The following is a 72,089-nucleotide window of genomic DNA, read 5'->3' as shown; positions in this document are numbered from 1 at the left end:
CTGAGATCAGATTTGAACTCAGGAAGATGAGCTTTTCTGATTCCACACCCAGTACTCTATCCACTGGACCATCTAGCTGTCTCAAAAAAAGAGAAGAAAGTTTTCATCACCAAAGTCCTTGGTACTATCAAATAGTTCAACATCAAAAGTAGATGTAATTTTATTAGTAGAAATGACATGATCAGCTTTGCAGCTGCCCCCTAAGGAACATAGGACCTTTCCAACTTGTAGCTGAAGCCTCCCAGATGAGTTGTCTCCCCCACTAGCTCCTTGAAAGCTGGGGCAGCTTACTTTTCTTTTTGCATCTCCAGGGCTTTGCATACAGTAAGGGCTTAATGAATGATTCATTCATTCATCTCTTCATTTTGCTAATAAGGAAGCTAAAGTACTTACCCAAGATCACACAGGTAATAGGAGCAGATCCAGGGTTCAAAACCATATGCTTCAATTCTAAATTCAGTCTTCTTACTGATACATCACCTACCTACTCCCTTTGTATCACCTGTTTTCCAGAATGGAAAAATGAGATTCAGAGAGGTAAAGGTTCTGACTCAAGGTCTCCTGATGTTAGAGCCAGGGATAGAATCAGAATTCCAAGGGTCACTCTTTTATTCAATCTGTAAACTGTTCTGTCTTTGTCATGGCATTAATATGACCTCTCACTCGCTCGATTTCTTGGACTAAATACTTGTGAAGTTTCTTCCAGCTCCAAAATTCTCTGGTTTTAAGGTAATGACTTTAGGCTGTGGAATGAGACATTGATCTATATTTTTTGTGTGCAGCCATTGAAGGAATTTGTTTTGCTTGGCTATGCATATTTATTATAAGAAAATTGTACCCACATCTGCAACAACAAAAGGGAATATGAACTGGTCTGAAGCCCAAAAAGCCTTCTTAGAAGAGCGCAAGAAGGACTTTAATAGTCAAATGAGAGAGGTAGAAGAGTCCTTCAAAAACACAATTGGCCAACTGGAAAAAAAAATACACTGAAGAAAACAAGTCCCTAAAAAACACAATTGGCCAATTGAAGAAGGAAGGACAAAAACTAACAAAAGAGTATACTAAAGGAAACAAGTCCCTAAGAAAATTGTTTTTCTTTTCCTTTTTTCCCCAGTGGACTAGGGGATGGGAGGGAGAGAAAATAGATTTCTCATCATTTAAAAGAATAGGAGTGAGGGAATTGTTGCAGATGTGGAATGCTATGCGTCTTTTCAGATGAATTCACTATATTGTGATATACATGTATTCATTGTATAGTTTTACTTTGTTATAAAAGACCTCTCATGAAGTGAAAATCATCTGTAAATGTATGTAATATAAAAACAAAACACACATGCATTCACACACAAAAAAAATTGAAAGGGACAAAAAATTTCAATTTCTTTACAAATACACACATATGCATATATACAAATATATGTAAAATCATTCTGTAAATGCTTCTATTTGTCAGTTCTTGGATACACATTATGTCTTCTTCACAGGTCCTTTGTAGTTACTTTGGGTACTTATGATAGTCGAAATGACTTTGTTGTTCTTAAAACAACATTGCTATTAATGCATTCAACTAACTCCTATAAATTTTAAAAGAATAGCAAGTTATACATAATAGGGCCTTTCATGTGCAGTTTCATGCACAGTCATCTACTATTCTACTATGTTATAGAAATGCTTGTTTTATTTCTAAAGTTCAGAACAAATTTTTTTAATTAAATTTATTAAATGTTTTAATTAAATACATTTTTAAATTAAAAACCACCTCACCCATGTCATCCAAGATATCATGTCTAGGACTGTGGTCCTGAGGTCCACATTCAGAACCAAAAGTCCTGTGGTCCTTAGGTCCTGTGTAAAATCAGTGTTCCAAAGGTGTGTACAAATTACCCAACCATCACTTTTTTTTCCCCTAGGCAATGGGGTTAAGTGACTTGCCCAGGATCACACAGCTACTAAGTGTCGAGTGTCTGAGGTCGAATTTGAACTCAGGTCCTCCTGATTCCAAGGCCAGAGCTCTATCCACTGCACCACCTAGCTGCCCCCCCCAACCATCATTTTCAACCCAATTTTTGTCCAGTTTGACATTTCATGTTTGTGGTCTTACTGTTAATGCTTCTTTCAATATAAATTTATTTATTTTTAGTTTTCAGTATTCACTTCCACAAGTTTTTGAGTTCCAAATTTCTTACCCCTCCCCCCCACCCCAAGATGGCATGCATTCTGAATACTCCTTCCCCTGGTCTGCCTTCTCTTCTATCTCTCCCCCCTCCCTTCTCTTATCCCCTTCCCCTTCTAGTTTCCTATAGAGCAGGATAGACTTCTGTACCCCATTTCCTGTATTTCTTATTTCCCAGTTGCATGTGAAAACGTTTTTTTTTTAAAATATGTTTTTAAAACTTTGAGTTCCAAATTTTCTCCCTTCCTCCCTCCCCACCCACGCTCATTGAAAAGGCAAGCAACTCAATATAGGTTATACATGTGCAGTTATGCAAAAAACTTCCTTAGTAGACATGTTGTGAAAAACTAACTCTATTTCCCTTAATCCTATCCTGCCCTCCCATTTATTCTATTCTTTCTTTTGACCCCATCCTTCCTCACAAGTATTTGCTTCTGATTACCCTCTTTCCCAATCTGCCCTCTTCTCTATCATCCCCCTACTCTCTTGTCCCCTTCTCCCCCTATTTTCCTATAGGGTAAGACAGATTTCCATACCCAAGTGAATGTGTATATTATTCTCTCCTTAAGCCAAATCCTATGAGAATAAGATTCCCTCATTGCCTCTCACTTTCCCCTGTTTCTCCTTCCACTGTAAGAGACTTTTCTTTTCTGTTTTTTTTTGTGAGATAATTTACCCCATTCTACCTCTCCCTTTCTTCTTCTCCGAGTATCACCCTCTCTCATCCCTTAATTTTATTCTCCAGATATGACCCCTTAATCTTCAACTCACCCTGTGCCCTCTATCTATCTATCTATATATATATATACATACAATTTTTTTCCTTCAACTACCCTAATACTGACAAAGTTCTCATGAGTTACAAATATCATCTTTCCATGAAGAAATGTAAACAGTTCAATCTTAATAAGTCTCTTATGATCTCTCTTTCCTGTTTACCTCTTCATGTTCCACTGGAGTCCTGTATTTGAAGGTCAAATTTTCTGTTTAGCTCTGGTCTTTTCATCAGGAATGCTTGAAAGTCCTCTATTTCACTGAATGATGATTTTTTTCCCCTGAAGGATTATACTCAGTTTTGCTGGGTAGGTGATTCTTGGTTGTCATCCTATCTCCTTTGCCCTCCGGAATATTATATTCCATGCCCTGTGGTCCTGTAATGTAGAAGCTGCTAAATCTTGTGTTATCCTGATTGTGTTTCCACAGTACTTGAATTGTTTCCTTCTGGCAGCTTGTAATATTTTCTCCTTGACCTGGGACCTCTGGAATTTGGCTACAATATTCCTAGGAGTTTTCCTTTGGGGATCTCTTTCAGGAGGAGATCTGTGGATTCTTACAATTTCTATTTTGCCCTCTGGTTCTAAAATACCTATATTGAGTTGCTTGCCCTTTCAGTGAGGGTGGGTGAGGAGGGAGGAAGGGAGAAAATTTGGAACTCAAAGTTTTAAAAACACATATTTTTAAATATCAGCAGTTTTCCTTGAAAATTTCTTGAAAGATGATGTCTAGGCTCTTTTTTTGATCATGGTTTTCAGATAGTCCAATAATTTTTAAATTCTCTCTCCTGGATCTATTTTCCAGGTCAGTTGTTTTTCCAATGAGATATTTCACATTGTTTTCTAATTTTTCATTCTTTTGGATTTGTTTTACAGTGTCTTGATTTCTCATAAAGTCACTAGCTTCCAATTGCTCTATCCTAATTTTTAAGGAAGTATTTTCTTCAGTAATCTTTTGGACTTCCTTTTCCATTTGGCCAATTTTTCTTTTTAGGGCATTTTTCTCCTCATTGGCTTTTTGGACCTCTTTTGCCATTTGGGTTAGGCTGTTTTTTAAGGTGTTATTTTCTTCAGTATTTTTTGGGGTCTCCTTTAGCAAGCTGTTGACTTGTTTTTCATGATTTTCTTGCATCACTCTCATTTCTCTTCCCAGTTTTTCCTCTACTTCCCTTACTTGCTTCTCAAAATCCCTTTTGAGCTCTTCCAAGGCCTGGGACTGATTCATATTTTTCTTGGAGGCTTTGGATGTAGGAGCTTTGATTTTGTTGTCTTCTTCTGGTTGTATATTTTGATCTTCTTTTTCACCAAAGTAAGATAATACAGTCTGACTCTTTTTGCACTGCTTGCTCATGATCCCAGCCAATTACTTGAGTTTTAAACTCCTTGTTAAGGTAAGAGTCTGCTTCCAATGTGGAGAGTGTACTGTCCCAAGCTTCAGGGGTTTGTACAGCTGTTTTCAGAGATACTTGTAGGGACCTGTAAATTTTCAGTTCTTCCAAGGTGGTATGATAAGGGGCGAGTTGTTTATTCCTTTCCTGGCCTGTGACCACAAGTATTCCTTCCTGTCCCGTGACTGTGAGGAGGAGTTCCTCTCTACAGACACTACAAGCTCCACCACACCAGCGTTCCTCCTCACCCCAGCATTGCCGCCTAGAACTGTGACCCAGATCCACACACGGGCAAAGCACGAGATTCCTGCCTCAGCACTGGCAAAGAGATCCCTGCAATCCCTCTCTGATCAGCCACTGGATTCCCCCTCAGTCTGTGGGCCGGAAGCTCGGGAAGCAGCTGCCCTCCCCAGGGCCAGGCTCTTGGGGAATGGAGCTGAGACCCCGCCTTCCTCTCTGACCACTGACAGAAACAGACTTTTCCCACTGACCTTCTAAGTTTTCTTTGGCATTCGTGGATTGAGGAGTCTGGAAACCTCCACAGCTGCCCACGATTCAGTCCTCTGAGGCCTGCTCCAGGTTTGCTGCAGCCTGTGTGCCCATGCTGTGCTGCGTTTCCAGCCAGGCGCGATACACTTTTCTGATCAATCATCCAGGTTGTCTTGGGCTGGAAATTTGTTTCACTCTGTCTTTTTGTGGGTTCTGCTGCTTCAGAATTTGTTTAGAGCCATTTTTTATGAGTATTTGGAGGAGTTTGGGGGAGAGCTCAAGCAAGTCACTGCTTTCACTCTGCCATCTTGGCTCCTCCCCCCTGGTAATGCTTCTTTCAAGACAAGTTCTGGGGGCAGCTAGGTGGTGTAGTGGATAAAGCTCTGGCCTTGGAGTCAGGAAGACCTCAACACATGATAGTCACTAGCTGTGTGACTCTGGGCAAGTCACTTAACCCTGATTACCTGGCCAAAAAAAAAAAAAGACAAGTCCTGGTATATTAGGTTTTCCCAGCAAATTGTGCAAGTTGCTTTCTATTGAGACACCAATGGCAGTTAAATGGAGTCTGGAGAATATGATTCTTTACCAAGATCGTAACTGAAGCAAAACAGCCATGACAAACATCTGTGTATTCAGAACCAAAGCTATGTTTTCTTTCCTTGAACCTCTCAGTGAATGTTTAGCCAGTAGATAGGTAAGAGGGTAGCAGTGTGGGGAAGATAAGAATGCCTAGGATTTAGGACCCCTGAAAATCAGGACACTTCAATCAGCCTTGGAAACCACGCTTAACTACAATACCCAACTCCCTTCCCACTGCCAGTCGTATCTGTTTCCTCCTAGGGCCTCTACAATATCCAACGAATACCTCCCCACCACCACCACCACCATTTGCCAGCTCCAGCTCCTTAGCCACAGTCTGTCTCCAAAACACAAACCCAGTTCAGTCTAACTCACCCCCCTTCTCTCACCGGCTTTTAAAACTGAGATAGCTTTGCCTCTTCTGAACTGTCCCAACATTTTATAGCTCCCTTAGAGTACAGTAGAATGTAAGTGCCTTGAGGGTACATACTATGCCATTTAAAAATCTTCAAATGTTTATTTTAAGCACATAGTAAGTGCTTAACAAATATTTGTTGATTACCTTTAGAGGCCAATAAATTCCAGTGTCTCCCTGTTACCCCCAGGATCATTTAGGCTCTTTACAATTTTGTCCTTCCCACCTTTCCAGTCTTACTCTTTACTCTCCTGCCTAAGATCTACCCCACGTTGACCTACTTACTGTTCCTCAGAAATGTTCTCAGTGCCTTTTTGCTAGCTATCTCCCATACTCAGGATGTTCTTCTTCCTCAATCTAGTCTCTTAGAATCCCTTGACTTTCTTCAAGACTTAATTCAAATATCCCATTTTGCATGAGACCTCAGTCAGTCAATAAACATTTATTAAGCACATACTATGTGCCAGGTACTTCTCTCTGACCTCATAGATGAGATCTCTGTCCATTAAAGTTACCTTCCATCTACTTGACAATTATCTTGTTTATTCTTGCTTGTAAGGGCAGTGTAAGGGCAGTTAGGTGTCACAGTGGATAGAGCATGGGCTTGGAATCAGGAAGACTTATCTTCCTTGGGTTCAAATCTAGCCTCAGACACTTACTAGCTGTGTGCCCCTAGGCAAGTCATTTAACCCTCTTTCCCTCAGTTTCCTCTTCTGTAAAATGAGATGGAGAAGGAAATGGCAAAATACTCCAGTATCTTTGCCAAGAAAACCCCAAATGGCATCACGAAGAGTCAGACAAGACTGAACAATAACAGCCATAACAACCCATCCCCAACTGTGTGCATGTCATTTCCACCATCAGAATGTCATTTTCTTGGAGACAAAGACTTCTTTTCACTTTTCCTTTGTATTCCTGGCTATTAGTACAGTGTTTGGCACAGATTAAGTCCTTAATAAATACTTGTGGATTGACTGATCTCTTTTATATTTCATCTTCTTCCAGGATGCTCAAAATTTACCTGCCCTCACTTCACCCCCAAAACAGTGTCTCACAGGTACGAGTATGCTATAAATGTGTTGACAGACTGAATAAATAAATCAACTGTGTTGATCCAGAAGACCTTTTTTTGGTTCTATGATTCTTTGACATGAAAATTCACTTTCTCTAAGTGGTTTTTTTTTACACACACAGTTATACCTGACTATTTGAGGTAGGAGTAAAACTATAGATCACTCCCAAGCCATTAGAAATAGGATATGAATGTAATAACTCAAATGAGTCATGTGGAAGAGAAATTAAATTTCTCGTTTGTCCCAGAAGGCAGAACCAGAAGCAATAAATAAGTGGAAAGTAGCCAAGGCAGATTTAAACAGCCATTGAAAAATCCATTTTAATTCTTAATTGATCTATCTGTCCTTATTGAAATTCTTGTTAAAAAGAGCATCACAAAAGGAAGCTCTTGATCATTACAAACATGATTGAGAAGCAGAAAAAAGGACTCTAAATTGTCAAGAAAGATGCCTAATGTAATTACCTGAAGTAATTAGTGGAAGAACCAGAAACCCAATAATTGAATTTGACCTTAAGTGGTAATAATAATTATCAGTAAAAAGGACCGAATTCTGAGACAAGAAAGAAAGAAAATTAAGCGATTGCAAACCTTCCCAAATACACAGGCACACATGCACTTGCACACACACAGAATTCTCATTCCAACAAAGGGACAATTTCCCACTCTGTAGTGGGAGAAAGCACAGGGTGCTAGAGTCAAAAGATCTGAGTTCAAATTCCAGCACTGCTGCTAATTTAGCTATGGGCAAATCATTTCACCTTCCGGGCCTGAGTTTCCTCATTTATAACATGTAGGAATAAAATAATCACTTAGGTCCCTTCCAGTGCTATAAAATCTATGACCTATTAAATGTTTGGGTAAAAGTTCTCTGGGGCACTCCTGAGCCAGGATATGAGTCCAACCACTCTGACTCGTTCCATGGCTGGTCTCCTAGTGCAGTCAGAACAGAAGGTGGGATGTGGGTTATTGTTAGAACATAAGCCCCTCCTTGCTTGTCACTTCTGTAGTCATGTGGAGATTGTAATCAGGCTGGTAATGGCAGGGACAGCCACTAAACAAGTTCCTCCAGCTGGCTTCCTGCCATCTCTGATCTTAGGTATCTTTTTTTCCCTTTTTTGGGGGGGAGGGGCACTGAGAAAGAGGAATCCAAAGGGGGTTTACAGCATTTTTCTTTTCCCACTGGTTCTCCTCATTTCATTGCCCTCCTAGTCAGTAGGCACAGCCCCTTCGGATGATTTTCACTCCCTGGTATCTCACCGTATTTATATCCCTATGATGAATGGATCCTAGGCAGGAAGCAGGAAGAGCTCTTAGAGCCAAACATCAACCTTGGCCCCAGCCCCAGCCCTAGCCCACTTAGGATTTTCTTCTATCTTTTTTCTAACTCAACCTCTATGACCTCTAAACCTTAAACTTTTCAGCTGATTAGCATCCCTACTGATGCTGGTCTCTAGGGAATTATAAAACCAGAGTCCCAAAGTTGGAAAAGATCTCAGAAATCAAGTCCAATTCATGAAAACTCATCTTCAGTACAACATCTGCAAATTATCAACCAGCCTTTGCTAGAAAATTTCAAGTGATGGAAAAACCACTAGCTTTATAGGCAGACCATTCCTAATCTTGTGGTTTTTTGCATAGATAACTCTGGGATTTTGATCCTGTGTGAAAATGGTGGCACCATCTACAGAACTTGGGAAGTCTGAGGTGAGAATAAAGAAAGTTTGAATGAAAGAGAACAATAACAGTTTTGGGTTTGCTGACTTTGAGATGCCAGTGGAGATAGACATAAGACATTTTCAGATATGGGACTGAGGGGAGAGATTAAGTGTAGGGATACAGACTTGGAAGTCATCTGCATAAAAGGGATTATTGAACACAAGAGTGTTATCATGATCACCAAAGTCATCTCTCTCATCCTCAACCTTTCCTTCTCTATTAGAAAATTGGAAAGGAAGCTAGGGCTGACACCTGAGGGATGGTTAGTTGGTAGATCATGATAGATCTTTCAAGATGAGGAGCTTCACTTAGCTGAATCAACTTGAAGTGTCCTTGATACCTGTCCTTATTGAATAGCTTCCTCCTGATATGGCTAAATAAATCTCTTGTTAACTGTTGAATGGCCTAGCAGTGTCTCATTTTGTTCTAATATCAAACCAATCTCAGAAACTTCCTAGCTGTGTGACCCTAGACAAGTCACTTAACTTCTGTGTGCCTCAGTCTCTTCGTCTGTAAAATTGAAGATAATAATAGCACCTCTCTTCCAGGGTTGTTGTGAGGATCAAATAAGATAATATTTATAAAGTGCTTAATAAATGCTTGTTGCCTTCATTTCTGTGAGAGATGACACCTAGGATCCTATTTTTTCACGAGTAATCCAGTGGTTGATTATTCATAAGGATCATAGAATTCTGGCTATCAAGGTGTTTTGTGCTACATAGCATGCTTTGAAAGATTCCAGCAAGTCCTCCCCTCCTCCATCTCTACCTACTTCTGTGAAATTCTGCCATTATAAATTTATGCCTCTGGGTATGAGTGGCTTTGAGCCTTGAAGTGCACTCTAAAGACTCTCAAGTGGGAAGTATGACCATTTGCTGAGAAAGCACAGCCCTGAGAGAATGGTGGAAGAGGAACGTGACAGAAAGAAGGAGCTGGGGAAACCCAAGAAGAGGATGTGGAAAGAGTTAGATGAACTTTGTGTACTTCAAAATTTTGCATCGGACTTGACCACTCTGGAAGTTCTTGAATGTGCATGGAAGTAGGGAAGAGGAAAAGACTTTTAAGACCATACACTCTTGTTCCAAAACCTTCCTGACATAACAAATCCTGGCTTCTCTCTGTGTAGCATTCCATTTTTTGTCACCCAATAAACATATATAAAAATTTGCTGAATGAGCAAGATGGAAAATGTGAAATCTGCTATTTTTTTTTCTCAGCGGAAGGGCAAAAAGAACCATGAGAACATGTTGGTCCAATGTCCTGTGCTCAAACGCACATAATAATAAGGGCTAGGACTTTTGAAAAGGTGTTAGTCAACTCTGCCACTCTTAGGTACCATCATACTTCCTTTTCCTGGCTGCTCTCTCCTCTTTTGATTTATATGCACTACCTCAGCTCATCTACCTGAGCTCTGGCTCAGTCTCCTTTGCTGGATCATAAGCCATATAATTCTTCCTAACTGTGAGTGTGGTCCAGGGTTCTATCCCATGCCCTGTTTTCTTCTCTATACTTTATCACTTGACAACCTCATTGGCCCCCATGGGTCCAACATATCGCTATTCAGATGAATCTTACATCTAGTAGGTTCAACTCTAGTCTTCCTCCTGTGTCTCACATCACCAACTGCACATTGAACATTTCAAACTGAATTATCTCAAAGCAACATGTCCAAGATGAAGTTCATTATCTTTCTGACAAAACCTACATCTCATCGGGACTTCCCTATTTCTGTCAATTACATTACCATCCTCCTAGTCACCTGGGTTCCGAACCTCAGTGTTATTCCCAACTCCTTATTCTTATTCTCTCCATAAATCCAGTTGCTGGATCTTGTCATTTCCATTTCCATGATGTCTCTCACATCCTTTTCTCTGCTAATATTGACAACCCCCAGTGGCCTAAACTACTCCAATGACATCCAACTGAGTCACAATACCTCACCTGTCTTCCCTCCCCAATTCATCCTCCTCACAAAAACAAAAGTGATTTTCCTAAAGCACAAGTCTGACAATATCAACCCCTACCCCTAATAAGTTCCATTAAATCTTGATTATTGCTAGGGTCAAATACAAACCCCACTTGTGGAATTGAAAACCCTTTCCAAGCTGGCCCTAACTTACCTATCCAGCTTTATTATCTGGAGCAGAATGGAGTGGAGCCCCAAATGCAGTGAAAGAGGTTAGTGGGTAACTACCCTCAGCTCAACCAAGAGAGAGAACTGATGAACCTTTACAACTTTTATGAACCTTTAATAAACTTAATTGGACCAATGCTATATAGGAAGTGAGTTAAATTTGGGCTTAATCTCTTCCCCTACCTGCAATCCCAAATGGAGGTAGTATATGGCAGGAATTATGCCTGCAAGGGGATAGGGGAAGTGTTTATATGTTTATTCTTTGTATGTCTTTGAAGCAAAGGGCTCTTTGTATAATAATAATAATAATAATAATAATAATAATGGCTTAAATGGAACTGGCATGCTATTCATTGGTCCCATAATATAGTCAGTGGGCACTTAAGCTGATACCAGAGAACAAAAACATTCCACCAAATCTTCAGAATACCTGGACCTCACAAGAGGGAAATGCAATCTACCTATCCCTGAGAAACTAAGGCCAAGACACGTATTACACACATGTTTGTATGTGTGTATGTAGATAGATAGATAGATAGATAGATAGATAGATAGATAGATAGACAGATAGATAGATAGATGATAGATACATACACAGAGAGACACAAAAATACACTACACTGTATTGGGTATATATATATATATATGCATGTATATATACACTGCATACATGTGTATACTGTGTGCATATGTATACTGTGTTAAATGGTGGATGTATGCAGACATAGATAAATAGCCATATCAATAGATGTAAATGGATGAGAGACAGATAGATAGATCCCATTGATAAGCATGTGGTCTAAGTAGTTTAAAGATAGAAAATAAGAAATGTGTGAATATGTGCATATTATGTATGTCAGCCCCAAGTACACATTATGAAAAATTCATTCTATCTATACATACATGTCTATCTGCATTTTATATAACTACCTACATATATATATGGGCAGTGGAAATGTGTGTGTGTGTGTGTGTGTGTGTGTGTGTGTGTGTGTGTGTGTGTGTGTAAAACACATATGGCACAGTGGAAAGAGTATCAAGTCTGGAGTCAGAAAGACTCATCTTCCTTCGTTCAAATCTAGTCTCAGACACTTACTAGCTGTGTGACCCTACACGAGCCACTTACCCTGGTTTGCCTCAGTTTCCTCATCTGTCAAATTAGCTAGAGAAGGAAATGGCAAACCCCTCCAGTGTCTTTGCCAAGAGAACCCCAAATGCGGTCAAAAAGAGTCAGAACTGAAACAATCAAACAACAAAAATGTATACGTACATACATATGCATAAATGTGTATACATAAACTTCATTCATGGGTCTACATACTCCCAGAGACATGTACACACACACACACGCATATATAATTAGAATATTTAGAGCTTTCGTAACAGCAAAGAAATATAAACAAAATAGAACAATGATTAAGGATCATAGTACATGAGTATAATAGAATTTTACTACATCATGAGAAACAGGTAATATGAAGAATCCTGAGAAGCAGGGGAAGACTCAGAGGGGCAAAAGGGAGTAAGCAAAACCGAGAAAATAACCTACAGAATTACTACAACAGTGCAATGCAAGGAACAACAAGAAAACAAGCCAAACTCAGCATTTCCTACTTCGAATGATCACTCCGGATCCCAGAGAACAAGTGAAAAAAATGAGCTTCCCTCCCTTGTTTTTTTTTTCTCCCTCCCTTGTTTTGCAGATGTGAGGTGCCTTGTATGGGAGACATGGTCATAGTCACTAAACATTTATTATGCTCCTACTAGTTCTTAAAGCTTTTAAAGTTGTTTGGTTTTGTATATTTGTTGTTGTTATTGTATAAATTGTATAAATTAACTCCACATCAGTTCGTAGAAGTCTTTCAAAGATCCTTTTGAAATTTTCTGTTTCTGGGGCATCTAGGTGGTGCAGTGGATAGAGCATTGGCTTTGGAGTCAGGAGGATCTGAGTTCAAATCCAGCCTCAGGCATTTTATACTTACTAGCGGTGTGACCCTGGGCAAATCTCTTTAACCCCAACTGCCTCACCAAAAAAAACCCCAAAAAACAAAAAAACAAAAAACAAAAAAAGAAATTGTTTCCTCATTTCTTACAGCATGAAGTGCTCTATCACATTCAAATACCACAACTTATTCACGCATCTCGTCACTGATGGGCATCCCTTTGGTTTCCAATTTTTCACCACATCAGAAATAGCTACTATAAATATTTTTGTACATAAAAGACCTTTTTCTCTTTCTATCATCTCTTCTGGGTATAGACCAAGCAGTGTAGGCAGCTAGGTGGCAAAGTGGTTACAGCACTGAGCCTGGAATCAGGAAGATTCATCTTTCTGAGTTCAAATCCAGCTTCAGATACTTACTAGCTGTGTGTGACCCTGGGCAAATTACTTAACCTTGTTTGCCTCAGTTTCCTCATCTGTCAAATGAGTTGGAGAAGGAAATGGCAAACCACTCCAGCAAGAAAACCCCAAAATGAAGTCATGAAGAGTCATGAAGATATGACTGAAAAAACAACTGAACAAAAACAACCCATCGTGGTAAAGCTATATCTAAGTGTCTGCACCATTTTAGTCACTTTGAGTATATAATTCCAAATTGCCTTCCTGAATGACTAGTTCTATTTAGAGGACCACCAATAGTGCAAACGTGACTGTTTTCCCACAGCCCCTCTTACACTGATCATTTTCCTTTTTTAGTTCCCTTTGTCACTCTGATGCCTGTGAGATGGAATTTCCCAATTGCTTTAATGTGCATTTCTCTGATTGGTAATAATTTGGATCTATATGGCTATAGATAGGCTGTGTTTCTTTCCTTGAAAATTGCCCGTTCATATCTTTAGTCCATTTATTAAATGAGGAATGGCTCTTTGTCTCATAAATTTGAACCAGTAATATCTTAGAAATTAGACCTTTATCAAAGAAACATGCTGCAAAGTCTACCTTCGGTTAATTTTTCCCTTTTTAATCTTAGTTTGATTAGATTTGTGAGAAAAATTTTTTTTAAAGTTTTAAATGATCAAAATTATCTATTTTGTCCTTTGTGTTACTCTCACTCCCTTGTTTGGTTATGATATTTTTTTCTTACCCATAGATCTGATAGATATTTTTTTTCTATGTTTCTCTAATTTGCTTATGATGTAAATCTTTATGTTTAGGCCATATCCTTATTTGGAACTTATCTTTGAATAAGGTGTGACATGTTAGTCTAAATCTAATTTTCTTCCATACTGCTGTATGATTTTCCCAGCTGTTCTCTCCCCTCTTCCCCCATATAGTGAAACTCTATCCCAATAGCTGGGGTCTTTCCACAAACAAGACATCCCATCCCTCAGCTCTGGCAGAGTGCCTGGAACACTCTTCTTCCTCCGTAGTGAATATTGACCTTCCTTGCTTCCTTTAAGTCCTTACTAAACTCCAGCCTCCTACAGGAAGTCTTCCCCAACTCTACTTATTTCCATGGCCTTCCTTCTGTTAATTATTTCTCATTTATCATGTATATTAGCTCGCTTTGTTCATTCATTTGCATATTGTCTCCCCTATTAGATTTAAATTCCTTGAGGGCAGGGACTCTTTTGCCTCCTCTGGAATCCCCAGTGCTTAGCATGAAGGTGGCTCACAGTAGATACTTTATGAAGGATGATTGAGTTCATCAAATACTAGAGTATCAGATATATTTGTTTCTGCTTGTTGTATATCTGATCTGTTTCATTGTTAGATCTATTTTTTTTCTACTAGTTCCAAATTACTTTAACAAGTATTGCTTTGTAGTATAGTATGATACCACACTGGTAGGGCCCCCTCATTCCCTTTTAATTTCATTATTTCTCTTGAGATTCTCGCCCTTTTTTCCTCCAATGAATTTCTATTATTTTTCCAATTTTATAAAATAGCCTTTGGTACATTGATTTGGTACGGCATTGAATAAGTTAATTAATTTAGGTAGTACTGTCATTTTAGTATATCAATTTGTCCTACCCATGGACAATAAATATTTTTCCAATTATTTAGGTCTGTCTTTATTTCCATAAACAGTTGTTTATTGTTGTATTTATAAAGTTTTTGTGTATATTTTAGAAGGTAGATTCCCCCCTACCCCCAGTATTTTATACATTCAGTGGTAATTTTAAATGAGATTTCTCTGTCTCTTCCTGCTGGGTCTTAATATAATATTATATAAAAATGCTGATGATTTTATGAGTTTATTTTTTTATCCTACAAGTTTGTTGTTGTTATTGTTTCAATTAATTTAGTTGACTCTTTAAAGTTCTTAAAGTATAATATGATACCATCTGCAAAATGTGATCATTTTATTTCTTCTTTACCTATAGCTATTTTCTCAGTTTATTTTTCTTGTTGTATTGCAATAGCCAACATTTCTAATACTACATCAAATAAAAGTGGTGACAATGGACATTTTTGTTTCACCCCTGAATTTATGGAAAAGGGTTCTAGTTTATCTCTGTTACAAATAGTGGTAGCTTTTGATTTTAGATCGATACTATTCATCATTTCATGGTAAAGTCTATTTTTTCCTATGCTTCCCATTATTTTAATAGAAACAGGTGTGGTATTTAGTCAAAATCTTTTGATGCATCTATTAATGTAATCGTATGATTTTTTTCATTAATATGGTTAATTAAGTTTATCATTTTCCTAATATTAAAACTACAGACTCTCTTATTTCCCGTTTTCTCTCTTCCTGTTCCTGACTGTATATCTCTATTGAGTTGAATGTGTTTCTACATCAAACTCTGGGTGTATGTCCACGTGTGCAGGTAGGAGGTAGGGGGTAGAGGGGTGCAGTTCTGGTCTCTTTTGACCAGTTAAGATGAAAGTCAAATTCAAGTGATGCCCACTCCCTTCACTCCTTTCATGTTTGCATATAGGTCTATTTGCATAACATGATTATACATCTTAAGTTCTCCTATCTTTTCTCCCCAGTTTTCCTTATGTATCCTCTTTCCCCTCCATCTCTTTTCTTTTTTCTTACAATATCTTTAAAATACAACAAGGCTATTATTTATAGCTATTTGCATCTTCTGTCTCAATTGACTACTCTTGTGATCCTTTGTGGTATTAAATTCTAAAAGAACTTTTTAATATCCCTCCTTTCCATTCAAATGTAAACAAATGTTATTTATGAAGACACAATACTCTCTCAGAGGAAATGGTCTCCCAGTCCACCAACTCCCTATAGAATGGACCATTTATAAAATCCCCATATCCCATTACAGAAGATACCTTTCTCCCCCATGGGAATAATATTTAATGGGACACCATCCCCCAATGGGTTCAAGATTTCCCACTTTCTTTCTTCCTGTTTCAATACCTTCTTTTGTCATTTCACTCATTCTCCTATAGTTCCTCTTCTTGTTGAGGGACTATTGTCCTTTAACCAAGTTTACCTGTGGCCTTGATTAGAAGACATCACACATTCTCCTCTATCCTCCAGCTCCTGTTCCTCCTTTTTTGTACCTTCTCATTTTCAATCCAGTCACACAGTTTCTCTCGTAAGGCAGATTGGGATGATGGTGTTTCTGGCCTGGTAGTCCATTGCCCCTTCTCCTATTTCTTTAAATTCTACTGTATCTCTAAAAGGTCTCTGTGTTGTATTTTTTTCTTCTCTCTCTCAATAGGTATCTTTCTCTTTCTAGTTAAAAAAAATTTTTTTAGTAGTGTCTAGAGATGGGGAAATTTATTGTATTCACTATTCTTTCCTCAGTAGCATTTATTTATGGTTTTTTTGTGCTTGTGTTGTTTGAGGGTATTTGTAAGTTGAATAATCTGTTCACATATTTTGTTTTTTAACAACTGTTGAAATGCCTCTTTTTGTTGAATGTTAATTTTTTTCATTGATAATAGGTCTTAGGTTTGCATGGTATGTCATCTTGAGCTTCATCTTTTTTTTCTTTTTAAGACAATTGGGGTTAAGTGACTTGCCCAGGGTTACACAGCTAGTAGGTGTCAAGTGTTTGGTCTGAGGTCAGATTTGAACTCAGGTCCTCCTGACTTCAGGGCCAGTGCTCTATCCACTGTGCCACCTAGCTGCCCCTGTTGTGCTTCATCTTGATCTTTGCTTTTGGGAATGTGTTATTCCATTGTTTTCTGCAGTGTCTGGTGAGTGTCTTCTATTATTTTAATTTCTTTGTTTATATTTAAAAGTATATCTCTTAGTTCCTTACAGAATTTGTTGCTTGTCATTGAAATCATTAAATTTAACCATCTGGGTTTTTGAATTTTAATTAAAGGGACTTTTCTAGTGGCAATCTGTGGATTATTTTGATAGGATTTTTCTTCTGTGTATGCAGAAGCTCTGGTCAGCTTTCTTAGAATTTATTGAATTGTATTCAGGTTATCTAACTTACATTTTTCTGGGATGCCTCTGATTCTTAAGTTCTCTCTCTACATCCTGTCTTTGAGATCAATGTACATTCTTCTATAAGTCAGTTTTATTTTTTTTTAATTATTACATGTCTCTGTTCTTCCAGAAGATTGTCCTTCACTACAGCATATTTACATTCCTAATCGGTTATTCTCTCTTTTGATTTTTTTGAAGAGATTCATCACCTTGGTTTCTAGTTTTTCAATTCTGCTAATTATTTCTGCTCCAAAGAAACAAAGTCTTCCATTTGCTCACTCTTATGTTTTTCTCCCAAGGTTTTAATTGCTCTCTTCAACCATTCTGAAATGGCTTGCTGTGGTTCCAAGCACTCTTAGGAATCAACAGGGTTTCCTTTTAAATCAGGTATCAGTTCAGTTCCTTTGTCTTGTAATACTTATTTAGGTTAATTTGTAATCTCTTATGTTTTAGTATTCGCCCTCCCTTTGGATTTTAGTATTTTTCTCTGTTGATTTCTACTCATACTCTAGGTTTTTAACTAAACTTTCTTCTTTTTACTCTCCTTGATTTTGGTGGTTCTAGCCTTTTTAAAGTTATAGTGTCCCATTGCTCATTTTCTTAATTCTCTCCCCTTTTATTGTGGTTTCAAAACTGTTTCAGCCTCCTCCCAAGTTGGGAAATTTATGGCCTTGGTGCCTGCCCCAAATAGCTTGGGGGGGGGGGCGGCATGGAAATGAGACATAACTGGCCTTTGACAGATTCTAGTCTGCTTTTCTTCAGCCCTGGTACAGCTGAATATTCTGGACTTGCCCCAGTTCCCTCTGTTCTTCAGTTTTCTGACTTAGCTGAATTAACGTTTGCTGTGTTTCACAAGGTTGGGGGAGAGCAGTTATTCCAGATAGCAGGAAACCCATTCTACTTTGTTATAACTTCTTGTATACCTCATATCCCTAGGAAGGGTTGTGTCCAGAGCTAGATACAACAGGAAGCTTGGGGAAGGGCATATGTCAGGTATCAGTGAAAAGATTCCAACAGGAGGGAAATACCTGATTGGGTCCAAAAACACAAGTCCTCAATTCAATTTGTACACTAGGCTAGAGCATGGATACTGGTGGGGGAGAGATGTTGAATAAGTTTTAAAATTCAACGTTTTCCACTGTTAATTCATAAGGCTATTATAGTATTGGACTTATTATTTTTCTGTCTGTGGGAACAGATGTAATTGATCTACTTCTAATGAATAATTTCTCTCTTTTTTGAGAATTGATGGAGACTAAAGAAAATGCTTAGGTTCATCTTTTTGGTCATATGATCAGAAGCCTCCTTTTTTCTTTACTATACTGCCTCAAATCCGGCACTGATGATTTAATGACATTCGGGGAAAGGCAAGGAAGACTCCATGCTTGTAGGGCATCAGGAAAATGGAATGTGGCTTACTGGATTTGAGGAGTAGAAGGATTAGAAATATGACTTGAATTGTACACAAGATTACAAGGCCATTTTCCATTGCTGCTGGTGAAAGCTATTGGCACAACAGAATTACTGAACCACTGAACTTTGGAAGGCAGAGAGAGAGAGAGAGAGAGAGAGAGAGAGAGAGAGAGAGAGGGAGGGAGAGAGAGCAACCTTTGCAGCTCTGCATGAGCTGGGCAAGGATGATTCATTTATCAATAGTCAAGACAAGCAATAGCTCCCCAGTACCAGCAAATAGTACATAAACTTGAGACCTCCCACTCATGGTCAATTATCCTTCCATGAGCATGGTCCCTTTAGGTCACTGAAGTCATTTGTCATATTTGGCCTGAATCCATGGCCCTCTATTCACAGATTCCTGTCTTCCTTACCCCAGTCAGTTATTCACTATTCTATTCCAGTTTAATCTTAGAGGGGGAAAAACCATCTAGTACTTCACCCAACAAAATAGCACAAGAGCTGGATTAAAGATGAGATCTCATGGAACAATACTTTGCAAGCCAATGTTTATATTATACACCATCTTCGTGAACCAGCGCTTATTATATATTATCAGTGGCTTCACCAAGGCAGAGTTATTCCTTGAAAACCTTTCAAAAGACAGGAGTAGATCACCAGAGCTCCCAAATAGCTTCTTGTATCCCTAGGGATAGTATACTAAGTGCTGTCCTGAAGTGGTTACTGTAGGATCTAACCCTAGAAGAGGACAGTTACAATGTATACTCAGGGAGAGGAAAATTAACCCTTATTTGCCAGAGCAGTATCTTATTGAGATATAACTGTCCCATCTTCTCTGCAGGAAAAGCCAAATGTGCAACAACTTTGTTGTTCTGAGGAGTGTTCCCTCTCCTACCTGGGTTTGAGACTCTGTAAGCAATTATAGCACCTTGTATATGGAGCATTTCCCCTTGTGTGTTTCTCTTTATCATTTGATGGTTCTTGGTCTTTGGATAGAAAAAGGACCCTGAGAGCTGTCCCAGGGCTGTTTAGGGATAAAGACAATTTAAAAAATTCAGCTCTTACAAGTCCATTCTATACCTATTTGTGTCAGGCTACCTGTTAGTTTTCTTGGTTATTCTTAACAAATCAAGATTCTCTTTCCCTCTAGTTCAGAGTTTTTTATTTTATTACACACTGACTGCTGGGCATATTTATTGCAGATCTTGCTTATCTAATCAGTTCCACTGATAAACTTTTCTATACTTTTTTAATCATAAAAAATGGGATGGGAGAAGAGAACGAAAATTGCCTACTAATATGCCAGGTATTACCCTAAGCATTCTGCAAATATTATCTCATTTGATACTCAAAACAATCCTTTGAGGTAGATGACATTATTATTCCCATTTTACAGTTGAAGAAACTAAGGTAAACAGAGGTTAAGTGACTCACCCAGGGTAACAAGTGTCTGAAAGTGGATTTAAACTCAGGTCTTTCTGACACGAGGTCCAGTGCTCTATCCACTATACCATTTAGCTACCTCTAGGCCAACTTCCTTTCTGGTAGCATTTAAGAACTCACATCATTGTTCCTTGGTGTATAAGAAGCTACTTCTTCCTCAGATTTCTATGGAAGATGGGATTTTAGTTGGGATTTAAAGGAAGCCAGGGAAGCCAATAAGCAGAGATGAGGAAGGAAAGAATTCTAGGCAGGGGGACAGCCAGTGAAAATGCACTGTCAGGAGATGGAGTGTCTTGTTCAAGGAACAGCATGGAGGCTCCAAGTCATTGGACAGCAGAGTACATGGCAGGGTGTGAGATTTAAGAAGATTAGAAAGGTAATGAGGGGCCAGGTTATGAAGGGCTTTGAATGCCAAACAGAAGATTTTGTGTTTGATCCTATAAGACAGGGAGCCAGCGAAGTTTATTGAGTAGGGGGTGGGTGGTGGGTGGAGTGACATGGTCAGAACTGTGCTTTATTTATTTATTTGTTTGTTTGTTTTTGGTGCTGGCAAATGGGATTAAGTGACTTGCCTAGGGTCATGCAGTTAGTGTCAAGTGTCTGAGGCCAGATTTGAACCCAGGTCCTCCTGACTCCAGGGCTGGTGCTCTATCCACTGTGTCATCTAGCTGCCCAGAACTATGCTTTAGGAAGATCACTTTGACACTTGAGTGGAAGATAACTTGGAGCATGACTGACTTGTGGCAGGGAAATCCACCAGCAGATTACTGCAATAGTCCAGGTGTCAGATGATGAGGACCTGCATCAAGATGGTAGCCATGTTGGAGGAAAGATGCTCTGAAAGTAGAATCAACAGGATATGGCAAGAGATTGGACATAGGGGTGGGGGTGGGGCAGAGAGAATGAAGAATCATCCATGACACCTAGGTTTCAAGTCTGGGTGATTGAGAAGATGGCGGTACTCTCAAGAGAAGCAGGGAAGTTAGCAAGAAGAAAGGGTTTGGAAGGAAGGATGAATTCAGTTTTGGAAATAGTGAGTTTAAGATATCTATGGGACATCCAGTTGAAGATGTCTAATAGGCAGTGGGAGATGCTGGACTGGAGGTCAGCAGAAAAGTAGGGATGGATATGTAGATGTGAAAATCATCAGCATAGAGATGATAATTGGATCCAGAGGAGCTCCCCTCCTCACCTGACTCAATATTTTGTCTCTCCCCCACTTCCCCATAAACGACCTCCTACCCTTCCTTCTGTTCTCTTCTGTGCATTAAAAATGCTTCAACAGCTTTTACATTTCCTTTCTTTTTCTGGTCAACCCTATTGAAACCTCCCTCTCCTTGCCATGTCCCCCCAGTGAAAAGGGGGGAAAAGTACAATTCTTATAACAAATACACATAGTAAAGCAAAATAAATTCCCACATTGGGTGTATTCAGAAAAGCAGATGTCTCATTCTTCACCCTGAATGCATCAGCTCTCTGACCAGAGGTGGGCAGCATGCTTCATCATCCATCCTCTGGAATTGTGATTAGTCATGGCACTGATAAGAATTCTTAAGTCTTCCGAAGTGATTTTTCTTTGAAAATGTTGTCATTGTATAAATTGTTCTCCTGCCTCTATGCAGTTCCCTCTATATCAGTTTAATACAAGTGTTGCCAAGTTTCTCTGCTACTGTCCAAAGGCAGGGGCTTTAGGGACACACACATTTTGGTGGCAGGAGGAAGACAAGCTATCAGACTACAGAAAGAACCTGAGAAAAAGCAACCACATAGGTACTAAGAAAGCTGGAAGAGAGCAGCGTTACAGAAGCCCAAGTAAGGAGAACATATCCAGGAGGAGAGTTGCTTAATGAATGCTTAAATTTAATCAAATTTGTTCAGTTGAATTGAATTAGGTTGGCCAGCACCGCAGGAAGGTCACGGAGGGTGGGGACCAAAAAGATCTGTTGAATTTGGCAATAAAGTCATTAGCTTGGGGGAGAAAGTGTTGGAGGCAGAAGCCAGATTGCAAAAGGTTGAGGAGTGGGTGGTGAGGAAATGCAGGCACAGAAGTGAAATACTCTTTCTAAAAGTTTGGTAGTAAATGGGTGAGGGAGGGAGGGAGGATGACAACTTGAAAGGAGGAAGGTTTTTCTTTCTCTTAACTGAGAACTAAACATATTTGTTTGTAGAAGGTAAGGAGCCAGTACAAAGCAGATGATTGATGGAACAAGGTCAGAAGAAATGGGAGAAGCTGAGATCAGTGGAAGCATTTGCCTTGATAAGGAGGAAGAAGACCACTTCCCTCTGAGACAAGAGGGGAAAGGATATGTCAGAGCCAACACAATTTCTCCAAAGTATACATTTGGCCATACCAACTGCCTCTGAATAACTTCCACTGGCTTCCCATAACATCCAGTATCAAATGTATCAAATGTAGTCATATTTAAAGCACTTCACAACCTGATCCCTTCCTACTTTTCCAATTTTCTTCCATTCTACTCCCCTTCACAAATTCCACAACTCGATGGTGACTTGGCACAGGCCTCCCTTACTTAAATCCAATTCACTTGCATGTCGTGGCGTCACCTTCCTGACATCATGGTTCTCTTTTCAAACATAGGACAAACAACCACAAGCACAACAATAAGCCCCGTCTCCTCTAGGAACTCTGTTCCATTCCCCTCTGCTGCTAGTGCCATCCCCTCCTCTATCCACCCTGTATTTGTCTTTTCTGTTCTGATCTATATGTGCTGTTTCCTCTGGTAAAATTGTCCTCCTTGAGGACAACCTGTTTTTGCCTTTCTCTCTTTTGTATCCCTAGTGCTTAGTAAGGGCTTAATAAATGCTTGGTGATTAATTGATTGAAGTGGGTCAAAGTTACTACTGGAGTATGGTTAAGGGAGGTAAGTCGACAGCAATTAGACTCCTTGGGCATCTAGAACTTCTAGAACCAATTAAGCTTAGCACCTACACAGCAAGAACAGTTAGTTAAGAGGAGCATCACCAGATGCTTCTTCAGGCTATGTGAACTCTCCCAACCCAACTCAATGGCCTATATGTGTCCAGCCTGGTGGCTTGGTAGTCTTTTCTCAATTGAACTTGTCTTTAACAGTTGATTTGAGGATGGTTCTCATGTCATTCACATGTTTTGTGAAACTCGCCCTTGTGTGAAAAATGCTAGCTAAGACTGGAGGAGTGTTAGAAGGGACCCAAGTTCCTTTCCAACCACGTCATCAATAAAGTAGGACTCAGGATCGGAGAAAAAGAAGAAGGGAAGGACTTCAGGATTGGAGAAAATGGCTAAACTTTGTAACTGGCACTGTGGGCAATCTGATAGAAAGCTGATCAGAGATGAATAAAAGGATTGCCTTGGTGCTCGGAGAGCCTAGTATAGTAGATACTAGTGTTCTAATCACTTAGATACTACTAACTGTGTGGGCCCCCCCCCCCCCCCCGCCCCTCGCAAGCCACAGTAACTTTTCTGTTCCTCAGATTCGTCATCTATAAAAGGAGGAGATTGGATTCCTGGTCAGCAAAGCTTTTCATCCATGATCCCCATTTAGGTTGCCACTAATTTGTGTGTGGTCCACTATAGGATTTTGTGATCTATTCCATAAGTTTAATCAATCATAAAGCATTTATTAAGTGAACCCTTACTGTGTGCTAAGCACTATGCTAAGGGTTTGAGAATATAAAGGAAGGGGGGAAAATACCTTAATCTCTACTCTCAAGGAGTTAACATTCTAATGGGGGAGACAGCATTTAAGTAAAGGGGTGAATATATGTATAGGTATGTGTGTACGTATACTTGTATATGTACATACAGACATACACACTCTAAGTGACTAGGACAATGCTCCAGAGGAACAGGACGGCTTCTCAGGGCCCCTCCACTCTAAGATTCTGTGATTCATTCAGCAACCATCTCTGCCTACTCACCCCCTCCTCACCCTTCTTTAGAAGGCACTCCCTTCTGCCTTGGTTTCTAACATTCTGAAAGGGTAGTAGGTCTATTTTTAGGGGTGAGAAGTGTAGGGGCTACCACAATCAGACACAGAAGGTCCCTCAGGATTCCAAGCCATCAGCATTCTTGAAAACAGCAAAGATGGGAATGTCAGAGGGTAGGAGCCCAAAACCAATCAGGCTTGTTAGTCAAAGAAAGGTGAGGAAGCAGGAGATTCCCGAGACTGATTCCCTGGGATTAATCTTACAAGTACATTGCTTTTAAATTCTTCACGACAGCTCCACCTCGCTCCTAAAGCAGGATTTCTGCGTCTTTAACAGAAAATAAAATATCAAAACTCTAGAAATCAAGCCAAAAATATAACATCCACATCCCAGACACCCCATCTTTCAGTCCCTTTGGGAAGAAAGAAAAGGCTCCCTCCGGCACACTGCGACAAGCCCCTCAGCTTGACCCCCTAAATGCTGCGCGGATCATCAGCTCGGAGGGGTCCAGGTAGCAGTGCAGGGTGATGTAGCCACAGCCGGCCGGCCGCCGGCGCGTGCCCTGGAGGCACGGATTGACGCAGGGCCACTGCGCTCTGCCGGGGAGGCGTGCGCGGACTGTCCCTGCGGGAAAGGGAGATGCGGGGGCGTGGGGGGCTGCGAGCAGGAAGTCCCCGGGAACTACAAATTGAAGCATGCTGGGAGCATTCCCACGCCCCTCCCAGGAAATGTCCTTTGTCCAGCCGAACAGGAAGCCCCAGTAAGGAGTCAGCCCGCGGCGGCCGCTGCAGCCGCTGCTCAAGGGTAGGAGCTCCGCCGCCGGGGCAGCTGTGGGGTACTGCCTGCTCAGCCTCGCCTTCCCTTCCTTTACCCCTCCTCCTCCTCCTCCTGCATCTTCTGTCCCCGCCGCCTCCGCGCAGGTAAGCGCCTCCCGGTCCCCCTGCCCGGGTGGGAGCCCATGAACCCGCCACCCTGGGTGGGCACCGCAGCGATCCCAGTGGGGAGGGGGCGCGCGGAGCCTCCAGACTGCAGGGTGGGGAGGCAGGGCTGGGCTGGGTGTGTGGGGGGGTGGCGAGCCCCAGAGAGATGGGAGGAGAAGGGGGGGGCACCGTGCCGAGGACCACCGAAGGGGGCATCCGAGACCCTTTCAAGAACGGAGCCTGGGGAGGAGCTTGGAAAACAAGGTGAAGGGCTTTGTGTGCTCCTAGCTCTGGTGGAGGACTGGCCGCGCTGCCCTTGTCTCACCTCCAGCGGGGCCGAGGAGGGCCCTAGGGGTGAGGGCACGGTGGCTGCATTGCAGGGTCCTCTCTCCGTCCCACCCTCTCAGCGCGCTTCCCTTCGCCCCGCTGTGATGTGTCTGTCTGTCTTTTTGCCTTTCATTGCATTCTCAGCGCTTAGCCCGGTACCTGGCACACGGGAGGCTCTTAATGAATGCTGGTTGATTGCCTGGGAGAACCGTGCAACGGGCACAGGAGCCCGGAGTGGGACGCGGGGGAGAGGGATGGGGCAAGGTGGGGAGGGCACCTACGCATTTCTCTATTCCAGGTGGGCGCCTTCCCTCTCAGAGTGGAGCGTGAACCCTAGGGGCAGAGTTGGGATCTTCACCTTGGCAGGCAGCTGGGTTTGGGGAGTTGGGAACTGTGTGAGGAGACGAGTGAGGCAATAACTTCATCTCAATTTCATAAATATTGATTAGTGTCTGCTATGTGCCCCGGGAGAATGAAAGACTATGGGCGAAGCGACGGAGTAAACATTTTGCCCGGACTTGACCATAATTTAACCATAATTTAATCTTCCAACCCTCTTCTGCCCCATGCGTTTATCTTAACCCCTTTTTTGGAACTCTCAGCGGCTCTTCTTAAAAGTATTCTCCCTAACTGGACATTGTTTTTTTTTAAATTATTGGTTTCATGGTCTTAATTTGGAAAAAAAAGTCAGGTGATTTTGAAGATTTTGTTTTGGGAATGGGGAGGAAGAGAAGAGAATCTTTAGATTGGTTCTCTTCCCTTTTTCACCCCCACCTTCATCCGTGGCCCTGATGGAAAAGTAGAAGGTTCCACACTGAGGTCTGTTGTGGGGAAACAAAGGTGCCTCTTTGACTTCTCTTGGATGGACAAGTGACTTTGGATTGAACATAGATTCCAAGCATTTCAGGCTTTTCCTCCCTCCCTTTGCAGTGATGGAGGAGTGGGTGGGGCAGAGGGCTATTTAGGCTAGAGAAGAGACTCTGTACAGTGAAGGAGGATTGATTTCTTGGTTATTTTGGAGAGGATCTGCTGTGAAAAAATAAGACTTATTCCTGCACCCTAGGAAAAGAGGTAACCAGAAATTCAGTGGAGACAAAATCCAAAATGAAAGGAAGCAGCCTCAGATGTCTGTACACAAATGTAGAAGTGTGAGTAATAAGCAAAATAAACTGGAGTCTAATAGGCAAAGAGAGTGAAAATCTTGAGGATAGGTTGGGCTGGGCTGGGCTGGGCCGGTGGCTGGGGGAACTGAATGGAAGGCTGTGGACCAAGGCACTAGGGTGATTGCTGCTTGGGCTGTAGTATATAAAATCAACAAGCAGCTAGTACATACCTGGCACTTTGCTAAGGGCTGGGAATACGAAGAAAGGCAAAAGAGAGTCACTGCTCTCAAAGAACTCAGTCTAAGGAAGGAGACAGTGGACCAAAAAGCCAGTAGAAATAAGTTGTATATAGCATAACCAGCAGAGGGAAGGCCCTAGCTTTAAAATGGACCAGAAATATCTTGTGGAAGATGGGATTTTAGCTGGGACTTGAAGGAAATATGAATGCTAGGCCAGAGAAAATGCCCAGAGAGTCTTAAGATAGGGTGTCTTGTGGGAGGAGCAGCAAGGAGGCCAGGGTCACTGGATCACAGAAGATGGCAGGTGGGATGACATGTCAGAAGATTGGGAAAATAGGAGGAAGCCAGGCATGAAGGACTTTAAATGCCAAAAATTTTATTTTTTACATTTGTTCCTGGAGATAATAGGAAATTTATTGAAATTTATTGAATAAGAGAGACATGGTCAAAGCTGGATGGGACCTTGTAGAGGTCCTAGAGGCATCAAACTCGAAGCCCTGCAAGCCATGTGTGACCATAACTCTCCTGTGCAATGGAACCAGGTTAAGATGTAATGGGGAAATATTTAGTAAAATAAAAATACAGTAAAACATAGATAATGTTAATATGTGGTCTTCTAAGTCGTCATGCAGCCTGCAGGGATTCTTAGGTATGTTTTTGTGGCCCTAGATTCAAGTTTGACACTGCTGATCTAGGCCAACTCTCCATTTCACCTCGAAGATGAGAAATTGATATCGCAAGAGGTCAAAGTATTTGGTTGAGATCGCAGGTACTAAGTAGTGATAGGCTCAGGATTTAAACTTTGGGCCTCTTATTCCCAGATAAAACATTTTTTTCTTATGTATCACCAACCTCTTATTTTACATGTGAGGAAGTTGACCTCTCTGTCTCTGCCTAGAATTGTCTTTATTTACATAGTTTATATCCTTCTTTGTGCGCACTTGCTCCCTGCAGTAAAGTTTTATTGAACTCAGTACTGGCTTGAAAGTTTTTCCAATGTCAGATAGATTGTAAGCTTCCTGAGAGTTAAGTTCTAGATTTGTTCCTCTGGAAGGGGGGTGGGGTAAGGAGAATGGGATTTATCTTTCAAAAGCCTTTAGATGGTAAGCAGTAGGGAGCCAGCTCTCTCTCTCATCCCCACCTTCACTCTAAGGTCCAGGTAAATCACCAGGGTTTTGGGGGGTGTTTTTTGGGGGGAGGGGTGGAATAAAGAGGCTACCAGGACATCTTTATTTTCAGACACTTTTCTGCCTTTAAGGATCATCTGACCTTTCTTCTGAGTTACTGGAATCTTCCTGCCTCCAGCCCCCTCCCCTCCCTCTACCCCAATAATAGTTAACATCCTTTGGTGGGGGAGGTGCCATGGTGGGAAAAGTGTGATCTGCTAACCATTTTCAAACCTCTACCAAGTTTGTCATCTGAACCATTCTATGGGTCTAGTTGGATGGGAAGATAATCACTTCCTTTCTAGAGCCTGTGTTATTTTTAGCAACAAATGAGGGACTTCTATTTCCCTCAACGCCCCCTCACTCTAGCTGGTAGTTGGATGAGAAACTCTACTGGCCCTTTGTAACTGTAAGGGCTGGGCAGCTGTCTGGTGCTGTCAGGAAACAGAAAGCAGTGGTTGGCCTTAAATCCTTGGGATTGGGAGTGAGGGACATGATGAGGCTGGAAAAAACCAGATGGTTCCATTAAACACTGCTGAGGGATGACACCCCCCCCCATACTGTATGGCTAAAACTGGTAGGATTTCATCATTGCCACCATTTCCCTCCTCCCCATTTAACAAATGTGTTTCTTACAAATCTAAACATTTGCCTAATTACAAGCCTCCATTTAGGGAAAGGGAATAGACCCTGACAAGAGAAAGCTAACGGAGTGACAGTTTCAAGCGAAGTCTCATTTTCTCCCCCTCCCTAGTGCCCTACTCCAGGAAATTCCTTGTTACATATTTTGTATTTAATTGTTTATGTAGATGTTGCTACTTCCCTTCTATAGAATAAGCTCTCTGATGTTGGGGACCATTTCGTTGTCTTCCCATCATTGGCCGATTTTTGTCAACTTTGCTGATGTGCTAAGTGCAGTGACTTGAAAGTTAGAGTCATAAATTTAGAGGCTGCGCAGGTGGTAAAGTGAATATCTTATTGATGCTGGAGTCCCAAACACCTGAATACGAAATGAATCCTGCCTTACATGCTGAGTAGCTGTGTGACTCCCTGTGCAAGTCACTTAACCTCTCTTGGTCTCAGGGATTATAGCACTCTCTCTAAAGGGTCTTTGGGAAGCTCCATCTTTAAATTACTGGAGCACCCTTGGAGTTTTTGCTTTTAATTTGTATTCCTAGCATTTGCACTGTGCTTAAATGCTTATCAATTGATTGTTGAGGGACTTTGTAGACCCTGGAGAGCTCTAGGGTTAGTTCTTTTTATCGGGATGGGTGAGACCCTTAGAAGGTATTTAGCCCATCCCCTCTCATTTTGCAAATGACTAGACTCTGTTGCCCCTGGTCTCAGAAGTGATTGGCCACTCCTTCTTCTACCTTGGGAGGAAAAACAGCTGTTATCTTCCTCTTCCTACTCCCTGAGGTTTCATTTTAGTCGGAGCCACAAAGCCCACCCTGTGATGATCCCAAGAAGGCGGGCACTTTGGTGTATTTATTCTCCATGCTGGCTGTTAGCACACTGTAGTCAAGTCACATAGCTGAGGCTCCTCTGTAAAAGGAAGAGATAGGACTAAATGACCCTCAGAATTCTTCTTTTTTTTTAAGTTCTGTAATAACATGACTGAGAATTGGGAGGCAGGGCAAAAATGCCTTCCTAATGAGAATAGACTCAGTAGACTTTTTTAGCATGGTGTTGGAATGTCAGTGAGTACTCCCAGTATTGGAGGTGTCTGGTGAGAACCCTGGTTTCCCAAATGTCCATGACTCAGCCTATCACGATGTGAGTATTTAGGAAATATGAATTGATGGAACAGGCAATAGCTAAGCATCCAAGCAGTGCAAACCATTTATCCGTTCCCTGGTACTTGATGCCAGGTATCTGACCCGAAGATACCAGTGGAGGTGAACCTGAAGGAATCTGCACATTTTCTCAATGTGGAATCCAGGTGAATTGGAGATGATTGTCTTCTGAGCTTCTGTTCATTTCTGTCTACCCAGCTTTCAAAACAGGTCAGTCAGTGCCTTCTGGAAATTGACCGGGAAGCATCTACCACAGTTTTTTCTCTTGACTAGTATGATCATGGAGCTTGAATGGGAAGTTTCTGTAGCCAGTCAGGGCTTTCAAATAGGAAGCATGCAGTTTCCACATATTGCGATTATATTCTCCTGCCATTTATTCCAGGAAGGGTCTCTTTGAATTGTGCCTGGACTGGAAGGAGGAGAGGGTTTTCTCTGACCCTTCAAGTGTGGGAGGTTTCAAACCACAGGGGTGGGGAGAGGCCTTGGGAGGGAGAGGGGGAAGCATCTCATTGGTTTCTCCTTGAGCAAACTAGTGAGAAAGACAGAATCTCTGGCTTTCGTCCAGGCTTTAATTTCGGTCTTATGTCTGGACAGAGGGCTGTTGGAGAATGGTACAGAGATCTATGCTTGCCCTAAATCTTCAGTCAGTCAGTCAATCATCAAACATTTATTAATCACCTTGTGCATGCCTGGGCTGGGGATACAAAATACAAGAAATAGACTCTACAAGAACTGTGTTTTAAGCAGCTTCCGTCTTTTCCCAGTTGCTGTAGATGATGACCAGCCCCAGCAGCCCTGACTGCCACTGTCAAAGGCTTAGTGGCCCCTGAACAGTTAGTTCCCTTTGGAAGGGAATCCAGGTGACTTTGGGGATACCTGCCTCTAGGACCCCATGAGTTTCTTGAGCCCCTGAATTGTAGGAAAGGGGGTGGGTGGGTGGATGGCTGCTTAGGTGACCCAGATGCCCTGAGGACACAGATGCTATTTTTACTGGGGATGAGGCAGGCTCTACATTACCTCCCAGCCTTTGGAATTTGAAAGGAAGTAGAGTTCAGTATTTGGGTAACAATTCTAAATATACATGGTCTTCAGGAAGTTTCTCCTAGATTGAATGAGGATGTGGAGAACAAAATCCATCCTTTCTTTGATTCTAAGTAAAGTGCTCTCCATATTCAGGTGTTTTGTAAAAATTGGTGATGATTTAAGGAAGTCTAGAGGGGTGTGTGTGTGTGGGGGGAGGAATTTGTAAGAGAAAAAAGAAAAATTGCCCTTTGTGCATTACTTTCACATGTCTATTAGCTTGCATGAATTTAAAGGGTAATTTTCATTATGTCATAACCTATCACATTGCCTAAATATTATTTGTATGTAGTGCCAAATTCTTTAAGAATCAGTATATATAAAAAAAAATTTAAAAATTAAAAAAAATTTTTTTAAAAGGGGCAGCTTGGTGGCGCAGTGTTTTTCCATTAAATGAACTTTCCCTCCATCTCTCTACCAAAAGATCATATGCGTAAATTATTTTTTAAAACTCTTTCTCTGCCCCCCCTCCCTACTTGTATGATTTTTAAAATGCTGTAAACCTTTTCTGACTAAACTCCATTCTAAACAACTAATGTGGCCCCAACTTTAACCAAGGTGTGAATGAGAATTATATAGACATTCCCTACTAGTGTGAGATTATATACTGATTCTTCTTTTTCTCTCTTTCCTTTTTTTTTTTAAGAGGCAGCTGGGGTTAAGTGACTTGCCCAGGGTCACACAGCTAGTACCTGTCAAGTGTTTGGTCTGAGGCCGCATTTGAACTCAGGTCCTCCTGACTTCAGGGCCGGTGCTCTATCCACTGCACCACCTAGCTGCCCCCTGTAAAAATTCTTAACAATCATTTTTTAAAATTGAGTTCCAAATTCTCTACCTTGAGAAGGCAAGCAATTTGATATCCTACGTATGAAGTCATGCAAAACATTTCCATATTAACCATGTTGCAAAAGAAAACATAAGCGAAATAAGACCAAATTTTTTAAGAAGTAGGCTTCCATCCTCATTGTTCATCAGTTCTCTGGAGGCGGAGAGCATTTTTTATCGTGGGTCTTTTAGAATTGTCTTGTTGGATCTTTGTCTTGATCGGAGTAGCTAAGCCTATCAAAGTTAGTCATCACACAGTGCTGCTGTTACTGTGTCCGATTTTTATCCTGGTGCTGCTCGCTTCGCTTTACAAATCATCTTGGTCATCTTTTTTTTAGCACAGTAGTATTCCATCACGAGCATAGACCACAACTTGTCGAGCCATTCCCCGACTGATGGGCATCCCCTTGATTTCCAATTCTTTGACACCACAAAAAAGTTGCTATTATACATATTTATGTACAAACAGGTGCTTTTCCTTTTTCTCTGATCTCTGTGGGATATAGATCTAGTAGCTTATTGCTGGGTTGAAGAGTATGCATTTTTATAGCCCATTGGGAATAGTTTCAGAATTGTTCTCCGGAATGGCTAGATTAGTTCTCAACTCTACCAACAGTGCTTTCGTGTCCAATTTTCCCACATCCCCTCCAGCATTTGTCATTTTCCTTTTCTGTTGTGTTAACCAATCTGACAGGTGTGAGGTGGTATCTCAGTTGTTATAATTTGCGTTTTTCTAATCATAGGTGATTTAGAGCATTTTTTCATGGAACTAGTTATTGACAGCTTTGATTTCTCATGAAAATTTCATATTCTTTGACCATTTATCAATTGGGGAATGGCTTTTAATTTACAGTTTTGACTCCTGTCCCTATATATTTGAGAAATGAGACTTTTATCAGACAAACTTGTTGCAAATTTTTATTCTCAGTTTTCCTGTTTTCGGCTGCATTAGTTTTGTTTGTGCAAAAGCTTTTTATTTTCATGTAATCAAAATTACCTATTTTACTTCCCTTAATCCTATCTCTTTTGTTGGATCAAAACTCTTCCCTTATACATAGATCTGACAGGTACATTTTCCCATGCTCCCCTAATTTACTTATGATGTCATCCTATATATCTAAATCATTTATTCATTTTAACCTTATCTTGGTGTTGGTCTGTGCCTGATTTCTGCCAGACTGCTTTCCAGTTTTTCCAGCAATTTTTATGAAATGTGGAATTCTTTCCCCAAAAGTTTGGATTTATCAAACACTAGATTTTGTTGTTTAGTTTCAATCGAGTCTGACTCTTTAGGACCTCCTTTGGGTCATTTGGGGTTTTCTTGGCAAAGATACTGGAGTAGTTTACCATTTCCTTCTCCAGTTCATTTAGAACATGAGGAAACCGAGGTAAATAGGGTTAAGTGATTTGCCTAAGGTCATGTATCTAGTTAGTGTCTAATGCCAGATATGAGCGGGGTCTTTTTACTTCAGGCAGGACGCTGTACCTGCTTCACCACATTTCATTTGCTTCTGTGTATTGTGCCCCTAATCTATTCCCCTGATTCACCACTTTATTTCATTAGCCAGTATTAGATTGTTCTGATGATTACTTCTTTTGAAATCTGAAACTGGTAGGCAGCCTTCTTTAACATTAATTGATAACTTTGATGTTCTGGACCTTTTGTTTTTCTAGCTGAATTTTGTTACTATTTTTGTCTAGCTCTATAAAATAATTCTTTGGTAGTTTGATTGGTATGGGTACTGCATAAGTAAATTAGGTAGAACTGTCATTTTTATTCTATTAGTTCAGTCTCTCCATGAATAATTACTATTTCTTCAGTTGTTTAGATCTGTCTTTGTGTCAAAAGCATATTGTCTGCAGTTACTTTCCTTTTTGGGGTCCAGATCCCATCCTTATCAGCTGTGTTGATTCCTATGCTTTCTACTATTTTGTCACAGGCCTTTTCTGAATCTATTGATATAACCATGATTTTTATTATTGATACGGTCAGTTATGCTGATGGTTTTCCTAATACTGAACTAGTCCTGTATTCCTGGTATAAATCCTACCTGGTCATAGTGTATGATCTTTCTGATATATTGCTTATTATTTGTTAGGGAAATTGATCTATAGTTTTCTTTTTGTTTTTGCTCTTCTTGGTTTAACCATCAAAACCATATTTGTATCAGAAAAGAAATTTGATAGGACTTCTTTACCTGTTTTTTCAAATAGTTTACATAGTTGTGGGATTAAATGTTCCTTAGATGTTTCATAGAATTTACTTGTGAATTCCTCTGGTCCTGGGGATTTTTTCTTGGGGAGCTCATCGGTGACTTGTTCAGTTTCTTTTTCTAAGGTAGGGTTGTTAATATGGGACTCTTATACTTTTGTAAATAGTCATCGATTTCACTTGTCAATTTTACTGACATATAATTGGGCAAAATTTAACTCCTAATAATTTTTTAAAAATTCATCTTCATTGGTGGTACATTCAACCTTTTTATTTTTGATACTAGTACCTTGGTTTTCTTTCATTTCTTAAATCAGATTAACCAATGGTTTTATCTATTTTATTGCTGGTTTTTTTTTTCCATAAAAGCAGCTCCTAGTTTTTGAACTTAGACTATTGATTCTGTTTTCTGGATCTCATTTCAGCAAACATCTGTTACGCTACATTAATAGAGCGTTGTGTGCTAGACTCTGTGAATGAATGAAAAGCTTTTATTAAAAGTGTTCACCAAGTCCCAAGTACTCTACCTCCCCTTAAGTAGTTTACATTATAATAGTGGGAGACAATGCATAAAGGAGTGGTGGTCTTAGAAATCTTGAGGGTGGTAACCAAGCCATAGAGGAACTGATTGGCAAGCCTTTTCCCGGTAGCATTGATGGCATTAATTTGCAATATGTGGAGGGGAGCTATGACAAGAAGATGGCAAAATTGGGTGACTGGATGGCATGTGAAGCGAGCTAGAGGAGAAACAGTCAGTTGTCCTCCAGCTTTTGCTTGAAGACTTACAGAAAGGGGGGACCCTACCACTTACTAAGGCAGCCCATTCCATTTTTGGATAGCTCTACTTGTTAGGAAACTGTTCCTTACATCGAGCTGAAATCTGCTGCTCTTGGGGCTTCTATTCATTGTTAATAGTTGTGTCCTTTGGAGCTAAGCAGAAAAAGGCTAATTCCCCTCCCATATAACACACTTTAAATGCTTGAAGACACCTATCACAGTCACCTCTTTCTCCTCCTCACCCCACCAGCAACCTAACAGGCTCACTCTTCTATGGATTAAAGATCCACATTTCTAAACAAAATCCCAATATAGCATGACTTGAAAGTTCTTCATCATGCTGGTTGCATAATCCGTAGTTTGTCAGTGTCCTTCCCAAGACATAGTGCCCATTATTAATCAGTGTTTCAGATTTGATCTGATGGGCCATTAATCAGATTTTCATTTCCCTTAGTCCTATATACTGTGCCTCTCCTAACGCACCCTAGGTTTGCATCACCGTTCTTTGCTGCCATATTGCACTGTTGACTTACTGAGCATGCAATTAACTAAACTCCTCAGGTTTCTTTTAAGATGAATTTCTATCTAGCTCAACCATATACTTCTGAAGTTTTTTGTAGAACTTTATATTAATCCCTATTTTATATAATTAGAGTTAATCCCATATTCAGTCTTGTCAGATGTTTTAGAATCCTGACTTGTCTGTCACCTGTTAATATAACAGACAATATGTATATCCTTTGTGGATTATGCTATATGCTTATTCTTAAGCCTTTAAAAAGGCATCACTCAGATTTTTAATCCAGGAATGAGTACAGATCCCTGGGATACTTTGATAGAGACCTTAGATATTGAACATTAATGGGCCAACTTCCTCATTGACAATCAACAGGTATTTATTAAACACATTCTATGGGCTAGGCACTAGGAATGCAAGTACAAAGAAGGAGGCAGTTTCTGCTAGGTAGGCTCTTAATGTTTTAGTGGGGAAGACACCAAGAGTCCACCTCATTGTGCTGTGATCTAGCCCATATTTCTCTATATTTTCCAAAAGAATAGCATGGGAGACTATTAGATACTTTGCCAGAATCTAAATAAACCTTATTTATAGCATTCCCCTTATTTACTAGTTTAGTCATCCTCTCCAAAAAGGAAATGAGGTTAGCCTGGCATGATGACCTGTTCTCAATTAAGCCATGCTGGCTCTTTGTAATCACCGTTTCCTTTTCTAGATGGTCACTTCCCTTTAATAACACGTTTTAGAATTTTGACAGGACTCATAGTCAGACTCACTGCCCTACGGTTGGAAGGTTTCCTTCTCATCTGCAGGTTAGGAAATTGAGTGATAGTCCCCTCTCTCTAGTTCTGTGGTAATGGCCCACAAGCTTTCTGCACAAGCTTTCAGAGGTCCCTGAGAGTAGCTCAGCAGTTGCTTTCAGTACCCCTGGACTGTATGTAGTTCATCAAAGCCAAGAAACTTGGACTTATCAAGGACAGCCAGGGGTTTTCTTACTATTTTCCTACTTATTTTGGCTATCAGCTCCCTGTTGGCCATTTTTATTCCAAGCTGTCCAGTGTAAAGATCATTCTCCTTGGAGTATGACACAAGCAGATTTAAGACATGAGCTGTTCTGTCCCATCCACTTGGAGCAGCAGCTCCATCTTTTCTTAGACATTCCTTTTGTCTGTAATATAACTCAATTTATTACATATTATATTTAATTAATATATTGTATTATATAATGATATATATGTCAAGAAGGATTGAAGGATGCCTCCATTGTCTGTCTCTATAAAGGAAAAGATTGTCCTGACGCATGGGGGTGGGGATCTTTCGCCTAGTCATTGCTAGCAAGATTCTTGCCAGAGTCTTATTTAATTGGTGGATGAATCATCTGGAAGATGGTCCCCTGTTGGAGAGTCTCTGTGGCTTCAGAAAGGGCCAAAGAACAGTCAACATGAAGTTTGCTGCCCAGCAACTCCAGGAGATAGTCCAGGAGCAGAACAGAGATCTGTATACAATGTTTGTCAGCCTGACCAACGCCTTTGATATTGTCCCTCGTGATGGCCCATGGAAGATCATGGAGAAATTGGGTTGCCAGGAGAAGTTCATCAACATTGTACACCAGTTTCGTGATGGCACACTTGCATGGGTTCTAGATGAAGGATGATCCTCTTGTGCTTTCCCAGTCACCAAAGGAGTGAAGCAGGGTTGTGTGTTTGCTCCCATGCTCTCTTCAGCAAGATGTTTTTGGTGTTGTCAGACACCTTCAGTGAGGACGAAAATGGCATCCAGATCAACTTCTGCTCTGGCGGTAAACTAACTTGAAAACAGGCTACAAGCCAAGACCAAAGTGGAAGGAGAGTTGGTACACGACTTTTTGTTTGTAGATGATTGTGCATGCAATGCAGCCTCTGAGGCTGAGATGCGTGTGACAGTATGAATCTGATTCTCTGCTCTCTGTGCTAATGTTGGCTTGACAACCAGTGCTAAGAAAACAGGTTCTCCACCAGCCAGCACCACACCATCAATACACAGAATCGTTGGTCACAGTAAATGGAGATATAAATTCACTTACCTTGGCAGTCTGCTCTCCAGGGCTGTCCACCTAGATGATGAGGTTGATGCACATATTGCTAGAGCTAGCTCAGTGTTTAGGAGGCTCTGAAGGAAAGTGTGGGAGAGAAGTACTGAAGGTGTAGACCTTAAGCCATCATGCTGACTGCCCTCTTGTATGCCTGTGAAACCTGGATGGTGTATCAGCACCAGGCCAGAAAACTGATCCTCTTCCACTTGAATTGTCTCAGGAAGATTCTGAAGATTACCTGGCAACATAAGATATTGAGATCCTCACTAGAGCTGAACTGCCAAGCGTTCAAACTCTATTGCAGAGAGCACAACTCTGATGGGCTGGCCATGTAGTTTGAATGCCAGCGTATGCATACCCATTTTGTGGTGTTCACATGGTGGTCAAAAGAAGTGGTTTAAGGACATTCTCAAGGCGTCTCTGGTGAGCTTTTGTATTGACTGTGAGATGGAAACGCTGGAACAAGACCATCCAACGTGGTATGCCCAAATCAAAGAAGGCAGGTGTGCCTTCATCCAAGAAGGCACTGGTCTGTACAAGCAAAGCACAAAAGAAATGGGAGCTGCATGAATCCAGAGCCACTTCTATCCTAAATGTTCTAATGGACAACTCCTATGCCATGCAACAGATGGTGTTTGGTTTTCCTTGCCTGTCACATTCTAAGATAAAGTCACTTTTCTCCCAAAGTTCCCATCTTCTCTGTGCTTGTCCAGATCAAGTTTAGAATAGCAGTTTTTCTTATAACGTCTTCTGTCTTTTGAAGAGTGAAAGGATGACCAAGGAAGATAAGGATTATCAACAGCTCTGTTTTTGGCAGAGAGTTCCAGCAGGTATAGGGTGGAGAAAAATGAAAAACTGAGTCTGCAAGGTTTCTTGTGGGCCTCCCATTGCCTACAGAAAGGGGTGGGGGCCTGGTAATTTGTATTCAGGGAAGTGCTGCATAGAAGCTTGTCATTGTTCTGGGTCCTGAGGAAATATCAAAGAGCCATCTCATGAAAGCAAGAAGTTTTGTCTTGGGGGAGATTGGAAGTACCTGATAGTTAACCACAAACCAGGAGAGCCTTTCTTCTGTTCATTATCTCAAATTTATCCTGCCTGCGTGTGGCTTGTACATTGTTGTTTGCATGTTTTCTCTCCCATTAGATTGTGAACTCTTTAAGGTCAAACATGGTCGAATACCTTTCCTTGTATCACTGGCAGTGGGTGACCCATAGTAAATGCTTACTGACTGACTGGCTGACAATGTCACTGTCTCCATGTGTGGTTAGCATCATTATTAGGAACAAGCAGCATGGTATATACCCTTCCCTAGTAGAATGTAATCCCTTCGAGAGCAGGAATGTTTTGGGGATTTTTGCTGTGTATTCCCAGTTGCTGAAAAAACAGGGCCTTTTCAAATGTTTGTTGTGTTGGATTGACACATGCCTGTAAGGACTTTTTTGGGGGGGAAGGGGTCTTTTTTCAGAAAGGAAAGGTTAACTTTTGGTAAGCTAAGTGTTGTTCTGCTGTTACGTAGGTTAGTGCTTAATAAATATTTGACTGGCTGTTGAAATCAGTACCTGACAGGAACTGGAAATCTCTCTATTAAATGTTCGGGTTTCAGATACAGCCTGGAGAGGTTCTCACAGGGACTTGAGCCCAGGCCTAGGGTCCTGGTTGTATAATGAATAGCTATGGTGGACTGAATAAGTGAAATAAAGGTATTAGGAAAGCTGATCCTCAAATTTGATTTTGCAGCCAAGAATGCTTTCATAGTGGCTTGTGTTTGCTGTCTTAGGAAAGTGGACTGAACTAGGTGGCAGGGGAGTTCTGGTTTCTCATCTGCCTGTTCAATTACTCTCACATATATCAAGCTGCTACTCTGTGCAAGGCCCTGGTTCCGTGGTGAGGAAGGTTATGGTCTGATGGGAACATTCAGCATGTGACATGTGCACAAATAACTAGTATACAAGGGAGAATGTGCTAAGTGACATGAGGATTTAAAGAGGGAGAGATTACTAAGCAGCTGTGTGACCTTGGACAGATACCTCACTAAGCTCTTTTCTAGCCTGTAAAGATGAGACTTTATCTAAAAAGCTCCTACAACTCTATGCAATTCTGCGATTTTCAAGCTGTTTGTAGTCCTGACTTTCAGAAGCTTCCTGGCATTCGGGAGGGGGGGCACTTAAGCTCTAGGGCAGGACCTCTTTCTCCTCCCCCTTCCCATTCCCTCAAAAGTGAGGTCCCCTGTTGTATGTAAAATGTTGAAGACCTAAGGTTAGTTCTGAGCATCATGCAGAAGACATCTTTAGAAGAAAGATGACCTGAAGTTTCACCAGGTAAAACCAATGGACCCAAGTGGGTGTATGTGGTATGAAAACTCCTCACCAGGAGACTAAAATGGCTTCATGTTGAAAGAGGAGAATAATAATTCCTCACGTCTGTAGTGCTCTGTGGTTTATGAAGCATCTTGGACCAGTACCCCACAAAAAGTGCCTTTTTTTTTTAAAGTGAGGAAGAAACCAGGGCCCTGAGATGTTGTATGACTATTTTCTCTGCACCACATTCCCTTTCCTGCTCCTGTGACTTTTCCAAGCCACCATGTCTAGAATTATCTCATCAAAAAGCATTAAAGTGCGTACCAAATATCAGGCAATGTCCTGAAAGATGAGGGTGGAGAAGGTGAAAACACTGCCTGCCCTTAAGGAGTTCACATTTTAACAACTGTGTCTAAAAGATACTTACAGAAGGAGATCTGAGTTAGTCTCAGAAGGGCAGGCACTGGCTCTGCTTCTCACATCTTTGTCCTGGAATCCTTAAGATTCTTTAAAGACCACCCAGTTCAAAGGTCATTTCCTAATTCCTCCAGTTATTAATGCTCTTTATTTCCCTACAGTTTTTGGTTATCTGTGTCAGTCTCTCTAACTGCCTTCCCCTTCTCACCCCCAATGAAATGTAAACTCTTTGAGGACAGGGAAAGACTATTCTGTGTCTGTAGTTGTACCTACAGTGCCTGGCACATATTATATAAATGTTAGATTATATAAATGTTAGATATCATCATCATCATTATTATTATTCTAGGTCTCCTACTTGTAAGTGGTCTTTCTGCTCCAGCATAATGCCTCTCATCATTTCCTGAACTGTAAAATGGAGATAATGGCAACAGGGTAATATTAAGAGAATCAAAAGAGGTAATGTTTGTAAAGTACTTACTTAGCACAGTGTCTTATAGATAGTCTTGTAGATAGATAAATGAATCATCACCTTCCCCCCCACCCCAAACTAAGAGTTGAGTTCTTTCAACCACTGACTTGCTATATGCCCCTGAATAACATCTTGAATTTGTATCAGTCTCTTACTTTAACTGTAAAATGGGGGAAATAGTACCATCTTTTGTATGAATGAGTTTGGTCCATAGCTTGAGCTCCTCTGAAAGAGGCTCTATATAGAGACATCTGACTTGGGCTGGATTGTTCTTTCTAATTTTTTTTTAAACATGGAAATTATCTTGTCACAGATCACCACAGCAGTTAGTTCCCATGCTGCCCTCTCTTCCCCCTCATCCACTTTCCATTCATTTGGGATGTCATATTAAGGGGTGACCTGTTAAGTAATGTACTGCATTGGGCTCTTACATCAGTGTGTTAGTTTGATTGTGCCACAGACCCAATACTTTATGCCATGGCAATGCTGTTACTAAAGGGCCTCCAGTTTTAATTAATTTCCTCTTGGATTCTGCTATTGAATCTTCTGAAGTGGAGGTGGACATAAAGCAATCCTTTGAAAGCCTTGCTTCTTTGGAAACAAGAGCAAAAGCAGGGAGAGGCTTTTTTTTTTAAACCCTATCTGTGATTTAAAACACTGTTGCCTGTCATATATTTTTTAACACGTCTTGGCTTTCCTCAGACTTCCTTTCCTACACCCCCCCCATACCCATCCCACCCCCAAATTCGTGTTAGCTGTTGTCGTTATTATGTACATCACTTAGTGCCTTTGGTATCCAAGCAGATATTCTAAAAGCAGAGGTGCTTCCTTCACTCTCCTTCAGGGAAAGTCACTGAATTTATTTTTTATTTTTGGTACATAATTGTTAAAGAGCCAATTCACCTTAAAAGATCTGAAGGACAGTACATTCCGACCATACAGTCATAAGAATCATAGGACTGAAGAGGGGTTAAAGATAGTTCAACACAGTGCTGGTTGCTTGTCTGGTTGTGCTTTGTTCTTAAAGAGGACCAAAATGACATCATTATGTTGCAATCTGGTCACAGTGGTCTGACTGGCTGGTCAGACCAGCGCAGTCTCGAAAGGCGCAACCACCGGTCAGGCACAGATAGTCCACATGAACATTTGGAGTGGAGATGTCATCTCTTGTTTCTTTTGAGCTATTGTGATTATGCTTTGCTTATAATAGAACGCAGTGCTTTCTTTGATTCAGGCGCGCCATGGTGGCCGGTCCTTTGTCAACGTCTCCCACGTCATGCAATTAATTCCAAAGTTCTTCAGAGACCTTGAGAGTGTCCTTGTATCACTCCTTCTCACCACCATGTGAGCTCCTATTTTGTGTGAGCTTTCCATAAAATAAGTCTTTTAGCAAACGTAAGTTTGGCATTCAAACAAGGTAGCCGGGCAATTGGAGTTGTGCTCTGTGCTGTAGATTTTGAATGCTTGGCAGTTTAGTTTGAGAAAGGACCTCAGTGTCTGGTGCCTTATCCTGCCGGGTGATCTTCAGAATCTTCCTAAGACAAGTCAAGTGGAAGTGTGATTCAGTTTCCTGGCATAGTGCTGGTATACTGTCCAGGTTTCACAGGCATACAACAAGAGGTCAGCACAAGGGCTCTGTAGACCTTCATTTTTGTAGACAGCCTAACACTCTTCTCTATGGCAATGCGTGCATCATCCCTGGAAAGTATATTGCCAAGGTGGGTGAATTTATCCACAGCATTGAAAATTTCTCCAGTGGTTCCATGTATGGATGACGTGGTGCTGGCTCGGGGAGAATCCATGTTTTCTTGGTGTTAATTGTTAGGTCAAAATTAAGCACAGGCCACAGAGAATTGATCCATCCTTGGTTGTACTTTGGCCTCAGAAGTTGCATTGAGTACACCGTTATTTGCGAGCAGAAAAATCATGCATCAGCTCTCTCTTTAGTGAATGACTTTGTCCAAGGACCCAATAAAGCTAGCAAAATGGCAGAATCACGTAAAAAAAAGATATCATAATAATAGATAACATTTACATAGTGCCTACTGTGTGCCCCATGAGGTTACCTGCGCATGGCTATATTGTGCTCTTGAATCTGTGTCACGGCCACAGCATTTTCCCCAGGGAGCGCTGTCACTAAAGGGAGGCTGACCAAAGCTCTCCCCCTATTCCTAGTCATCTTCACCAGATCTGCTTGCCGTTTCTACTACATCGTGCTGTATTAATAACCCAATCAAAGTTTAAAATGGAATTGAATGGGAATCCTCATTTCAAGCTGAAAAGAATCTGGAAAGGGGACTTTCATCAGGACCAATCCACCTCATTTTACAGGTGAGGGAAACAACCCTGGAGAAGAGGAGTGATTTTGCCCAAATCCGCATACGTAGTTATCCTCAGTCCTGAACTTAACTAACATAACACAAGAAAATCCAGGAATTGGGAGACAGCTGTAATGTTTAAAATTATAGCTCTCTGCCTGTAGGATTACTCTTGACAAAGCTGTCTGTAGAGAGGGCTCACTTACCTATTGCTGGAATGCGTTGGGCTGGAACATATCTGCCATTCTTCTCCAACAAGGCTCCGTAGTTATTTTAAGCAGGGACTTGGAAGAGCATTTTCTCCGGTTGAAGGTACAGTGAGGAGAGCTAAGTCAGCTGAATATGTACTTTTCTGATCCTCTTCTCTGTTTCCCTTATCCTCCTTCATGAAAAAAAGCTAGTTGTATATATATATTTCTATCCTCTCCCTGATGGTGCTCCTTCTCTCTACCCTCCCAGTAAAAGTTGTCTTTGGAAGCCAGTCATTCCAGTGGAAATCTGATCACAGAATCTTTTAGAATAAAAAAGACTTCCTGAGGTGCCCTAGTCCTGTTTGACAAGATTGATTCCCAAATTATTCCAAAACAAGGTGGTTTATTAAGGTTATCCAAGGAAGCCTCTTTGGTAACAACTTTCGGGGGGGGGGGCTCACATTTTCTGTTGTAATTGAAGTTTAAGAAGCAATCAGCTATGGTGGAAAGAATTTTCATTCAGGAAGATCTGGATTCAGATGCTGGCCCGCCCCCCCCCCCATACACATTTTGTTCTTCAGTTGTGTGACCTTGGGAAAATCACTTAATCATTCAGAGTCTCAGTTTCCCCATCTGTAAAATGTGGTTGACAATATTATAATACATATAATAATATAACTTCCCAGGGTTCTTTGGAAGATCAAACGAGGTAAAGTTGTATAAATGGTTTTGCAGACCTTAAAGTCAGCTTTTATTATCTGTATGTCTCTCAAAAGTCTAGTGTAATTGCTTGGATGAGTTGTTATTGTTTATAAAGGCACAGTAGAGTATTGAAATGATGAGAAATGTTGTGCACTTGAAGTAATTCCTTTAACTTGCTTAGGAGGACAGCCTCAAAATACTCCCATGAGACAGCTTACTCATGTTTTTCCTCCTTAACACTAGAAGGAGTAGTTGACACAAAAATATTATGATTTTACTTTGAAATGAACATTTTCATCTTACTGTCTTATGGATTAAACACAAAAAGCAGCCCGTCTCTGTCTTGGTCCTCTGAGACAGTCTTAAGTTCTGGGCCTTCTAGACCAGAGAGGAGATGTCTGTGTAGAATAATGGTGGATGAGGTCCAGCAGAAGTCACAGGCTGTAAGAGTGACGAGTCTTAAGCTCCTGGAATTGAGTATATTCAGCCCCGTTAAAACTTCCCTGTCCCGTATGAAGCCGCACATGTGGATGAGTAAAGGCTGTTTGCGTGGATGTGAATAGGAGAGTGCGGGATGTCGCAGCTTCTCTGTAACCTAGGCAGTAAATCCACTTCTTTGTAGTGTGGGGCCCTGGGGAGTTGAAGGGTGGAGGCTTGGCAGCTGTGACTGGCTGGGGCTTCGGGCCAGATGGAGGAGCCTTCACCTGACCGATCTGATGGCAAATGCCTGAGCCTCAAAGGCATTGTTGCTGTCCCCCGTCCCCCCCCGGAGACCCTTGGAAGTCTCATTGAAGTCAGTGACCAGTTAAGCCATAAATCGGCATTGTTGATGCCTTGGAATTGAGTCTTCCCTAAGAATATATCCGGGCCCTCAGGTAAATGAGGGAAAACCATCGAGAGGGCCGTCTAGAAAGAGAAGTTTGCTGGGCCTGGAGTCTGGGAAGCCCCTGGCTGCAGTAGAATGCCCCTGGGTGACCCCAGCGACAGCGCACTTCCCTACCTAGCCTTGCCCAGCTCTACCCGACGGGGAGTTTGAATGGGTTTGTGTCTGAAGGAAGGTCTTTGAGGAAAGCCCGCTGCCATTTTTGAATGTCAATACCCAACGTAATGTACTTACCTAGCACTTGTCTAGCACTTACCTAGTACTTGTCTAGAACTTGCCTAGCACTTGCCTAGCACTTATCTAGCACTTTGTAGTTTGCAGAGTGTTTACTTAAGTTACCTCCTTTGCCTCACAACAACACTGTGAAGTAGGTGATAGCATTATTGCCATTCTACCCATCATGAAAGGGAGAAAGGTACAGGTGAGGTGGCCAGGGTCACAGAGTCCCCTGAGTGTCAGAGCAGAATTCCAGCTGGGGGCTTCTTGACTCCTATGTCAGACAGAATAAATAGCCCTCTATTCCATACATTCCCTGTATCACCTAGCACGGGCTATAAAGTGGTCCAGATCCCTGAAAATGTGGGCAGTGGGCTGATGGCATGAATTAACCTCTCCTTTGTGGCTTCTCTTCCTGACCAGGCGGGTGAGAGTGTCCATGATGGAAGGAGTGGCCTGGCCAGGAAATGAGGCCAGGTCTACTTTTGTCCTCACAAAGAACCAGTTCATTTCTTTTTCTTCTTTAAGTCTCAACAAAAATCCTATCTTTTACTGAAAGCCTTTCCCAGCCCTTCTTAATTCTCGTGCCTTCCCTCTGTTCATTATCTCCTATTTGTCCTGTGTATGGCTGGTATATGTTTGTTTGCACGTTGGCTCCCCCAGTAGATTGTGAGCTCCCTGAGGGCAGGCCTGTCTTTTGCCTCTTTTTTGTATCCTAGCTGGATTAACAAGCAGGGAGCCAGGCACATGATAGGGGCTTTAATACATGCTTATTGGTTTGATTTGGTGCCCCAGAAATGACAGCTGATTTAAACATTGTCATCCCTCTCTGGTCAGGCTGAGCTGTGATCATGATTCTATTTCCTGAACTGAAGGTGGGAAGTGTGATAATGATGGGAAAATAATGTGAACGTACCGTCTGTAAAACAAATCTAGCATGTGAATGTCCAGGTTTGCCCAAAAGATAAATCAGAGTTCACTGTTGCTGTATAGAAGCATTCTCCAGTTTATGGAAAGAACTCCAATTGATCTCCTTTCAAAATAAGCATCTTGTGATGTAATAAGAAATATGCCTGTTGTACCCAGTAAGGTCTACTGGCCTTTTGATGTCGTTGCCTTACAGAGGCATTGCTGTGTTGTTGACAGCTAGGTGGCGCAGTGGATGGAGCACTTGGCGGAAGACCTGAGTTCAGATTTGGCCTCAGACACTTACTAGCTGTTGTGACCCTCGGGAAGTTTACCTCAATTTCCTCATCTCTCAGATAAGCTGGAGAAGGAAATGGCAAACCACTCCAGTATCTCTGCCAAGAAAACCTCAAATGGGGTCAGGAAACTGAGGCTCTGAGTGGTTTTTCTTAGGGGTTGCAAACCTAGTGTCAGAGGAGGGATTTGAGCCTATCCCTTCCAGTGCAGAAGTCCTAAATAAGTGGACTCATTTCTCGAAACATTGATATATTCTTATTTTTACATTACTTTGTAGTAAGTATGTCCCTTTTCTTCCTCTGCTAAGCAAAGAAATGGGGGTTGAGGGGAAGTGCTGCTAACACACTGACTGTAAGCCTTCCACACCCAAGGTTCCTCACCTTGGCAAAAGATGGTAGAAGGAGATGCATGAAGGAAGTATTTGTATCACATTGAAGGGTGTATTGAGCAGGGAGCAGAAGAGATGGTCAGAGCACCTGGGAGGAGGGACCATTGAGAGTCGCTCTGCCCAGTGAGCCAGCCCTCAGGGCAGGGGGCAGAGGCTCGGAGGCCTTGGGCTGCTGCAGCTGGAGACTGGAGATGGAGACGGGGAAGGGGGCTTCTAGACAGGAAAGGAGCTGGAGCTTGTTTTGGATGGCAGCCCAGAGCTCTTCCTTCCCCTGACAGCATGGCTCCACTGGCTGAGGGCCATCTCCCAGTGACTGCGGCCCATGATTCTTCTCCTTGCTCTCCCTCCCCCTGCCCCACTCTCAGCTGTATGCATGGGCAGGAGAGGTGTGGGGAAGGCATCCTCAGTGTCTTTGGATTGGCTGAGGAGCTCTCTCTCCAGCCTCCTGCCTGGGTCACCATGCATCCTTTCTCTTCTCCCCTCAGGTGGAGTCAGAATGGTGCTTTTCTTCCATTTGTGTCCTGTGTCCCCCACGCCCTCTCGCTCCCCCAGTTCCTCCCACTCTGCCTCTCACAGGCCTCAGCAAAGAACACCAAAGAGTTAGAGCTGAGTGCTGCCTCCCAAATCAGGATTCTAAGGCGCAGAGTTAGGTAACTTGTTCAGAGTCACACAGAGCTATAATTTGAACCCAGGTCCTCTGACTGCCAACCCAGGGCTGTTTCCACCAGCCTCTTTTGCTCCTTATGGCTTTGAATGGTCCTTCTCTACAACATTGTTGTTCTTCAGTCCTTTTTCAGTTGTGTCTGATTCTTTGTGACCCCATTTGGGGTGTTCTTGGCAAAGATACTGCAGTGGTTTGCCATTTTCTTCTCCATGTTGTTTTGCAGAATGAGGAAATTGAGGCAAACAAGGTTAAGTGATTTGCCCAAGATCACACAGCTAGGATTTGAACTCACGAAGGTGATTATTGCTGATTCCCAGCCCAGTGCTCTGTGCACTATGGAGCCACCTAGCTGCCCACCTCAGAAATACAGAGCTCCTCCTAGCCACCCCATAAAGGAGGTGTTCTTTATTTGGGGACACCCTTAGCTTGCTTCGGGGGCATGAGGTGAAAGAAGATCCAAATTATCTGATCCAGAAGTATTGGTTCCTGGCTTGTTGTGTCCATTTACCATCAGAAGGTAGAGCTGTTGTGTTTCTCCTTTTCAGCTTGAGCATCCCAGGTACCTGATCTGATGAGGATTATCAGAGGGGTTTTTTAAGTGCTTCTAAGCTGGGAGCTCTGAATTTGATTCAGTCCTCATGTATCTCATGTATCTGAAACTGTTTGGTGTATACTCCATTTTGGTCTTGGAAACTCCATCCTAGGACTTCCTCACCAACCTGACCTTGAGTTGACTCTTCAATTAAAGGAGTCAGATGCTATTTGTTTTTCAATAAGACAAAGGGCCAGATGCACCTTTGCAGTGATTATAGACTATTGAATGCAGTCACCATGTGGGATACGAATGATTTCTATTGATCCCAGACCCTGCTGAAACACTGACATCAATCCATCTGTGAAAAACGATCAGTAAAGTACTTATTCTCCAGGAAGAAAGATGACTAAAAGACTTTCAGATAGATAGGGTATAGGCAGTTGGAGTATGTTGTGTTACTTCTTTGGCCTCTGAAATGCCACCACAACTTTTTGGCCATTTAGGAGCGCCATTTTCCATGGTCATTTGGACCAAGTACTTTCAATCTACCAGGATGTATTTCTCTAGTTCCAAGCTTCCAGCCAGCACACCCAGCTCAACTAGACAATTCTTCTTGTTTATCCTTCCATTTCAAAGAGGACCAACGCCATCTTGGGTGATGTCTTGACTTGTGAATGAATTGGATTTAAGTGAGGCAGAGCTGCACAAAGTCATCCGGCCTCACTCTCTCTTCCTGAGTCTTTGAAGCCCACCAGCAGGACGAAAGTCAAGAAAACTGGCAGTGGCCTGGGATGAAACATATGATCTTGGCATCTTCAGCATCTGACCCAGCTCTTAAGCGTACCAGTGTCTGCTTCAGCTGCCTCCATGGCCGTTAGAATAAATTGTTCTCATCTGCCCATTCCATTGGGGGAGGTCTTCACGTGCTTGGAGTAGACATCCCCTAACTCACCTGTGGGGTTGAGTCTTGTCAGTTACCCATAACCCACGTTAGCCCATCTGCAGAGATAGTTTGCCAGGGTGTGGCTGCTGCACGTGCGACAGTTTCTTGGAGCTGCAGGTAAGAACTGAAGGAATCAGGTGGACCTGAAGGTCAGTGAGCCCTCACACCAGAAGTGCTAATCCTCCTGAACACCCCATACAACCCCCCAAAAAACCATATGCTTATTCTACGTGACCACAGAGGGACTGCAAACGCTTGATCTCCTGATCCAGAATCAGGTGCCTGATCCATGAGGCCTGCTCTGGAACCTCATAGAGCACTTATTTTGTATGTCTTCTACATTTGTCATGGGCTGACGTGGGCTTTCTCACTTACGCCTGACAGACTGTCTAAGCCTGAAGTTGGCACCTCATCTCTGTACAACACTGGAGAAGTGTCTTTTTCACTAAGATGGAGTTGTTGGGTCTCTTATAATGGGAATTCTTTTTGTTGTATGAGTTGAACTCAATGGCCTGTGGGATATCTTAGATCACATCTAGTAAGTCTGTGATCCTATTATCCTATCAACCTTTGGAATCCTGACAGCCTCAGTCCTCAAGGCCTACCTAGCTCAGCTGCTGTTGCTGCTTCCAGGAACCCTTTCTGACTTTTCCCCCACCCTCTGTAGTAGGTGATGATCCCACTCTGGGATCTCCTAGAGCACTTGCTTGTTTTATGTGTCTTCTGCATTTGCCATATATGACTTTGCATGCCGCATCCCCCTGGGTTGTAAGCCCCATGATGACACTTAGTAGGAACTTGACGAATGTTGAAATTGAACCTCCTTGCTCCCATGCTGGTGTCAACTTTGTCACTTACACTTAACCAAACCAGGGCCATTTTGGAGGCACCACCATCCAAGAAGGGAGGGGGAAAGTATGGTATGTGGTTCTCACATCCCGGCAAATCAGTCCCTCTAGAAGTGGCATGCCCAGTTACCTAATTCAGTGTTAAAAGTAAGTCAGACATTAATGTGCTGTTGTTGGAGTTATGAACTGATTTAAGCATTCAGTAGAGCAATTTGGAACTACACCCAAAGGGCTATAAAACCATGCATACCCTTTGACCTAGCAGTACCACTACTAGGTCTATATCCCAAAAGAGATAAGAAACAAAAAGGAAAAGGACCTATATGTATGAAAATATTTATAGCAGCTCTTTTCTTGGGGCAAAGGATTAGAAATTGAGGGGATGCCCCTCAGTTGGGGAATGACAACAATTTGGGGCATGTGATTTTGATGAATATTGTTGTGCTATAAGAAATGATGAGCAAGATACTCTCAGAAAAACTTGGAAAGACTTGAATGGACTGATGCAAAGTGAAGTGTACTGTGTACAGAGTAAGAGCAATATTGTGAAATGATCAGCTTTGACTTAGCTATTCTCAGCAATACAACGATCCAAAACAACTCTGAAGGACTTAGAATGAAAAATGCTATCCATCCCCAGAGCAAGAACTGGTGGTATCTGAAGACAGATTGAAGCATACATACACAGTTTCCCTCTGCCAGCTTTGTGATGTCATGGGTTTTCCTTGATTTCAGCCTGTTCTGGTTTTATGCTGTCAGCATCTCAGGCTACCCCACTGATCCCTTTGACCTGGTTCCTCCCTTTCTGCCCTTCAGCTGCTTTACTCCTTATCAGTTCCTGAGTATTCCCTTGCCTTTCATCTATCTTAAAGTATCCACTTAAGGCTGAAGTCCTCGATTTTTATTGTTGTTGTTGTATGGGTTTTACCATCCTGATCCTCTCCTCTGGGCTCTCAATTATCTGACAACCAAAGAAGCCCATTCAGAACCCAGGCTTGGGGCATCCTACCTCTTGCAGCATCTGAGTGTTAACCCTTTGATTTGGCTTCTTTTGCTTATTTATTTATTTTTTGGCTAGACAGTAGGGTTAAGTGACTTGCCTAGGGCCACACAGCTAGTAAGTGTTATGTGTCTGAGGCCGGATTTGAACTTAGGTGCTCCTGAATCCCGGGCAGGTGCTCTATCCACCGTGCCACCTAGGTGCCCCTGATTTGGCTTCTGTCCACAGGATAGAGTGAGTCAAATTTGTGGCCTCCACAGATGAAGCATGTAGTTCCTAGAGGTCTGGTGCTCTGATGATACAACAGTGGTTTGAGCAGGGTTAGCTGGTGGAAGGCTTGGGTATTTATTGTTTCTGGCTCCTTTACAATCTATCTTTTTGTGACTCCCAGAAATTTAAGTCATCTCTCTGTGCCCTGATTTCTCCTTTTTCTAAAATGGAATTGGTAGTGGTTTGTTGCTACCCCTTAGGGGACAATGGAATAAGCATTTGTATGGCACCTGTAATGTACTGGCTGTGCTGAGCACTTTACAAATATTATCTCACTTAACCCTCATAACAACCCTGCAAAGGTGCTGTTATCCCCATTTTACAGGTGAGGAAACTGAGGCAGAGGTTAAGTGTCTGAGGCTGCATTTGAACTCCAGACTCTGGATTGGGAGCTCTGTCTACTGCTAACTGCCTCAGTAGACAATACTTACACAGTAGACAGTTTAATTAAAGAAAAAAAAAGTTGATGAGATTTGTTAGTTGGCACTCTTGGGGTAAAAAAAAATCAGAATTCTTTCACTGTTCAGAAAGGCCTCTCCTATCTTAGAAAGCATCTGGGATGCCCTGGGCAGAATGCCCAAGTCCCATATCACATTCATTTCTAGGGTATGTGGGGTGTTGTGTGTATGCGGAGGGAGTTTGTGTGAGAGAATGAAGAGGAAGGGGAAGAGCTGGAAAAGTCTCAGAAGTGGCATATCACCCTTGAAAATTTACTTGTGGTTGGGACTTCCCGAAATGTGTCCAGCCTGCCTTGTGTTGGTAGGTCTGCCTGGGTGAGCTGGGCATATCCCTATTGACCAATGCGCTCTTCCAGTCTGTCTGCCCATCAGTCATTCATCAAGTGTTTTTTAAGCACCTTTTATTTGCCTGACCCATTACCTGGCCAATAATAGGCACTTACATAGGGATGGGTACAAAGCCAAGAGTGAGATAATCCCTTTCCCTCATGGAACTTAACGTTCCTACTGTGCCCATTGGAATTTGTGCTGTGTTGTTAACAAATGCCCTTTGTATAGCTTACATTCCTTTTAGCTCTATTTGATTAAAGGCTGCCATTTTTTGGTTTTTTTTTGGCACAGCAGTTGGGGTTGAGTGACTTCCCCAGGGTCACACAGCTAGTGTCAACTATCTGGTCTGAGACCAGATTTGAACTCAGGTCCTCCTGACTCCTGGGCCGGTGCTCTATCCATTGTGCCACATAGCTGCCCCTAGCGCCTGTAAATCAATCTATCTATCTATCTGTCTGTCTGTCTATCTATCTATCTATCTATCTATCTATCTATCTATCTATCTACACATACATATATGTGTGTGTGTGTGTGTATATATATATATATATATATATATATATATATATATATATATATATATATATATATGTTTTGTTGTTGTTGTTGAGGCATTTGGGGTTAAGTGACTTGTCTAGGGTCACACAGCTGGTGTCACGTATCCGAAGTCAGATTTGACTCAGGTCCTCCTGACTTCAGGGCCGGTGCTCTATCTACTGGGTCACCTGGCTGCCCCAGGCTGCCTTTCTTTTTGAGAGCTCTACATCCCTGACCACTTTGTCCAGCACTGGCTTTGCCTTGCCTTACCTTCCCGGTGTTATTCCCGATCTCTATTTCTGCAATACATTTTCCTCCTTTAAAGTTTATCATTCTCATAAATCACAATATTCAGATCCTTTTTTTTTGAGGCTTTTGTGGTTAAGTGACTTGCCCAGGGTCACGCAGCTACTAAATATCAAGTGTCTGAGGTCACATTTGAACTCGGGTCCTCCTGAACCCCAGGGTTGGCACTCTATCCACTGGGTCACCTAGCTGCCTGCAAAGTCGTTTTTTCTAAGGGCCATCTTTGTTCATACCACTCCTGGTCATCAGTGCTAATGCTCTGTTGTCTGGTAAAGGAAATAACTCCTATAATCTGGCATGTGTGAGGTTAAGATTATAGAATTGTATGTAGCCCACAGAGTGACCTCAGAGGCCTTCTGATTGAATCTCTTCATTTTAAATATATGAAGAAACAGGCCTCGAGAGTGACTTGCCCAAGGTTTTGAGCACCAGATTTTTTAAATTCTGGTTTTCAGCATTCACTTTTATAAGAGTTTGAGTCCTAAATTTTCCCCCCTCCCCAAGACAGCATGCAATATGATATAGGCTGTACATGTACAATCATATTAAACATTTCCTGTTGAGAAAGAAGAATCAGAACAAAAGGGGGAAACTATGAGAAAGAAAAAACAACAAAGAAAATAGTATACTTCGATCTGCATTCAGACTGCATAGTTCTTTCTCTGGATGTGGGCACGTCTTCCGTCATGAGTCTTTTGGAATTGTCTTAGAACGTTTAAGCAACAGATTTAAAATGGTAGGTGGAAAGAGAGCAGGAGGGGGAAGGGATGAGGCTGATGGAGAATGAGAGAGGAATGCAGCCTTGTGGAAATAAAGAGATGCCTGTCCTGGGAACCCTTGTTAAAGAGAGAGTTTACTAGAAGCTGTCCAGTCAGAGGGAGGGGACCCAGGGACACCAAGAAATTCTTGAGGTGCCAGTTACAGGGCTGACACGATCTTTGGGATAAAAAGATTTCTGGGCCATGATGGAGAAGTCCACAAAAGTCAGGCAGTCCAGACTCATTGTAAATCTATTGAAAAAGCAGTTCTTATTTTGGTACAGTTGGACTAGATTATTTCAGAATTCCCCTTCACCTTTTCAGATTCAGTGGGCTTTGACCTCCATTTATCGGTGGTAGCTCCTCCCTGTGACTTGGGTACAGTTTCCTATCTTCCTAACTCTCTGCTCTTTGTCTCACCTTGAAGTAATCCTTCCCTCCTTTGCTTCCTCCCAGCACCTTGGCTAGATTTCTTTGTACTTTTCAAATTTTGCTTTGCATTTCAATTGTGTATTCATATCAGACATGCTAGGTTGCTTAAGAGCAATGACTAGGTCTTGTTTGTGGAATTTTATCCAGCTGCATTTAGAACAAGTGTGGTGCTCCGATAAAGCTAATTAACCTTCTGTGGGTGAGTGGTTGCTTTCATTGGGGTCAGGGTTTTTTCTAGTTTTAACTTGCATTGAGCTTCCCTTCTGGAAGCCATGTTGTCCATCCTATTTGGAGGTCATGCTTTCCAATCCACTTTCAATAGTGCTATGTATGTAAACCTCCAGATTTCTGGGCAAAAATCCATCTTTTTGACCTATACTGTCACATATATGACCTAGCCTGTTTGGTGGACTCAGTTGGCCAAACAACTAACTCTTTCTTCCTGTTCATTTCCCTCCCCACAGAACTGCCACTTAATTGGCTGCTGCTGAATCATTAAGACCTTGGTCTCGAACCTTGCCTTTGTGATTTGCCTTTAATAGCTGCTATGTGGATTGGTAAAACAGCTGCCACAATTGATAAGTCTGGCTCCAGCTGCCCACATTATTTTCTTCTCTCATCAAGAATGGACATAACTCAAATAATAAACTACTTTCCACATTTAAATATGAGAAGCAGTGGCTCCTGGCTTTGTCCTCTGAGATTCACCAAGTTGCCAGTCTTTTGTTTTGATCTTAATTTACCTTACTGGAGTCTCTTCTATCTCCTTCTCACCCCCCCCCCCAACTCTTTCATATGAATACTTTACTTCATTGCTGGCAGTCTCCCAACCACTCTATTAGACAAGTAAAAATGGTTGTTCTCATTATTTATAAATGTGTAATCTTAGTTAGACAGGAGAAGTTAAATAGCTTGCCTGTGGCCATAGATCAGCATTACCATCTGAAAAGGACTAGCTGCTCTCATGTCCTTCTGCAGTTCAACCAAGTCTGTAACACTGACCTGATGGAGGATGGCCCGTGGATTGTAGGAGTCCATGCCCCTCCTACCTCATTGTACATTCTATTTTGCTATTTTCTTATCCACAGTTTGTGTTGTCAGGTGGAGTAGGTAGAGCTAGGAGACTTCCTAGTTCTTATTAACTTGCCATTACACTAAATCTTATTTACTGTCGTGGGGGAAGGAGCAGTATTGATTTCATCCAAGTATTGCTCTTGTTGATGTAACTTTGCTTAACAAAAACAGCTGGTTAAACTTTACCTGCCTCTGCTTAGCCTTTAGCTTGGCCAAATGATTTTTGAGAAAGCTTATTTTCTTTCCCCCTTGTTTTTGTATTTTCTCTTTAATGCAGCTTGTGAGAAAAGATTCCCACCTCCCAGGAAGCAGATGTACAGGCCTTAGCAAGCCAAAGGAATCACTAATTGCTTCTAAGGGTGGAGGACACTGGTAAGCATATGCTAGATAAAATCCATTCTAAGTCATTGGTGGCTCACAGTGAAAGAACATGCAAAATTCACGCGGGCCCTACCATAGCGTTCTTATGATGGAGATGAAGTTACAGTCTAATGCAAAGAACGTGGGATTGAGAATCAAAGGACCTTTACCACAAGTGTGATCTTCAAGAATTCACTTCCTCTTTATAGGCCTTGGTGTGTTTCCCATCTATTAAGGGAGAGGGGAAAGAAGGAAGGAGGGAGTAAAGGGAGGGAGAGTTGGAATAAGTTACCTCCAAGGTGCCTTTTAACTCTAAAATTCTTTAATCCTGAGAAAGACTTTATGAGTCCTTAAAACTTTAAGCCTTAATAGTACAAGGGAACTTAGTTTCTGACACTATTATTAAATGGGTTGTTAAAGCTGGTTTATGAGCACTTTAGAAAATGTTCGTTTTGAGCCAGCAAGGGGTGATTTCCCTAATTTATAGCATTTTTAAACTCACTGAAGGGAACACTACTGACCTAGTATATCTGTAACAGAGTCCCATGATACTGTTGTGAAGTGGGTAGGGAGAAGAGATCTGAGTAGTAGCAGACTTAATTGAATTGGTAACCAATCAGGGACCAGTGGATCAGTAATGCCAACCCAGAATAACATCTTGAGTGGTTTTCTGTTGGACTCTGAATGGCCCTCTTCTGTTCCTGTTCAACACTTATCTACAGTGTGCTTTTAAATGGCATATAAAGAATGAAAAGATTTATAAATCACATTCTTACATGGCATGAATCAGAGAATGATGGCTCATGGATTGGATGTACTGGGGGCCAGAAAACGGTCTATGATAATATGCAGAGGAAATTTAATAAGGATCAGTATTAAATTATAGAGCTAGAAAGGGACCTTGAGGATAATTGAATCTAAGTCCTTGATTTTATTCATAGATTAAATTAAGACCCATAGGAATATCTTGACCTAGAGTGTGGGCCCTGTGAAGGTCACATCCCACTTAAAAGTATTGTGTTCACTTTTGAGTACTTTTTAAAAAGGGACATTGACAACCAGAGCATGTCTAGAGAAGACCGGCTAAAGACAATAAGAGGGCACATAAAGAATCCTTGACATTACCAGAGAGGATGACTTAGGGTGAACATGACTGTTGTATTTAAATCTGTGAAAGGCTTTCATGTGGAAGTCAGTTTACTAAACATTTACTGAGTGCCTTCTAAGGCTATGGCATACAAAAATGATTCTGCCTTCATGGAGCGGGATTCTGTTCTACTGGGGTGCAAATAATTTCCAGAAGGGGAGAGCACAACAGCTTCAGGCAATAGGAGAGGCTTCACTTAAGAGGTGGTGCCTTCAAGCAAGTGAGGCAGGGATGAGGTGGAAATGTGTCCCAGGCCTGAGGGTTGGCTAGCATATCCAGAAGCACAGAAGGGAGTGATGGGATGCCACTGTTCAAGCTCTTCATCTGAGCTACCTGCCAGTTTGGCTTGAATCCTGTGTGTAGTGATTTGAAATAGGGCAGAAAGGCAGAAAGGAACAAGAAGTAGAGGGGCTGTAGGAGTTTGTGATTTTTCTTTGAAGCAGGGAAGAGCCATGTTCCAGGTTGCGGTCAGATGTGTTCCCAGGAATGTTAATTTGGCAGCCATCAAGAGGATGGATTGGAGTGCTGTGAAACCACAGTTGGGCAGAGCTTTTAGTTGACTGTTAAAATAGTCTGGGGAAAAGATGATTAGAATCTGAATGAGGGTTGTGGCTCTATTAGAGAAGAGAGTGGGTGAGATACTGTTAAGGCTGACCCAACAAACCGTGGCAGATGATTTATGTGAGGGACCCTGAAGACTCATGGATGACAGATCTGGAGCATCTGGTGGTATCCTCCAGTGCTTGGCATATAATAAATATTTATTGAACTGAAGAATACGTAGGTTTGGAGGAGGGTAGTTAATGGGTTTTAGGGGAAATAAAATCCTGTTTGGGACATATTGAGTGTGGTCATGTCAACAAGACATCTAATTGGAGAAGTCCAGTGGGAAACTGATATAGGGCTGGAGCTGAGGAGAGATTAGAACAGGACATATACATTCGGAAGTCATTTGTACATAGGTAGTAATTGAATCCATGACAGCTGGTGAAATATCAAAGAGAGAGTATGTGTAAAGGAGAGGGGCAGAGGAAGATTTAGAATGGTAAACAATTGTTGATTAACTGACTAGGGGTGGTACTAACAGGGCTAGGGAAGAGTGTGTGGGGAGGACATAGGAGGGAGAAAGAGTTTTTATCTCTGCAGACTGGGAGCTGAGAGTTTGCCCACCATAAATAGGGGAAGAACCAGGGGACAGGGCTTCCATGTTACCAGGTTCTGTAATGACTGAGCCCAGAATCAGTATTGGATAGCTGGGTAAGCTTCCCAGGCTGGTCACTTCTGATACAGAGGAGCCTACAGGCATAGGCAAAATATTCTCCAGACACCAGGGTCAGGGAATAATTGGTTTGAATGACTCCTGTTTGGAAGAGAGACAAGCTCTATTTCACAGCCTGCTTGGCCCTGGAGCAAAAAGTGTTGACATCGATGGGTCATAGAAACAAGGGCAGGATTTCGACTTAATTATAAGGAAGTGCTCGTCAGCTGGGAAGGGAATGGACTGCTGCCTTCTCACTAGAAGGGTAGAACAGATGGGCACCTCTTGGGATGCTTAGGGAAGCTTCCAGCTTCAGAAAGAACCATTCACACCAAAGCTTGGGCTTCTCTTCCTCTACTCCTTTCTTGGGTAATGAATACTAGAGTCTCAGGTCTGTGCCATTTAAATATGTAGTCTCTGTAAAGGGGCTTCTCCTTAGGGCCACTGAAATACTGGACTCTATCTATAGAGATGGGCACTAAGACCCCAGGGCTACTCAGAGGTTCTGCCCAGCAACACAGGCAACAGGCTTCTTCCTGGCTCTAGAAAGCACTGTTCTCCATGCACGCAGTCATTCTGAACACAGTATTAGTTCTGAGGGTTGTTCACAGTTGTTCGATACCCATGCTCCATCCTCATTCTCCTGCTACAGTGAGAACTGGGGATGGGAGGTGTTCGTACCCAGAGACCTACTTTCCCTCATACATATTCACTCCCTGGTTTGTAGCTCCCACTCTGAGGGCATGGGCACCTGGCCTCTGACTTAAGCTTCCTTCTGCTCTCCTGTTTGATAAATGCCCCTTGCCCTCTCATAGACACACCCAGGGACTGGAATTCTTTTTACTATCCCACCAATTCCTGGACATGGTGTCGCCTTGCCAATGTTTTTTTTTTTAAATACTCTTACTGTTTAATCTGCATCAGGATGTAGCTTTGTTTCTGTATCTGTTTAATCTCATGAATACAAATATATTTGTAATATGTAAATCACAATAATGATTAATTACTATTAACTTCCTTTCATCTAGGAGGTTGCCCGTCAAATAGCATTTATTAAGGGTTTAATATGTTCTAGGAATTGTGCTTACTGCCAAGAATACAGAAACAGCCTCTGTCCCCAGGAAGCTCACATTCAGATGGGGGAGGCAACATGAAAACAATCCTGGATACACAAGATGTGTGTGGGAGTGTGTGGTCTACTTGGGAGGGCATTATCTAGTAGTGGAAGGACCTGGAAAGTCATCTTGTACGTGGAAGGTTGACTTTGAGCTAAGTTTTGAAGGAAACTAGTGGGGTAGAGGTAAGGAGGGCAAGAATTCCAGAGGAATGTTCTTTGTAAGGATGTAGCCAGTTGGGTCTGGGTAGCTAGATCATGGCCTAGGTGGAAGGGAATGGGGTGGGATGGGGAAGGAATGAAACTGGAAAGGTTGTAAAGGCCTTAAAAGCCTTAAGGAGGGTGTTATATTTTATCCAGTGGAGGGAGCAAGTGAAGTTTATTAAGAGTGAGGGGGTGGGAAGGTCTGCTCTTAAGGAAAGCAGCTGAGTGGAGGGTGGGCCAGATCTGAGAGAGGCTTGAGATGGTGAGTCCAACTAAATGGCTGTTGTATTAATCCAAAAGTGAGGTGGTTAGGACCTACACCAGGGTGGTAGTTGTGTCAAAGATCCTAAAGCTACCTAGAAGGAGGGAGGGATGTTTTGTAGGTAGAAATGATAAGCTTGACCACAGTGACTTAGCTGGGCTAGGGAGCAGCAACCTGGTCAGGTTCAGAGTGTCCGGGAAAGGTTAACCTTGGCTGACGACTTATTTCTAGAGGAGAAGCGCCCTTGTTCTGTACTTACCTTTCTGTCCTGGTGTCTGCAGCAGACACCTCCAGTGCCTTTAACCAGGAGAACCCTGGCGAAGAACTTGCTCTGCCGTACGCACGGAGTAACAGTGGCAGAAATATATTATCTTTGTCTCTACTGTTGGGCACTCTTGACATCACGCCCATATCTTTGAAATGGCAGACTGAGGGCAGCCATACAAGTTTGGGAGCCTGTGATGTTATTGTAATGCGTTTGTTTGTATGTTTGTTTTACACAATTCATGTGCTGGTCACTCCATGAAGCATTTTTTTTTTGTTGGGAATGCAAGGTAAATGGGGCCAAGCCTGATTTGAGAGAGCAGAAAACCCGAATAAGGAATGATAGCACTTAGCACAGTGCCTGGCACATAGAACATACTTAATAAATGTTTGATTCACTCACTCACTCATCTATTGCTGTCCAGAGGGAACATGCAGGGATATAGGGACATACTGAGGATTCCTGTCGAAGGTGTTATGGTTTTAAGATGCTGTAGACCTAGTATCTAGGTGGCACAGTGGATAGAGCTCTAGGCCCTGACGTTAGGAAGACCTGAGTACAAATCCGGCCTCAGACACTTCTAGCTGTGTGACCCTGCACAAGTCACTTAACTCTGTTTTCCTCAATTTCCTTATCTGTCAAATGAGCTAGAGTAGGAAATGGCAAACCACTGCCATATCTTTGCCAAGAAAAATTGCACACAACTGAAATGACTGAACAACAACAAAAATAGTACATAGTAGATGCCTAATAAATTCTTATGTTAAGCACCTACTATGTTCCAGGCACTATGCTAAGGGTTTGGGATACAAAGAAAGGCAAAAAGGTAGCCCTGTTCATAGTCTTGAGTGGAGAAGAAAACATGCAACTATGTACAGACAAGCTATACACAGAATAAACTGGAAACAATCAATAGAGGGAAAGCATTAGACTTAAGAGGGATCAGGAAAGGCTCCCTGTGGAAGTTGGGATTTTGGCAGGGACTTGAAGGAAGCCAGGAAGCAGGGATGGGGAGGGAGAGAATTCCAGGCATGAAGGATAGCCAGTAAACATGCCCGCAGTTGGAAGATGGGATGTCTTCTCTTGTTTGAGGAGCAGCAAGGAGGCCAAAGTCATGGGATCATAGGGCATGTGGAGGGGATCAGTCTCATAGAGCAGGGATTTCAGACTTGCTGCAGGTGGCCTGCACAACTCCCAAGTGCAAGCAGCCCAAGCTCCATTAAACTGTAATTAAACTGTAAACCAAAATGTTTAATGAAGTAGGTTAAAAACACAGTACAACTAATGTTAATCTGTGGTGTTCTGAGTCAGTATACCATCATCGAAGAATCATCTCAAGACTGTGTCTCATCTTCTTGACTTCTCCATATCCCACCATCCCCCGGTATCCCAAACTTATAACCTTGGAGTCATCTATGATTATCAATTCCTTCTCTCTTCCATATGTCCCTCCCCTCTTCTCAGTTTCATACCCCAATTATTATGTTTGGAATGCATTGTGGCACTCTATTCCCCCTACAGCCACACTTGCTTAAGCCCTTGTCTCTTTTCACCTAAAACATTAGATTCTTAGCTAACCAATTAGTCTCCCCTCCAATATATTCCTTCTCCAATCCATCCTCTGCTCAAATGCTGCCTGAATGTTCTTCCAAAACATCTCTAGGGTCATGTCATTTTGCTGCACAAAAACCTTCTAGACTTTTTGTTGCTTACTGAATAAAGTACAAACTCCTGACTAGACTCCACGGGCCAACATGATCTGTCTCCAACTTACTTCTCCAGTATATTCTCAGACTATTCTTCATTACATACTGTACATTCTGGCCTTACTCCGTATCTCCATCTCGCCTATCCCTTCACTGTGACTTTGTTCACTGTTCCCCGTGTCTAGAATGGACTTTCCTCTCTAGGCCCTATTTTTATCTGCTCAGGACAAACCCAGATGTCACCTCTTCCATGAAACTTTCCCTCAAACTCTCCCTTCCCTATCTTCTTTTTGCTTAGAATGTGAGCTCTTCCTCCTCACATTTCTAGAACATTTTCCCCATATCTCTCCTTTGTACTTTTTTCAACCTCCCTTATATCGTAGTTATTTACGTATTTGATCCCTTCCTATCATCATTAATTTGTATGTTCCCTGAGAGCAGGACCTAAATTCTATCTATCTTTGCACAGTGCCTTACAGTCTTAATAAATGTTTGTTGAGTTGTTGAATTGAATTAATGAAATCCCTCACAAAGTCATTTAACCTTTTATTTTTGTGTGTTTGTGTGTATTTTCGTCTGTGAGCAGGAATCTCTGATCAATTCCTGGCCTGGTTTTCCTGGATGGAACAAGAGGAAGAACTGGGTGTGTCTGAACTCCAGGACTCAGGGGACAGGGGGATGGGCTCAGATATCGAGGACTCGGAGGAGAGGGGGATGGGTTCAGACCTGCAGTACATGGATGAGAGAGAGGACGACTCGGAGGAGAGGGAGGTGGGCTCGGACCTGCTGGACGAGAAATACAGAGAGGAGAACTCAGAGGAGAGGGAGATGGTGACAGACATCTACACAGGTGAGGAGTGCATTATATGTAAAGCTGGAATTTCCATTGAAGCTGCCCTGAGTACGTTCAGTTCTAACTCCTCTAGTATTGTAACCAGCAGTTGCATTAGGTGTTGAATGAGGCCTCTGGGGGAGACTGAGGCAATATGGGCTACAGTACCACCAACATGCTGTGGAAACCCAGCTTGGCATCTCCTTCCGTAACACCTGGATTCTGCAGTTTCCTAGCCCTTTCCAGTGTCGGGCCAAGAGTGGATCCTTATCCTCAATCCAGACCTGATTGAGGTGATGCTGGTAGGTATGGGGGAAGAGACTTAAGTGGAAGGAAGCTGTGACTGCTTCCTGGATGGAAAGGGGGTATGCTTTGCCTTAGTCTTCATAAGTTTGTGTCTTCGAATACTGGCTGGCTTTGTTACACCTCCTGGATTCCCAGGGTATGGAAGTAGTCAACATATCTCATGGCTGGGATATTAAGATTACGTTCTTTCCTCTAATTCATCCCCAGCCTCTTCTTCCAACCCCTACAATGCACAGAGGCATGCAGCTTTTCCTAACTAAGCAGCCTTGGTCTTAATTCTTGGAATACCTTCTGTTTAGGAATAAGAAGCAAGAAGCTGGATGAAGTCTGGCCTGAACCTCTAACCTGGGCCTTTAGCTTTGCTCTTTGTGTTCACTTTCTAGCTCTGTTCTTCCCCCATGGATGTAGTATTTTGCAAAATATGCTTCACAGCTATGTCTGGTTTTGTAACGATGAGATGAAATATGGAAAGGAGACAGTGGCCTAGGGTAAAGTTGCTCAGTCCCATGATTAAGCTTACCAGTAAGCTTATTTCTCTCTCTCCACCTCTCCCTTCCTCCATCTTTGGGGGTGATGAATTGGAGGCACAGAAGGGTGAAGTGACTTCCCCAAAAATCACCCAGTGTGTGAAGGCCAAAGACTTGGGCCTAGATCTTTTTGGCTTTTCAATTCCCAGATTCTTTGCTTGGTTCATTGAGACATTATATAGAGTGACTAACTGTATTTTGCAAAGTGCTTGGTACTTCCTATTGCTTATTTGTCTGTTATGGCCGAGTGGGATAGTTGTATTTTCTCATTCTCAGTGTTGGGACTACCTTGGAAAGGTGTGGAGAGGCTTTTTGAATGGCCAGCTTCTTCCTCTGCCTGGAACTCCCTCTCTACAGCTGCCCCAAGAGCCCAAAAGGGGAAAATATAAGTTGAGTGTCCTTTAGTTCCCATGGAGAGAACAGGGACTGTAGGGTGGGTGGGGCATAGCAGTTATGCAGCATCACATCACCTTGATTGAGTGGGATGGAGGACCTTGCCTTGGGTTTCACTGACAAATGACCAGAGTCTTGTCTTCCACCAGGACCTTCTTCTAAAGGATTTGATGGGAGGTTGATGTTGGGAATAGTACTGTGGAGGCAGGGTTGAGATGGGATCATGCACATTTTTTGGAAGATGAGTGTTAGGCTTCATTTGGTTTTACCAAAAATTCCCCTAAACTCAAAAGAAAAATAAATCCTATTTGTATTCTTTTTTCCCCCCTAACAGATGACAGGCTGCTCAGTGAGGAAGAAGAAGTGGCAGCTGTCCATGAGGAAAATGAAGATGATGTAGAAGATCCTGAGGTGGTTGAGATGGGGATGTTCTCAGGACTATCTGAGTCAGAGAGCATAACCCAGAGTCCCAGGGAGGAGGAGGAGAGTGCTGGAGAGAGCCGACTGGAGGAGGAGGAAGAGACCCCAACCCTGCCGTGGAGGAGACGCCTCTCCATAGGGAAGTGCCAACGGGAGGGCAACTCTGGTCAGCGCCGTTTCCATTCTCTCCATCACTCGATGGCTGTAGACTTTGGGGAGCTCAACAGCTTGATGGCTAGCATCATGGAAGCCCCCACCATCTGTTCAGATTGTGGTGAAAGCTTTAGCCCAGGCACAGCCTTCATTCAGCACCAGCGCATGCATCGCCTGGCCCAAGCAGCTGCGGTGGCTGGTGTCCAGCCTTATGGCTTTGCAACAGAATGTGGGGGAGTAGTGGGCATGGTGGGTTTGGGAGGTACAGGAACCTTGGGTTCTGTATTGCCCCGGACCCCAGGAGAGAAGCCATACCGATGTGGAGAATGTGGTAAAGGATTCAGCCGCAATACTTATCTAACAAACCACCTCCGCCTGCATACAGGTGAACGCCCCAACCTTTGTTCTGACTGTGGCAAGAGCTTCAGCTGGCGTGCAGACCTGCTCAAACACCGACGTTTGCACACAGGGGAGAAACCTTACTCGTGCCCTGAGTGTGGGGAGGCCTTCAGTCTCAGTTCCCACCTTCTGAGCCATCGGCGGGCCCACGCTGCAGCTAATGGAGCCGGGCCAGCGGTGTTGCGACCCTTTGCTTGTGGGGAGTGTGGAAAGGGTTTCATGCGGCGCTCTCATCTGGCCAACCACCAGCGTATCCACACTGGTGAGAAGCCACATGGATGCGGTGAGTGTGGCAAGCGCTTCAGCTGGCGTTCAGACCTGGTGAAGCACCAGCGAGTGCATACAGGAGAGAAACCCTACATGTGCTCTGAGTGTGGTGAGACGTTCAGCGTCAGTTCCCACCTCTTCACCCACAAGCGCACTCACTCAGGTGAGCGCCCCTATGTATGCAGTGAATGTGGCAAGGGATTTGGGAGGAACTCACACCTGGTGAACCACCTCCGGGTCCACACTGGGGAGAAGCCCTTTGGTTGTGCAGAATGTGAGAAACGCTTCAGTGACTTCTCTACCCTCACCCAACATCAGCGTACCCACACTGGGGAAAAGCCCTACGCTTGTGTTGAGTGTGGCAAAAGCTTCATCCAAAGCTCCCACCTCATCCGCCACCGCCGCATCCACACTGGAGATAAGCCGCACAAATGTGCCAGCTGTGGGAAAGGCTTTCGCTACAAAACCCACCTGGCCCAGCACCAAAAGATGCATCTCTGCTAGGACCAGCAGGGAAGGGTATGGGCAGGGGCGGGTGGGGGATAGTTACCAGATTGGGAGTAAATGTGGGGAGGGCACATATTCTCCTCCAAAACGGGGAGTCCCTGAGAATTGGATATCCTCTGGGTAGGGAAGGGTTGAGTAGGGTTTTTTTCCTAGTCTTATAAAAAATTTCAGGAGATTTGTAATTGCCTCTGCTCCATCTCATGAGAAAAGGTAGTTGGAGTGAGCCAGTCCTTTATTGAATCCAGCTTTTACAAGTGGTTGTTTTAGGCTCACCAAGAAAGCGGATGGGGGTGAGGAGAAGCAAGAGAGAAGTATAGTATTGAGAGGGGAGGAGTGAAAATAGGGTAACAGCAGATAGGGTCTTAAATCAGGGAAGTATGTGGTTAGTACTGAGGTGAAGGGAGGGGGAGATAAAAACTACAGGAAGAGAAATAAAGGCCAGGACTTGTTCCTGGTTTAGGATCCTCCTGTAATAGGTGATGTACCTAGTGGTCCATCTCCATCCCCTCACGACCACCTACAAATCCTTCCCCTTCAACTTTGTCTCTTGAGCCAAGGAAAGGAAAGTGTTCCATCGGGACTGTGGAAGGGAAAATTTTATTTTCTCCGCCCATCCCTTTTTTCTCTGGGCCATATTTAGCTGCTATTTTGAGGCTTCCAGGGAAACTGGGGTGGAAAGTAGCACATTTTAAGGGAGAAGTGTCTGTGGAGAGGAAGCCACTCCATTACTTGCCTTCTGCTTTGCTTCCAGTTTTCTGGTATCCTCACCCAGTCCTCATGGAAGCCCTCTCCTCTACCCTGTGTACCAAATATTCCCATCCTCTGTCCTGGAGTTTGAGTGCTAGGTCCATGATTTATGTTATATTAGATACACGTATGTGACTTTAAAAGGAAGGGAAAACAGCGTTAGTCTAGATTTGTGGGGTGGTTCTCCTCAGTACAGTGTAATGCTTGCTTCCTCATGTAAACATCAGATAATCTTTGCAGTGGAAAACCAAATGGCTTTTTCTACTAATTTTGCTGACCCCTCTGAGAATCCCAGGAAAGTAAATGTACCGAGTCCATTGTCCTTTGGTTCCTGTCCCATTTTGCTTCTCATTTCCTGCCTTCTTCATTGAAAGTGAAGGAGAAACACTGGGCTTCAACCTCACCCCAGTCCAGCTTTCCTCCACTGTTAATTCACAGAAGAAATTAGAGGCTGTTCTCTAAAAGAAAATCTGGTTTATGGTACCCACAGTGGGCAGAGGTTGGGGAAAGTATAAATGCAAACACTTACCTAGCACCAGCAAAGACTGAATCCTGTAGGTGCTGATAAGAATGCCAAATAGCACTTTTGTACTTAGAAAGGTGCGTCATCATTTTTATCATAGCCACTCATCACATTGCTTGTGAGATCCATCAGTATTATGGCCGCTGTCTTAAAGAAGACTAAGGCATTGAAAACTGGTCTTAAGAGAGGCTTGAGAGTATAAAATAGTCTAGTCTGGCCTCTTTGTTTTGTGTTTTGACTAGTGAGACAATTGTTGCCTATTTTAAGGGCTGTTTCTAAATTCCTATTTGGGAAAATTAGGGCTACTCTAGAAAGGAGCAGGGAAGGTATTCCCTCATTTGTAAGACTGGCCTTTGGTAGCCATGTGTTAACACTAAAGGATTGTGGATCAAGGGTGCTGTGCTAGAGTCTACCATTCTCCCTTCCCTTCCCCAGAAAAGCCTTTAGAATGGGAACAAGTAAGAAATAAAATGTGGCTTCTGAGCCAGTACCTTGTGTCTCCCATAGATCTACTTCACAGACAGACTCTGATTTTTGGAAATTCCAGCCTGGAGGAAGGAAGCTCCAAAATTGTCATTTTGGCCCTTTACATTCTTGGCCAAAGGTTGTCTGTGGATTTCCTTAGAATTAATATACTCAAGGGCAGCTAGGTGGCGCAGTGGATAGAGCACTGGCCCTGGAGTCAGGAGAACCCGAGTTCACATGTGACCTCAGATGCTTACTAGCTAGCTGTGTGACCCCGGGCAAGTCACTTAACTCCCATTGCCTCCAAAATTAAAAAAAAAAAGAAAAGAAAAAGAGCATTAATATGGACAGTCCTGTCCTGGGAGAACTTTGGGAGAACTATAGAAAAGATGTTTACACTGCCACAAACAAAAAACATCAACTTAAAAGGCATTTCATTTTTAATTGAATCCTGTTGATAATTCTGGTCTGTTGCACATGCTGTGGTGACTTTGTACCACTTAGGTCTCACAGATGCAAATGAATATTTGAATTGTGAATGTAGTTTTAGAATGCATTTTTCTCAAAAAACACAACAAAATTAGAGGTTAAAAAAAGCAAAACATGTCCGGTGATTATCTTAACAGTCTAAATTTATAGCTTTAAGGAGGGAAAAAAACTTCTTCTCTGGATACCTGTTGGTTACATTGCTTATTACTAATTTAATAACAGGCCTTCTTGATCATGGGCCATTTCTCCAGTTTGAGAATCAAACCATCCTTTTGCTTCTCTTTCTAGCATTAATATCTCTGTTTGAAAGGAGGTGGTCAAAAAGATGAACTCCTATCCCCTTCCCTGGGAATTTTTTTTTGGGGGAGGGGAAGGTGGGGAAAAGGGAATAGAGATATTGGAAATTTATCATTGAAATAAGGGGGGAGGTTGCTTTAGATCTCATTTACCTGTACTTGTCTCATTCTCACAGAAAAGAGTCAGCTACAGCTTGAATGCTGTTTTACCCCACTTTAAGTTAAACATTATAACCAAAAGGGGTGGGATGGGGCAGGGACAAAGGTGTAATAACTTCTTCTGTCCTGATTGATTCGATTATACAGTCGATGGAACCTTTCAGGAACTCATCTGTATAGAGTGTGCCTGTACTCAGTCCTCCCAAAGTTTTCAGTTTTATGTCTCTAATTTTCTTCTAGAATATTCTTGAGCATATACCCTCTTTGTGGCACCCTTGAATGTGTTAAGCAATATGAAAATAATTATTATCCATCAATCCATTTGTCACCACAGGGTCACATTTTTTGTTTTTAATCTGGATTCCTTAGTTTAGACAAGTAGTTTTAACTGAGATTCAGTGGTTTTTTTTTTAAAGCTCGTGCATGGATTTGGAAACAAACAAGTTGAGAAATTGTACCAGTACTCTAAGCCCATCTGGAGCTGTTGCATAGCCCCTCTGTGGGACCTCTCCAGCTTCATCAGAGGCTATGCATGTGTCATTTAAATTAAGAATTTATTTTTTAGACAATCTGAACTGTCATTTTTTGAACTTGTGCACATTTGAATGCAGTGTAATTTGTGAAAATGATAATTTAAAGAGATTCAGGATAACAAAATTTTGTGTTTTGGATGGGGGGGTGGGCATGGAATTTCCTTACTGTATTCAGGTTGTTTTTATTTAATAATGGTTTTCTGGACAATACTCTGGTATTTGGCTACCAGTACAATGTATTTGTCATTAAATTGGTAAGATGTTGACCATGTGACTCTCTAGCTGCAGTGTTTGTCATTTAAAGTACCTATCTGGATCAATTCTAAGATGCTCAAGGGGACACCATTACTAACAAGTAGCCAGTGCTTTGGAGGATTCCAAAAACAGGTCATTCAGTGTCTCACTCTTGTCAGAAACAAATCTGGAAGAGAGGATAAATGCTGACTGAATTCATTCAGGTCAACAAATTCATACATTTACTGAGCCCCATACTCTATGCGAGGCACTCCACACTACCCTGGTGCTGCAAAGATGTCCTTTAAACTCTTATAGAAGCCATATGTTGAATATTGAATGACTGGTGTTCATTTTTAAAGATCTCCTGTCTTTTACTGTAAGAATTGACTAGGGTGAAAATGATCCCAGGAGGAGGCTACATTGCTCATGCCTTTCTTAGCCATGACCTATGATCCACGAACTTCCTTTTCATGAATTATTTTCTCTTCTTTAGGCTTACAAAAAAAAAAATAACTGCAGCCATAGTTTTCTGATATTAGAAAAAAATCATCTAGAGAGAATGATTTATTATTCAAGCTAATAGTGTGAGGTTAGGCCTCCCCAAAATGAGCCAGTCCTCTATGTCAGATGATATGAGCTAGGTATTTGAGAAGTTAGGAAGGGACATTTTCCTACCAACCTCAAGAAAACTCATGAAAAGTTTTGAGGGTGGGGATGTAGAGAGAGTGAGGAGTGGTGGAGCCAAGGATATGCTCTGTCTCCCTTTATTGGTAAACATTTTAATACTCGACATGAGATCCCAAGGAAACTAGCCAATGCCTTATCTCTTTATGTCAGTCATTTCTAGATCAGGTTAAATCCTCCTTTGTGACAGAAAAAAGCAATTCAATACTGTCTCTGTAGTCTGATGATATATAAAGGCTCTGGCCTTAGTCTCCCTCCTCTGCCTGTGGGATAAGAGGTTTTACTTACCTGTTTGGGGACTTTAATATATGAGTGAATCTTTTATTTACATTGTTACGGTTATTATGTATATTCTTTCAGTTCAGCTTTGCTCAGCATCTTTTCATATAAATCTTGTTTCTCATTTCTTAATTGGTTATTTTATATTGTACAACAGTATTGCATTTATATGCTATAGGTTTTTTTAGCTGTTCTTCAGCTGAATGACACCCACTTCATTTCCAGACTGCTACTTTGAATATTTTGGTATATGTTGGACTTGTGTTTCTATAGTTGACTCCCATAGGGTATATGCCCAATAGTGAGACAGCTGAGATCAACGATTTGGACATTAAAAATATTTTTAAATTTTTTTATTGATGCCTTCTTAAAAAATTCACCGAAGTTTCCCCTCATCTTCCTCTTCCACCCCTTTCCCAGAGAACCATCCCATATAACAATCTTTTAAAAGACAAAAAGGAAAACAAAATCAACAAAATATGTACCATATGCCACACTAGTGGACCTCCCACCTCTACAAAGAGGTAGAGTAGGAATGTCTTCTTAGATCTCTTCTTTGGATTTCTGCTTCTTTGCAATTTTTTTTAAGCAGTCACTTTTAGCCATTTTATCCATTTACATTAGAATAGCCATTGTGTATTTATTTCCTGGTTCTTTACTCTGCATCAGTAATCTCTGCTTCTCTGTGTATGGTTTCTTACAACCCAGTAATATTCCATTATATTCATGTACCACAACTTTTTAGCAATTCCCCAATCAATGATACCTACTTTAGTATCACAAAGAACAGCAGTTTTTAATCAGTGTCTTGACAAGCCCAACATTTGTTAGCATCACATGGACTTCAGAATTCTAGAGAAAGATGAAAATTGCTGTGGTTTGGGATATTTTCATTTCCCTATAGCCTAATTTTATTTTAGGCTGACATGATTTTCAGACTCAGTCTATGCCAGTTTCAGCATCATGGTTGCAAGGACAGTGGAAGATGTTTGAGGAGTGCTCCTTGGGAGAAGAACCATGCACTGGACCCTCACGGATTAGTCGTTCAGTCAGTCAGTGGTTTGTGCCCTGAGGAGGCCATTATCTAACATTCATGCTCCTAGACTAATAGCAGACACCTACAGAAACCAATTGTTGACCAACTACTGCTGTCACACTTTTTTTAACCTAAATTTTGTTTTCAGTGGTTTCTATAACACCTTGGATACCTGTAATTTGATCAACTTGATTCCACCAAAGCAGATTACAACCTCTATGACTCATGGTAGATGGTTTTCAGGAGTGGCTGAGGCCTAAAGTTTCATCACCCTGACACCGGCCTATTTGATGTTGAGTCTTTCTGATCATAGCTAAGTTGGTCCTTGGGTGACATAAGTTTGTCATTCTGTACCTCATAGTTGGCATTGCCTTGGTGTTTGCTGCCACAAGGTAGGTGACTACCTAAGGAAGTTGGGGCCAACCTGATTGACTTTCCCCCCTTCCAGAACACAAACTGTCCATGAATGGAATGTTCTTAAGGGGTGATAGGTACTTTTATCATTGGGGATCTTCAGGCAGGTTGAATGATTACTTATAGATTGTGTGGTGTCTTTCTGAAGATAGTTCAAAGCAGAAAGCCTCTGAGGTCTCTTCCAACTTTAAATACTCTGTGGGGAGAGTGCCCTTGAGAGAGTGTTGTATAATGTTCCAAGCTCCAGAGTTTTAGTGGAAAAGGCCATTGGATTTAGCAGTTAATAGATGGTTGGCAAACTTGGATTTGGGCAGTTTGGCAGTGGGATTGGAGGGCAGCCTGCAAAGAACTGAGAAAAATAGCAGGAGATAAGAAATGTCAATGATGACATTTCCCATTCTAGGACTTTGATTGTGAAAGGTAGATGAGATGGAGGATAATAGCTTGATGACATTGTAAAGGGATAGTAGTCCAGGAGAACAGGTATGAGTGGATGGACTGAGGTGTTGCCATAAGATAAAGAATGTGTTTAAGAGTAGAAAGGCAGGGTCATATGGGAAGGGAAGAAGGACCTGGGCTTCTAGGGCAGCAGCAGGACGCAGAGAGTCCATGGGTCCAGAGGGCTTACCTAGACTCCCCTTTTGGAGGCTGCATTCTCTTCCCTTCCGTCTTTACTGCTGTCTCCATTAGCCCTAAACAGACTGCGCAGAGTCATGCCCCAGGACCACAGGAGGTCTTTGGACAGAAAGGGAGGCTCCCACCTGGCATCTGTCATTTGTAGAATGAAAGCATCTTCTGGTGAGAGGACCAGAGGAGGACCCCAAACCGCTAGGCCAGAGGCATGGCAGTCACCTCCACTAAAAACTGAGAATTAACTGTGATGGTACATGACCACATAGGACAATGCTAGACACTGACCTCTCTCCTGATGTCCTTTCTTGTTTGCTTAAAAGTATGTAGTACTGGACTGTCCCTCACTTCCCATTAACACTGATGTGACTGTTGCATCCAAGAGATGTATATTGGGCCCAACCTAGGCTGACCTTGACTGATCCCCAGTGAATCCCAAGAACAGAGACTGTGACCAGGATTTCTTTCCCTGGTTAGCCCACTCAAGATCACTGCACTACCTAAAATGTCTCCTGTGGACAGTGGGGTGGCACCATAGAAAGAGCTCGGGCCTTGGAGTCAGGAGGACCTGAATTCAAATGTGGCCTCAGATACTTGACACTAGCTGTGTGACCCTGGCCAAGTCACTTAACCCCAATTGCCTCACCAAAAAGCCAAAAAAAAAAAAGTAAAAGAAAGTCCCTCTCCCACCCTACCCCAGCCCCACCCCACCCCCAACCAGGTGAGAACAGGGTTATTTTTTGCAACCCTGCTCAGTATGGGAGACTTTAACTCCACCTCAGCATTATTTGTCACTCTCAGATTCCTGCTATTTCCAAGTAGAAAAATGTATGGAAGGTTGCAAAGTTGATGACTTACAGGATCTTCCTCTTTATAAGAACAGTGCCAAAAGGAAGATTTGGGCTCTCCTTTGCAGCCCTCCCTCTGTATCCCTGTCTTCCCCTTGATGCCTGCTTCATACGAGATGCTCTTTGTCTAATGGTCTGAAAATGTTGCATGAAAGCTACCAACATTTTCTTCTCTTTTTTCAAAGTTTTTTCATCCCCTCCAATTAACAAGCATTTCTTTTCCCTTTCTCCTACTACCTTCCTATTGAGGCAAAAATAAGGAAAATAAAACTCTTGTAATAAACATGTACAGTCAGATTCTCACCCAAAAAAGTAAGGCACAGGGAGATATTAAGATTGTGATTGAAGAGAAATTTCAGTGTTCTGTGTCAGATGAAATAGTATTTGGCACTGCTATATAGTGCTTTATGGTTTGAAAAGCACTTGCTGCTTTAAAAAAGAAAAGAAAAGTTTCCCTTTATTCTTATAAC

The 72,089-nt window shown here is 42.2% G+C and overlaps 1 protein-coding gene across 3 annotated transcripts; it reads left to right on the top strand.

Annotated features, from left to right (window-relative positions):
• Positions 1-24,616: 24,616 nt before the first annotated feature.
• Positions 24,617-67,765, top strand: ZNF697 (zinc finger protein 697). Of its 3 annotated transcripts, XM_021003284.2 has the most exons (4): positions 24,617-24,804; positions 54,437-54,531; positions 61,062-61,325; positions 62,868-67,765. In XM_021003284.2, the coding sequence occupies exons 3-4, from the start codon at positions 61,097-61,099 to the stop codon at positions 64,274-64,276; spliced, it is 1,638 nt and encodes a 545-aa protein (XP_020858943.1). In that variant the 5' UTR covers positions 24,617-24,804; positions 54,437-54,531; positions 61,062-61,096; the 3' UTR covers positions 64,277-67,765. The 3 variants fall into 3 exon arrangements, with proteins under 3 accessions (XP_020858943.1, XP_020858952.1, XP_020858971.1); XM_021003293.2 differs by lacking the exon at positions 54,437-54,531; XM_021003312.2 differs by lacking the exons at positions 24,617-24,804; positions 54,437-54,531; positions 61,062-61,325 and adding an exon at positions 61,332-61,609.
• Positions 67,766-72,089: the final 4,324 nt, after the last annotated feature.

Source organism: Phascolarctos cinereus, unplaced genomic scaffold (assembly GCF_003287225.1).
Source record: "Phascolarctos cinereus isolate Bilbo 61053 unplaced genomic scaffold, phaCin_HiC Scaffold_5;HRSCAF=322, whole genome shotgun sequence".
In the NCBI taxonomy this organism is placed as follows: Eukaryota; Metazoa; Chordata; class Mammalia; order Diprotodontia; family Phascolarctidae; genus Phascolarctos; species Phascolarctos cinereus.
This window is presented reverse-complemented; position numbering and strand designations above follow the sequence as displayed.

Excerpts from the sequence above, each read along its gene's own strand:
- ZNF697 (XM_021003293.2), top strand. The coding sequence starts at position 61,097 with ATGGAACAAGAGGAAGAACTGGGTGTGTCTGAACTCCAGGACTCAGGG. Across the intron at positions 61,326-62,867 it reads GGTGACAGACATCTACACAG|ATGACAGGCTGCTCAGTGAG; the intron begins GTGAGGAGTGCA and ends CCCCCCTAACAG.